At 41.4% G+C, this 72,089-nt stretch overlaps 1 protein-coding gene across 1 annotated transcript; it reads right to left on the bottom strand.

The window, feature by feature from the left end:
* Nucleotides 1-54,118: 54,118 nt before the first annotated feature.
* On the bottom strand, nt 54,119-55,042 carry LOC140195899 (transmembrane epididymal protein 1-like). The gene has a single exon (XM_072254555.1). The coding sequence runs from the start codon at nt 55,040-55,042 to the stop codon at nt 54,119-54,121; it is 924 nt and encodes a 307-aa protein (XP_072110656.1).
* Nucleotides 55,043-72,089: the final 17,047 nt, after the last annotated feature.

Genomic DNA, 72,089 nt, shown 5'->3' with positions numbered 1-72,089 from the left:
ATGTCCATATTGCTGTCGAAGGAAACTCTACTTAAGTGCAACACTGGCCGTCACGACCTTTTCCAATTTCTGAGCCTTTCTGAGTTGGAAGAGAAAGAAAGAATCCCAGATGATGATCTTCAAGTATACTGTGCCCATGTGAGAAAGATGCAAAAAGTCATGTCAGAGAGATTTCAGGATCTGCTCGCAATCCAAATTCCAGATTGGCTAATACAGGTGTCCCCGCTTTTCGAACGTTCACTTTACGAAACCTCACTGTTATGAAAGACCTACATTAGTACCCTGTTTTCGCTAACAGAAGGTGTTTTCACTGTTACGAAAAATACCAGCACGCGATAAAAAATCAACGGGCGAAAAAACCAGTGCGCAATAAAAGGCAGCACGCGCCCCTAGCAGCCACTCTCCCCCAGATTCAGAACAGCATTGCTTTAACACGTGCCTGTGAGCAGATGTCTGCAAGATGAGTTCTGAGGTATTGGAAAAGCCTGAAAGAGCTCGTAAGGGTGTTACACTTAGCATAAAACTAGACATAATTAAGCCTTTCGATCGCGGTGAACGAAGTAAGGACAATGTGAGTTTGGCTTGTGGAAGCCGACGAAGATGATATTAAAGAGGTTTTGGCATCCCATGACCAAGAACTGATAGATGAAGAGCTGATGCAATTGGAAGAGGAAAGAATAACAATCGAAACTGAATGCAGTAGCGAAATGAATGTGAAGCAACTGTGAGATTTTCGCTGCAATGATAAAGTACGACTTTAATTTTGAAAGGGTACGTAGGTTTAGGGGATATTTGCAGGATGGTTTGAGTCCTTACAAACAACTGTATGATAGAAAAATGCGCGAGGCTCAGCAGTCAAGCAAGCCTTCCACAGCAGCCACAGCAGACGATGAACCTCAACCTTCGACATCGAGGCGGGCAGTCATAAGAGAAGATGAGCCGTCTGCTCTAATGGAAACAGACGATGATGAGATGACACCCCGGTGTCCCACCACCCCAACACTCAGGCTGCTGACCGATACATTGCTGCGAAGCATGCAGTGGTAGCCGGAACGCACACAGCACATCTTTAAGAAAAAACCCGAAATAAACAAGCTAATTAATTAGGTGCTGCCCGACACATAAATGTCGGCCCAGACCAGAGGCGATGCAATCAGCAATCGGCAATGTATCGGTCGGCGGCCTGAAGGGTGGGGGCCATGGCACCACCCCAGCCTGCGACGACTCAGTCTAACACACCATCATCAGTGTGCTCTGCGCTGTCTTCCCAATTCCAGTAAGTGATACTACACTGAACATACATTATTTCTACTTTATATAGGCTGTGTATTTTTACGTGTTATTTGGTATGATTTGGCAGCTTCATAGCTTAAAGGTTACTGGAGAAAGTGTTTCTGCCGAGAGCGCTTGCGTGAGATTTTCGCTTCGGAGAACAGTGCCGGCAATGATTGTGGAAAAGTATTTCTACTTTATATAGGCTGTGTATTTATCATATCATCCCTGCTTTTACTATATGTTACTATTATTTTAGGTTTTATGTGTTATTTGGCATGATTTGGTAGGTTATTTTTGGGTCTGCGAACACTCACAAAATTTTCCCATATAAATAAATGGTAATCGCTTCTTCGCTTTATGACATTTCGGCTTATGAACCATTTCATAGGAACGCTCTACCTTTGGATGGCGGGGGAAACCTGTAAATCTATTCCTGAACACTTGTAATGAGGAAATAACAGGAAGGATGGAAGATGAACTGATCCAGTTACAAAATAACTTTGAGCTGAAGTTAAGATTCAAGAAATCATATCATATAGAAAGAAATCTGTTGATACTATCATGTGTTGTGGAAAAATGTCAAGATGTTCTTTATAGCCGTTCCAACATCATACTTAGGGGAACGCAGTTTCAGTGCAGTCATCCAACAGTTTTTGAAGTAACCAAACAGCTGCAAATTTCAGAACATGTGGATCGAGACTGGACTCCTTCTGAGTGACATTCAATCTGATGCTGAGAAGCTGATATCATTGCACCAAGTCCATCTATCTCATTGAAAGGTAAAAAAAAATGAAGTAATGAATAGTTGGACTCCTTATATATGCTCTAAAATTGTTAATGAAAGTTGTTTTTGCTGCAATTAAAGACAGAAATAATTTCATTTGTCACTTTAAATAGATTTGAATAAACTGCAATTATTTGTCACTGTTTTGAATTTGCTTTTCTATTTTCTTTCACTGTGTATCATAATCAGAGAGAAGATGATGGCGTGATGCAGCTCGCAGCGGCCACTCCAGAATGAATATCTATTATCTGACAAGTAGGATGCCGTGCACAATCCCGATTCGATGGAGAATGGACGTGAGAAGCATGGAGGAACATCCGGTGAAACTCCTGAAATGCCTGTTTCGCTGCCGCTGCTACTGTGTGATCCAGAATCTCTGGAGGGGAAGGCCCTGAATCCTCGGCTTTGCCTGTTGCTTGGCAGCTGGGGCTGGGGTTGAAGCGCTCAGCAGAGATGGTGCTCGGTGCTCGGTGTCAGAGGGCTGGTCGGAGGCTCGAAGTTTTCGGACAGACTCAGAGTCAGCTGTGGTCAGGTGTTTCCAGGGTGCTTCATCGGCAAGTTTGAGGTGCTGGAGCTTCATGGCGGGGAGAGTTTTTCTTCCTTCTACCGTCTGTGTAAGATAATGGGGCTATCGGGACTTTGAGACTTTTTTTTACCGTGCCCATGGTCTGCTCTTCATCAAATTACGGTATTGCTTTGCACTGTTGTAACTATATGTTATAATTATGTAGTTTTAGTCAGTTTTAGTTTTGGTCTGTCTTGTGTTTCTGTGATATCGTACTGGAGGAGCATTGTATCATTTCTTAATGCATGCATTACTAAATGACAATAAACGAGGACTGAGTGTCCTCATAATCTAATCTAATCTAATCTTTATAGTTTTTATCTGAAGGCCGGAAAGAGAGAGAGGGTCACTGGGGATGTGGTCTCAGAGCCAAAGGGGTGGTAACCCAAAAGGGTTTGGGTACATTAGATCAATGTTAAAATAATGACTATCAAATTTAGAATATATGTAAGTGAATCAAGTTCCATTTATTTCTCTATACCATTTTGAAAATGGCTTTGCACCTTACAGTCTTTTAAATTTGTATCTACAAAATGAAATTTTGGCCTAAGATAAATAATAATCTAAGTGGCCACTTTATACCCCTCTTCACGCATTAATCTCCACAATTCATAGAAAAACAACGTATATTCCAATATCATTTGGATTCACCTGTATTTGTTGAAAACTGTGCCTTCTGAAATCAATCTCTCATTCAGCTTTTGGGAATTTTATAGTGCAGGACATAATAGCTTAGCATTTCCTTTCATTTATTATCCATGAAATTGAATTAATCTGTAAAATAACAGAAGTTTATGGCAGGAGAGAAATAAGTTGAAAACTACCACACACTGCTCGAAAACTTATGTCGCTCAAAGTCTCAAGAAAAAGATCCATTCATGCTACAAAGATGAATAAAGTTCAACACCGTATGTCAGAATTGGTAGCAATTCCAAAGGGGACACAGAACAGAGAGATCTGGGGATATTTGAACAGAGATATTTGTAAGTCCAGAACAGCATGAGAAAGGAGTTAAAAAACAAAATGGATCCTGGGATTTATAAATAAGTTCACAGAGTACAAGAGATTGCGTGATAAACTCTTTTATAAAAAGATTAATTCAACTTCCACTGGAATATTGTGTTCAGATCCAGGCACAAGACTTTTAAAAAGCAGTTAAAGCTCTAGAGAGGGTGGAGAAGAGCTTACATGGATGTGGGGGGTTGTTCCCTATGGAACATAGAAAATAGTAAAAGAATCTGGAAAACATGATTAATGTCATTAGGTAAGTAGAGAGAACCTCTTTCCATTGGCCAAAGAACATAAGGGTGTTTGGCAAAATAATCAAATATTTTTTGGATTAAAAGTTTTCTATGCAACTTGTGCCGTGGAATATGCAGCCAAGCTTGTGGACACTCATTTGTAGCATTCAAAATGTGAACTGGATATATATCTAAGATAAAAGTATTTTCAGCAAGGAAAAGTGGAACTGGTAGATTGCTCATTAATATAGCCAGTACAGGCAGATGGCACAAACAGTCCAAATTCAGAATCTGGCTTATTATCACTGTTTTATATGATGTGAACTTTGTTGTTTTGTAGCAAAAGAACACTGCAAAGGCATAAAATTACTATAAATTACAAAATATATAGTGCTAAAAAGGCATAATGAGAGTATGTTCATGGACTTTTCAGAAACCTGATGATGGAAGGAAAAAAGCAGTTGCTAAATTGTTGAGTGCAAGTTTTCATCCTCTGTACTGTACCTCCTCCCTGATGGTAGTAAAGAGAATTGAATTGAATTGACTTTATTACTTATACCTTTCATATACATAAGGAGTAAAAATCTTTATGTTCTGTTTAAAAGTGCAATGTGCAATTTATAGTAATTTATAATAAATAGTATGTACAACAGGACAGTCAATATAATATAGAAATACAGTTGTATCAGCATGACTTAATCAGTCTGATGGCCTGGTGGAAGAAGCTGTCCCAGAGCCTGTTGGTCCTGTTTTTTTATGCTGCGGTACCGTTTCCCAGATGGTAGCAGCTGGAACAGTTTGTGGTTGGTGTGACTCAGGTCCCCAATGATCCTTCGGGCCCTTTTTACACATATGTCTTTGTAAATGTCCTGAATGGTGCGGTTAACACCTACAGATGCACTGGGCTGTCCCCACCACTCTCTGCAGCTGGAAGTGCAATTTCCATACCAGGCAGTAATGCAGCCAGTCAGGATGCTCTCCATTGTGCCCCTATAGAAAGTTCTTAGGATCTGGGGGCCCATACCAAACTTTTTCAACTATCTAAGGTGAAAGAGGCACTGTTGTGCAGTCCAGGATGGTAAGCGTCCTTAGTAATGAATACTGTCTTTTTGAGTAGCATCTTTTGGAGATGACCTTGTTGGTAGGGAAGGCTTGCGCCCACGATGAAACTAACTGAGTCTACAACCTTCTGCAGCCTCTTGTCATCCTGTGCATTAGTGCTTCTATGAGAGGCTGTGTGCAACCAATCAGAATGCTCTCCACCATACCTCTATAGAAATTTGTAAGAATCTTGCAAGGGTGACATACCGAATCTCATTACACTTGTAAAGAAGTTGATCAGCTTGTGTACCTTCTTCATGATTGCACTTCTTCCGAGATGTTCTGCGATTCCCTGAAATGTACAATTACTTTCAGCCCCTCCATCAGTAACAGACACAGAGAAGATCAAGATAGAGGATGTTTGCTAACAGCCACATATTATTCAGTTTATGTCCCTTTGAATTGTGAAGTAGTACATATCTGCATACTGTAAGCAAATAGCACTTTGATGTGGCCTGATGAATGGTACGTAACAATCCCACATCACTATTACTACACCCACAAGAGAGTCAAGGCACCTTTCTGTATTGGGCAGAACCACCATTGTATATGATGTCAGAACCTCCCAGCACCTACAACACAAATGGTGGGACCTTGGCAGAATGCTTTCTGTTTGCTTTGAAGTGAGCAGCTACAGCACTACTTTGTACATTTGATACCATCCTGAAGAAAGCAGCCCACTTGACTGGTACCCATTCATCACTTTAAATGCTCCATGATAAGTGATGGACCTGTACAATCTGGAAAATGCATTGCAGTAACACTCCAATGTTCCTTCAACTTCACATTCCGTTGCCAACCAGGGAGACAAGGGCAATTTGCACATTGGAGGGGAACTCACAACTGGTGTTCTCATATTACACATAATTCTAATCCATCATTCCTTCATCAAGAGTGGATCAAACTCTACCCAAGAGCAGCCTGGGAGGATCATTACTGCCCAGGCACGGCAGATCAAGGCTGCTTCTCACCAACAGCTTCTCACAAGTAGGCAGCAATGGACAATAAATCCTGACCTTGGTAGTGACAGTAACCACCTGTGAATAAAAAAATACATTTGATAATAATTCCTCCAATTCCCTTTTTGTCATTCTTCTGTTTCATGCATTGTCCATGAAGTGCCAGCAATCAGGAAAATCCAAGAAGGTCTTAATGAATAGGACCCTATTTTCACTGCTCAAAGCAGTTTCAGGTTGAAGACTGAGAAATGAGTCCAACAAACCGGGCAGCCGGGAGCTCCCACTCTGCTGAGCGTATTTATTTTTTTCTTGAATTTTGCTGTAGATAAGATAAAATGCTTTGTCTCTGAATAGGCAAATTATGAAAAGTCTACAAAGCTAATGGACTGTGAGACAAATTATTAATGACCCATGAAACAATCAACTTAATGGGCCTGCTCAGCTTTCTTCAATCCATGCTTTCTGTCAAAGAATTAATTCAATAGAGCAACCAGATGATTAATATATGTATCCTCTTATGGCAAAATATTTTCAGGATATGATTTCCATAATTTCAGCTGCCATTCTCCCATTTTAAATGTTCTGCACAGGTGGTCATTATGTAAATTATAATTTTTTTCCAATTCTCCCAGGTGTTACAGCAGCACTGGTGAAACAGAGTATGGCAATATAACAAAGTGTTAAGTTCTCATGCTATTACACTTTTACTTTCAATTGTTTCTTGGTCAATAAATCACATCACTATTTAATATGCAGTCACCCTTCTCGCTTTAAAGTGAAAGGGACAGAACGGAAAAGGCCAGGAGTATAGGTTCATTAATCTTGGAGTTGCTCGTTATTCTTTAGGGAAGAGAGGTTTGTCCAAAACATGCAAACCAGTTACAATATACAATTTTCAGTCATTACCAGAAATCAAACTCCATAATTATGATAACTCCCATTAGTTAACTATTGTGAGTTAATAAAAACTGAAGTATAAATCAACTCAGCAGTAAATCGGACAAATTATTTTGACTCCTGCCCAGAACAGTTGCCCAAGTGCTCACCCATACAGAATTTTCAGCAGAAGGGACAACAAGATAACCCGTCACATGCAAGAAACATCCTGCAAGATCAAGAGGGCACTAAGTGGGGAGTGGACCTTAGTCATCATGTTCTTACACTTTCCAATGGCCTTTGACAGCTAGCCATTATCAAAGACATTTGAACCATCTTAAAATCTTTCTAATATAGGATTTAAAGATTACTCAAATGGACTGAAATAAATAAATAAATTTCATCAAATAACAAAGTAATTAAAAATAACTCAGACACCTGTATTTTCCACAGGATCAGTGGAACTATTAAAATAAATGGGGTGGGCATTCATATGCCTTCCCTGGCATGAAGCTGGGAGCTAGCTGCAAAGTGCATGCAGAACCTTTCTCCAACAAATCAGCACTCCACTGCTGGGCTCATTGGTGGGCAGGTCCACTGAAAGGACACTGCACTGACCTTTGACCTCTAGCTCATCTCAGAGCTAGAGGTCAAATATCAGTGCATTTTGGCCAAACACACATGGACTTTTAAGACAAGTTGAACTGCGATCAACTGCCAACTCTCAGCTTTCTAAACAAATACAGTTGACAGTCAGTGCAATTCTGCCCAAAGTTACAATATCAGCAAATATCAGAAATTCACCAGCTGCACAAACAGATGCACGGCACAGTCTAAGTGCGACATTTTAGGGTAGTGACACGCTACATCCTACTTTCTTGTTAATTCTAAAACAAATCAGAAAGGTATTAATATTATTCTGTCCTTCAGACATAGAATGAGATGATTGTCAGTATGTCATATTATCTGGTCTTGCTCATTTGGACCTCTTCAAGTTGGATAGTCGAGCAGTGGTATACCAGGAAATCCAAACTAAACAAAAAACGTTTCCCGGGTGAATATCACAGCTGTGTGCACTACCTTTAAACAGAGCTTAGAAATCATATTCAACTTATCCAGAGGATGAATTACTGCTCTGTTTAAAGGTTTTTGCATCCTGCAAACTAGTTCAGTTAGCACCATTTTTCAAGGCCTGTCGCTCACAATCAGATTTACCTGGAAGAGATCACACATGCAATCGCTTCTGGGGAAATGGCCACAATCAGGAAGCTGGAAGCAATTTACACTGGTGCATCTGATGTTCTCCCAGAGTCAGTCAGGCATCTAATTATGTCGCTATTTACACAATACCCATTCTGATGCATACTGATGTAAACCAAAGCTCAAATACATAACCCTCAATTACTGTACCTCAGTACAACTAAGTGCATATTGAGCCAACTTGTTTAGATGTTTGTAAGGACAGCAAGAGACATGACTGCAATCATATTCAGAAAGTGAGCTCTAGCTTACAGTGCTCCCTCCAAATGTATTTAACCAATGGGTACATCACTAGTTCATTAATTTTATTATTCATTTACGGGATGTGGGCCTCGCCAGCTCAGCCAGTATTAGTTGCCCATCCCTAGATGTCCTTGAGAAGGTGGTGATGAGCTGCCTTCTTCAACTGCTGCAGTCCCTGAGGTGTAGGTACACCCACAGTGCTTTTAGAGAGGGAATTCCATGATTTTGACCCAGTGCCAATGAAGGAACAGCAATATATTTCCAAGTCAGGATGGTGAGAGATTCCATTGTTGGCATTGCATTATTGAAGATGATCACTGTAGGTAAACTAGGACCAGGTAAGTTTGGGATTTCAGAACAAGAATCAAAGCTATGTTAATAGTGTAGAGCAAACGCAAAAGTCTGCAGAGATGCCACATTTTGGCTGGAACTTTCTGCCGAACAATTTATTCATGGTTTGGAGTTTCCAAAGCTGTCTTCTACAAGACCTTCAGTCATGTTTTTGTGTCTGGATTGCTTCCTCAATGCAGTGTTGACCCCAATTTCCTCACTGCTGGTTACAGCATAATTAAAATTCTGAGATTGATTACAAACTGTAGTTGAATTTGGTAGATGGTTACTGACAACGTGAAGATTCCTTTTTTCACAAATATGTTTTGACTTTATAAACTAAACAATGAAATATTGACGTTGCCTCTTCACTGTGGTTTCAGCTACATTTTACTGCCACTCACCACTAATCCTGATTCCCCTGTAATCCAAAATCCTGATCATCTCTGCTTGAATACCTCTCTAGCAGAGAATTTCGGAGATTCACAAATAAGAAATTATTACTCATCAGCAGAAACATGTTCTTGACATCTAACCTCTCAATACGCCTCAACGAAATCTATCTCTTATATTCTTCTAATATAATCCTAATGTATATCTTTCCTCATGTAAGAACCCCAGGAGGCAATCTGCTTCCAAGGCAATTATGAGATCCTGAAGCCTTAGCATGGATCCCTGATGTAGCGCAGTGATTTTTGCCTGTCAATATGAAAATGATGATCTTATCTCTACTCTATTTATTTTTGCTTAGTTAATCCTCAATCCATACCGATATTTTACCCTCTTTTTTGTGGCATCTTATTGAATACTTTGGGGAAATCCTGAAACACAACATGCCCCGGCACTTTTTTTTTCTCCATTGTGGAAATTATATCTTCAAAGAAATGCAGTGGATTTATTATGTAAGCATATTGACTTTGCCTAATTACATTAGGCTTTTCAGCTACCGTATTCTATAATCATTTCCTTAATATTAGATTTGACAATTTCCTGTTCACTGATATTAGATCAACATACATTCCCTGAGTACTTTTTTTCTCCTCTCTTGAAGGCAAACTTTCATGGCATTTATGCCCTAGATATGTATGCACATGACAGTAAACTTGAACTTGAGTGTGTCATCTGCTATCTTCCAGTCCATTGAGACCTTTTCAAAAGCTATGAAATCTTGGAAGACTACAACTTGTGCATCTAGTATCTTCATAGACACCGTTTTCTGAACCTCCAATGATATGGAATATCCCATTGTAGTTCAATAGTAATTTGTTAGCCCTTGGAATGGCTAGTTTGCGTGGATATTTCCCTTAATGGTTTGAATTACTTTTAGTTCCTTATCCTCTTTGTCCTTAAGCTACCAAATAGTCTAGTTTTTTTTTAATATAAAGGAAGACACAAGATACTTTTTAATAGTTTTCCCATTTATGATTTTCTAATAAACCAGGTTTTATTTCTGGATGACATAAATAACCTGCAATATTCTATCACACTCTCATATCCAATTTCATCCTTTTCAAGCAATTTGATCTTGAAATTATTTCTGCTTTCTAAAGTTCTGTCAATTATCAGTCCACCTACTACTCTCTGAAATGGAGAAAATTTTCCCTATCAATCTAAGTTCATCCTTCTCACTTGTTATTAGCTATGAAGGATTACTTTTTTGTGGAGTCTTTAATATTCAATAGTATGCATATTCATTAAAGTGATGTAATAGCTCTTTGAATGTCTGCCATTATTCATCTATCGTTATGTCTTTTAATCTGAATGACCTCATGGTATTCTAAATATTGCATCACAAAATCTCTGTACTATAGTTTGTAATGCTCAGTTACATTGGCTCGTATATGTCTAGGGAAATCCCACCCAGCACCTGCCTCAACACTTCCCATGGAGTTGGTTGCCGCCCGAATCAATCCCAAACATCAATCATCAGGCAGCACACCCAGTACGTTTTACCAAGTACACTTTATAGATATTACTAATTCTATGACATTAATATAAATTCGATAAAGAAAAGGAAGTAATGAGAAAAACGGTATCAAGGCTTATCAAAGTCCGAGTTCTTCGCGCGCAACCGTTGGAGCTCAATCCATTCCGGATGATCACCCGAATCCTGTCGACTCACGGCTCGGGACCACCCGAAGTGATCGACCGGAGCCTTTCTACACGTCCGCCATCCTCACCGTCTCTCCTCCGACTCCCCACCAAAACCCCATCCACCATCCTCCCCGTCTCTCCTCCGACTCCCCCCAAAACCCTGTCCCCAGTTATATGAGACAGCATTATCATCCAAAAACAAAACGATACATGACCACCCATTGACTAATAGCACCCTGCTGTCTGTATTAACCCAAGCAAGTGTCTAGCTAGAGACTTTCTCAGCATTTAACATAACAAAGAAGCATTCCCCAGTATAACATAACAAAGAAGCCATTTTAAATTTAACATAAAAAAAGAAAGACCCTGTACAAGTTCAAAATTCATTTATTATCAAAATATGTATATTAAATACAATCCTGAGATACGTCTCCTTACAGGCAGCCATAATACAAAGAAACCCAATGGAACCAATTAAAAAAAGAATATCATCAAACACCCAATGTGCAGAGAAAAAACAAAACATGCAAACAATAAAAGTAAGCAAATAACATCCAGAACTGAGATTCACAAAAGTGAGACCACAGCCACAAAACCAGTCACAGTTGATCCAGGAATCCATTAGTTGCAGGCCACAGCCTCAGTTCAGTGCAGAGACAAGTAAACCTTGTGGAGCAGCGAGTTGAACACCAGCCCATCCTTCTCCTTCAGCCCCATCACCTGACCTTTTCAATCGCCAAAAAGTGCTTCTGGACCTGGCCCCGGCCCCTGCCCCTGCCACTCCAGTATGATCTCCAGCCTGGGACCCACCACCTTGATTTGACCTGTACCAGCCCTTTCCAATCTGACCCGTCGCTTAAATTGGCCAAACAGTGGGTCTTGGGCCCTATCTTAATTCCTGAGTATTGATCCATAATCTTCTTGAATCAAAGAACTATTTCTGGCCTATACTCACTGGAGTTTAGAAGAATGAAAGGAGATCTCTTGAAACCTAGTGGGTGAGTCTAAGGCCAGAAGGCACAACCTCAGAATAGAGAGGTGTCCATTTAGAACAGAGATGAGGAGGAATTTCTTTAGCCAGAGGGTAGTGAAGCTGTGGAATTCATTGTGAAATATGGCTGTGGAGGCCAAGTCATGGAGTATATTTAAAATGAAGGTTGATAGTTTCTTAATTAGTCAGGTTGCCAAAATTTATAGGGAAAGGTCAGAGAATGGGGTTGAGAGGGATAATAAATCAGTCATGATGGCATGATGGAGTAGACTCAATGGGCCAAATGGCCTATTTATGCTCCTATGGTGTAAACTCTGAATTGCATGATGTGTTTGTAAATTTACCTTTTACATTTCAGGACCAAAACACTAATAATGTTTCTCCACGGCATCATTTAATAGTTACTTTAAGTATATTAGTACGAATCTGATCATCTGCAGTTGAGTTACATCAAGGAATATTTGTTACACAGTTTCATGGTCTAAATTGTAAGGGAGCCTCATTTTAGTATTAGAATTGGAAAACATGCCTTGGACAGTAACCGTGATGGACTACATAGACATGTAAATGGAGGCTTGGACAAGAATCTAAATTTCCACATACTGTGACCAGTTCCACAGTGATTGTGCTTTGGTCATGACAGATCCTCTGTAGCAGTTAGCCTACTTGACTGGCTTAGTCCCAAGAAGAACCCATTCGGCTCATGGACCTATTGGTCCAAAGGGCCTGTTTCTATAAGAACACCACAGCGTGCTGCAAGAATAGTTAGATAGATAGTCTCCACCTACTGGAAGGGGAAGGGCTGACAGACTGCTTAATCACAGATGATCATGTATATTTCTATAGAGCTGCATGATCCATTATGAAAGTGCTTAAGGATTTGGTTTTCACTTCTCCTCTTGGCACTCAATCCATATTGCAAAAGCATTCATTTTCTCTCTCAAGTTAGATTCAACTCATTGGACTAGGAAACCCAGCCAAACCTGCAAAGCAGAACAATACAGACACTGTAAACCTCAATGAACTATTTTAAAGACTAACTTGAACCATAGGAACAAACTGACAGTCTATTTTCCTCAGTCCAGATAGCCCCGGTGGCAGTGCATTGGAAATGAACCAGAATAGGTTTGGAATGCAAACATTGAAAACTTGACTCAACTTCTACCTATTCACATTTCAACACCTTGCTTTATCATTTCACTGATCTTTCAATAGGTATAATAAGAAATACTAGTGAGATAAAATACCTGTTTGATTCAAATCAATAATGCGAGGAAAGTTCAATTCTGCACCTCCTTAAAAACAAAGGTAAAAATATAATAAACCTTGCATCTTATCCACTTCAGGAACTGACTTTGATTGAGAAATTATTTTGTCTTTAAAACGAGAAAATGTGACCAACATTTGAGTTTCACAGATGTGTTCAAGAAAATCTCCTTCATCAGCACGTAGAAGTCCCAAACAGAGAGCATGTGATACTGGATTTACTGTTAGGGAATGAGACAGGGCAGGTGATAGAAGTTTGTGTAGGGGAATAGTTTGCATTCAGCAACCACGATGCTATTAGTTTCAAAGTAAATATGCAAAAAGATCCATAGTTTGAGATTCTAAACTGGAGAAAGGCCAATTTTGATGGTTTCAGAATTGATGTGACATGTCTGGATTGGGACAGGCTGCTTTCAGACAAGGTGTACTTGGAAAGTGAAATGAAATTTTAAGAGTACAAGCCTTGTATTTGCCTGTCAGAATAAAAGGTAAAGATAACAGATGTAGGGAAACTTGGTTTTCAAAAGATATTAAGGCCCTGGTTAAGAAAAAAAGGAGGAGCATAGCAGGTAGAGGCAAGTAGGAACAAATGAGGTGCTTATGGAGTACAATGTTGTCAGGACTTGAGTTATAGGAATGGTTGAATAGGGCTGAATTCTATAGAACATAACGTATATCATCGGCAACCCCTGTGTCAGGTGGCAAGGTCTCAGCTCAGTTCACTTCCAGCAGTGGGGAAACGCAAGCATAAGGAACAGGCGAGACATGGTACAGGCAGAAGTACGGATCCATAAAGAAGAGAAGCAGAGGTCAAAGGCAGTGGAACAAGGGTCCCAGGGTGCCTGGACAAAATGGGATCTGCCTAAACACAAGATCTCATGGGCAGAGTTATGGAGACTGGAGCCCTTCCGTATTTCCTTCCTCTTGCAATCCATGTATGACAACCTTCCTTCACCATAACATCTGTACACATGGAGGATGAGAGAGGACCCAAACTGTAAGCTCTGTTGTCAAAAGGGGACACTGGCTCATATACTGTCCGGGTGTAAAACAGCTCTAACTCAAGGACGGTATAGGTGGCGCCACAGTAAGGTGCTTTTGGCTCTTGCTGACACACTAGAGCGAGAGAGATGCAAAAAAAGGACAGCTGGCACAGATCTGAGGAAGGCCATCAACTTCATCAAAGAGGGAGCCAAGCCTTTCGTAACCAAACAACCAAAGCTTGATCTGCTGCTAACGGCCAGATCCTGGGAAATGAAGGTCAGTGTGGGAAGGAGGTTGCAGTTCCCGGATGTGGTGCACACAACCCTACGCCCGGATATTGTACTGTGGTCAACCGAAGACAAGAAAATAATTCTGGTTGAGCTGACTGTGCCATGAGGGGAGGGATGGGAAGAGGCCTACGAGAGAAAGGCCTTGAAGTACCAGCCCTTTGTGCAGGAGTGTAAAGACAAAGGATGGCAGGCATGGTTCTTCCCTGTGGAGATTGGCTGCAAAGGTTTCCCAGCCAAATCAGCGTGGCGGTTGTTGTCAGATCTGGGCCTGGACGAAAGGAGCAAAGAACAAGCAGCTCATAGGATGGGGGAAGAGGCAGAACAAGCCTCTTGTTGGATTTGGAGTAGGCAAGAGGAGGGGAGCTGGAAGCCAGGAGCAGATGGGCAGTAATTTGGCCACCACTGCCAGCCCACCAACTGGAGAGTGTCGTGGTTAAGGGTCGAAACACTCTGTGAAGGTTGGGAACCACCTGATGACATCTGCTCCTGGCTGAAGGCTACGGTGACCTTATAAGGTAACTGGAGAATGCACCCTAACAGGTGTATGTAACAAGTTGAGCAGAGATTTGATAGAGGTATACAAAATTATGATGGGTATAGATAGGGTAAGTAGGTTTTTCCCACTGAGGTTGGGTGGGACCAGAGGTCATGGGTTAAGTGTGAAAGGTGAGAAGTTTAAGGGAACCATGAGGGGAGACTTCTTCACTCAGAGGGCGTAACAGTGTGGAATGAGCTGCCAGTACAAGTGGTGCATGTGAACACGACTTCAATGTTTAAGAGAAGTTTGGGTAGGTACATGGATAGTAGGGACATGGAGGGCTATGGACTCAGTGCAGTCCATGAGAGTAGGCAGTCTAAATGGTTTTGGCATGGGCTAGATGGGCTGAAGGGCCTGTTTCTCTCGCTGTACTGTTCTATGACCCTACGACATATTAGTTACCAGATTTGGCCCACAGGCCTGCACTGCACAGCTAGCTATTTTCTTCCCTTTTACCTCTGTGTTATCGTTAAATGGAAGGGGCCTCATTTCAACCCCCATCTCTCCTTCCTCAACCACTATTCCACAATCCTGCATCTCTCAGGTCCCACCACCAGCTCTTGGGCCCTCGGAAACTCCATCCTCTCACCTCACCTTCCCTGAACACCCAAACACTACCCCCTCACCTGACACTACCAACTCCTTCCCCCTCCGATCCCAGCTCTCATCCATGCTGGATCTTCACCTTCGGCGGGAGGAGAGAGAAGCAGCACGCCGCATGTGCGCAGCCCTCCGGTGAAAAATGTTACCGTATCCGTTAAATAGGGGCCGTGGACAATTCTGTTTTGATGGAGATGGACGTGAAAGCACAGAGGAACGTCTGGAAAAATTTCTGAAACGCTCATTCACTGCTGTCATTACTGCACGGTCGGGAATCTTTCGGAGGGAAGGCCTCAAAATCCCTGGCTTTGCCTGCTGTTGGCGACCGAGATGGAGTTTGAATTGTTCGGATAGAGATGGCACTCAGTACTCGGTGTCGGAGAGCTGATCAGAGCTCGAAGTTTTCGGATGACTCAGAGTCGGACCGTGGTCGGGTATGGCAGGAAGAGTTTTTCTTCTTTCTCCCGTCTGCGTGAGATGTGGGACATTTGAGAGACTTTGAACTTTTACTGGGCTTATGGACTTCTTCATCAAGTTATGGTATTGTTGCACTGTTGTAACTATATGTTATAATTAAGTGGTTTTGTTAGTTTTTTTTCAGTCTTGGTCTGTCCTGTGTTTTGTGATATCACACCGGAGGAAATACTGTATCATTTCTTAATGCATGCATTACTAAATGTCGATAAAAGAGGACTGCGTGTCTTCATAATCTAATCCCTTCTCTGAGGCAGAACATTCTGTCCTCAGTAAGGGCCTCACCTTTGTCCCTCTGTGCTCATACCTCAGAGAGTTCTGTGCCTGCCACAATGCTGAGATCTTCTTCCACTGGCTCCATCTCCGAGCCTACTTCTTTGGCAAGGATTCTCCATCCTGCACCGATGACTCATTCTCCCATCTTCAACCCTCTCCTCTTCCAGGACAACCTGCTCTGTTCTTCTGCCAGCTCTGGATCTTTTCTTTGCCAGCTACCAATGAGACATCAACCATCTCGACTTCACCACCCCTCTCTCCAATTCCAATCTCACTCCTTCAAAAAGCACTGCTCTCCACACCAATCCCAACCTCACCATCAAACCTGCAGATAAGCGGGGTGCTGCAGTAATCTGGCAGACTGACCTCTAACTTGCAGAAGCCTAGCAACAACTGTCAGACACCTCCTCTTATTAGCCCTTAAACAGGATCCCACTAAGGAGCACCAGGCCATTATCTCCCACACCATCACCAACCTTTTCAGTTCTGGGGATCTCCCATCCACTGCCGCCAACCTCATAGTTTCCTCACCTTGCACACCTTGTTTCTACCTCCTACCCAAGATCCACAAAACTGCCTGTCCAGGTAGACATAGAAACACAGAAAACACACTACAGCACAATACAGGCCCTTCGGCCCACAAATCTGTGCCGAACATGTCCTTACCTTACAAATTACCCAGGGTTACCATAGCCCTCTATTATTCTGAGCACCATGTACCTGTCCAGGAGTCTCTTAAAAGACCCTATTGTGTCCGCCTCCACCACCATTGCCAGCAGCCCATTCCACACACTCACCACTCTATGTGTAAAGCACTTCCCCCTGACATCTCCTCTGTACCTACTTTCAAGCACCTTAAAACTGTGCCCTCTCATGCTAGCCAGTTCAGCCCTGGGAAAAAGCTTCAGACTATCCACACAATCAAAGCCTCCCATCATCTTATACACCTCTATCAGGTTATCTCTCATCCTCTGTCACTCCAAGGAAAAAAGGCCGAGTTCACTCAACCTATTTTCATAAGGGATGCTCCCCAATCCAGGCAACATCCTTGTAAATCTCCTCTGCACCCCTTCTATGGTTTCCACATCCTTCCTATAGTGAGGCGACTAGAACTGAGCACAGTACTCCAAGTGGGGTCTGACCAGGGTCCAATATAGCCGCAACATTACCTCTCAGCACTTAAGCTCAATCCCATGATTGATGAAGGTCAATGCACCATATGCTTTCTTAACCACAGAGTCAACCTGCACAGCAGCTTTGAGTGTCCTATGGATTCGGACCCCAAGATTCCCCTGATTCTCCACACTGCCAAGAGTCTGACTACTAATACTATATTCCATCGTCATATTTGACCTACCAAAATGAACTACCTCACCCTTATCTGGGTTGAATTCCATCTGCCACTTCTCAGCACAGTTTTGCATCCTATCAATGTCCTGCTGTAACCTCTGACGGCCCTCCACACTATCCACAACACCTCCAACCTTTGTGTCATCAGCAAATTTACTAACCCATCCCTCCACTTCCTCATCCAGGTCATTTATAAAAATCACAAAGAGTAGGGGTCCCAGAACAGATCCCTAAGGCACACCACCGGTCACCAATCTCCATGCAGAATATGACCCGTCTACAACCACACTTTGCCTTCTGTGGGCAGGCCAGTTCTGGATCCACAAAGCAATGTCCCCTTGGATCCCATGCCTCCTTACATTTTCAATAAGTCTTGCAAGGGGTACCTTGTCAAATGCTTGCTGAAATCTATATACACTACATCTACTGCTCTACCTTCATCAATGTGTTTAGTCATATCCTCAAAAAATTCAATCAGGCTCGTAAGGCAGGACCTACCTTTGACAAAGCCATGCTGAATATTCCTAATCATATTATGCCTCTCCAAATGTTCATAAATCCTGCCTCTCAGGATCCTCTCCCATTGTTTCAGCTCTACTTTTCGTGATTTTTATTAACAACCTGGATGTGGGGGTAGAAGGGTGGGTTGGCAAGTTTGCAGATGACACAAAGGTTGGTGGTGTTGTAGATAGTGTAGAAGATTGTCAAAGATTGCAGAGGGACATTGATAGGATGCAGAAGTGGGCTGAGAAGTGGCAGATGGAGTTCAACCCAGAGAAGTGTGAGGTGGTACACTTTGGAAGGACAAACTCCAAGGCAGAGTACAAAGTAAATGGCAGGATACTTGGTAGTGTGGAGGAGCGGAGGGAGCTGGGGGTACATGTCCACAGAACCCTGAAAGTTGCCTCACAGGTGGATAGGGTAGTTAAGAAAGCTTATGGGGTGTTAGCTTTCATAAGTCGAGGGATAGAGCTTAAGAGTCGCGAAGTAATGATGCAGCTCTATAAAACTCTGGTTAGGCCACACTTGGAGTACTGTGTCCAGTTCTGGTCGCCTCGCTATAGGAAGGATGTGGAAGCATTGGAAAGGGTACAGAGGAGATTTACCAGGATGCTGCCTGGTTTAGAAAGTATGCATTATGATCAGAGATTAAGGGAGCTAGGGCTTTTCTCTTTGGAGAGAAGGAGAATGAGAGGAGACATGATTGAGGTGTACAAGATAATAAGAGGAATAGATAGAGTGGATAACCAACGCCTCTTCCCCAGGGCACCACTGCTCAATACAAGAGGACATGGCTTTAAGGTAAGGGGTGGGAAGTTCAAGGGGGATATTAGAGGAAGGATTTTTACTCAGAGAGTGGTTGGTGCGTGGAATGCACTGCCTGAGTCAGTGGTGGAGGCAGATACACTAGTGAAGTTTAAGAGACTACTAGATAGGTATATGGAGGAATTTAAGGTGGGGGCTTATATGGGAGGCAGGGTTTGAGGGTCGGCACAACCTTGTGGGTCGAAGGGCCTGTACTGTGCTGTACTATTCTATGTTCTATGTTCCTGCTCCACTGAACTCATATCTGCAAACCTTGACTCAATTTTATCTCCCCTGGTTCAGTTCCTTCCTAACTACATCCATGACACTTCACAGGCTCTTGATCTTTTCAATTATTTCAAGTTCCCTGGCTAGAAGCATTTTATTTTTACTGTGGATATCTTGTCCCTTTACACTTCCATCCCCCACCAGGAAAGCCTCACAGCTGTCCATTTCTTTCTGGACATCAGTCCTAACCAGTTCCCCTCCACCCTCACTCTCCTCCAAACTTGTCCTTACACTCAATAATTTCTCCTGTGGCTCCTCGGACTTCCTTCAAATGAAAGATTGAGCAATGTGGACTCGCATGGGTCCCAGCTATACCTGCCTGTTTGTCAGCTACATAGAACAGTTCATGTTCCAAGCCTATATTGGTGTCATTCTGCTACTTTTGCTACACTGCATTGATGATTACATTGGTACTGTTTCCTGCACCCACGCTGAACTCATCAACTTCATTAGCTTTGCCTCCAGCTTCCACCCTGCCCTCAAATTTACCTGGCATATTTCCCTCCCCTTTCTCAATCTCTCTGTCTCTGGAGTCAGATTATCCACTGATGACTATTACAAACCCACTGACTCTCACAGCTACCTGGACTAATTAAACCTCTTCCCGTATTTGTAAAAATGTCAGCCCCTTCTTTCAATTCCTTTGTTCTCACCTCATCTGCTCTCAGGATTCCAGAATGAAGGAGATGTCCTCCTTCTTCAAGGAAGTGGGCACTCCCTCCTCCACCATCAATGCTTCCCTCAACCGTATCTCTTCCATTTCAAGTACATCTGCCCTCAACCCATCCTCCCGCCATACCACAAGGGATAGGGTTCCTCTTGTCCTCACCTACCACCCAACCAGCCTCCGCCTCCAGCACATAATTCTCTGTAACTTCCAACGAAGATGGAAAGCCATCTCCAATGGGATCCCACCACCAGGCACATCTTTCCCTCCCCCCCCCCCCATTTTTTGCTTTCCACAAGGATCACTCCCTACACGACTTCCTTGTCCATTTGTCTCTCCCCACTGATCTCCATCCTGGCACTTATCCTTGCAAGCAGAACAAGTGCAACACCTGACCCTACGCCTCCTCCCTCACCACCATTCAGGGCCCCAAACAGTCCTTCCAGGTGAGGCGACACTTCACCTCTGAGTCTGTTGGGGTCATCTATTGTATCCGGTGCTCCTGGTGTGGCCTCTTCTATATCAGTGAGACTGCTTCGCTGAGCACCTACACTTCATCCACCAGGATCTCCCAGTGGCCACCCATTTTAATTCCACTTCCCATTCCTATTCTGACGCATCATTCCATGGCCTCCTCTAATGACGCGATGAGGCCACATTCAGGTTGGAGGAGCAACATTTTATGTTCCATCTGGATAGCCTCCAACTTGCTGGCGTGAACATCCATCTCTTGAACTTCTGGTGATGCCCCCCCCCCACCTTCTCTATTCACACTCCCTTTTTCCCTCCCTCACCTTGTCTGCTTGCCTGTCCATCGCCTCCCTCTGGTGCTCCTCCCCCTTTTTCTTTCTTCCATGGCCTTCTGTCCTCTCCTATTAGATACCCCCTTCTCCAGCCCTATATCCCTTTCGTCAATCAACTCCCCAACTCTTTACATCACCCTTCTCCCTCCTAGTTTCACCTATTACCTTGTGTTTCTCCCTCTCCCTTCCCCACCCCCCACCTTCTAGCTCTGACTCCTCATCTTTTTTTACCCAGCCCTGTTGAAGAGTCTCGGCCCGAAATATCAACTGTACTCCTTTCCGTAGATGCTACCTGGCCTGCTGAGTTCCTCCAGCATTGTATGTGTGTTTCAATTCCTATCCTGTTAGTGATTTGTCAAAAGGCCCGTCAAACAAAGAACTAATGCTTTTCCCAAGAGTATACTCCAACTTCATGCAGGACTCATTTTAATGTATTTGCTCTGCAGAAGACATTAACATTTTATGTAGAAAGCCAATTTTGCATTGTGATCTTTGTCTTTATATGAATGTATTATGCAAGTCCTTTCAAATATTTATTTACTCGTTTTTTCAATGCTGTTATTGGTTCACTTACCCACAAGAATGGGCACAAAGAAATGGGAACAGGAGTAGGCCATTTGATTCCTCAAAGCAGCCCCACCATTTAACAAGGCTGCTCTGGTCCAGGCCTCAGGTCCAGTTTTAAAATCCCACAATTCCCCAACATTTCAGAAATGATCTACCTCTCCTTTAAGTAACTTCAGTGATCCAATTGCCACAAATACCTGGGGTCAAGAATTTTGGAGATTCACTACCTTGTGACAAGAAATTCCAAGGCACCTCGGTTTTAAATGACCAGCCCCTAACCTTATCCCCTATCCTTCTGCCAGACACCCTCACTGTGATGGAAACATTGCATTATATACTGTACCTATTCATGTTCCCTTAGAATCTTGTTTGTTTTATTAAGATCACCACTCATTCTTCTACTATATAGGTTAAACTTTTTTTAACTGCTCATGATTGTACAACTGTCTCAATTTAGGGATTAGCCTAATGAATCTATTATCGATTGCTTCAATGATAATATATCTTCCCTTAAAAGGGACCAAAACTATGACAATACCTCAGGTGCAACCTCAGCAGCACCCTATATAATTGAAACAATTCCTCCTTAGAGGAAAAAAGGCCAATATGGCCTTTTCTGTATTAGATTTTATTCCTATTTTTTCATACTTTACACACAGAACATTTAGATTTGCCTGCAGTTCACCCTTCTATGAATTCTTACTAAAGTGTGTAACCCTTTCCCGTGTTTTCTTATGTTAAACCCAATTTGCCAAGATTGCCCACTCAGTCAACCTACCTATATTTTCTTGCCAAGTCCCATAACTTTATAACATGCCCTCCCACTTATTTTTGTGCCATCGGTAAACATAGATACCTTAGACTCTGCCCTGGTTTCCAGGGACAAAGTTTTATCCTTGATTTGCTTACCAATTGGAAAAATTATACATTTGTTCAAACTCTCTTTTCTGTGCAATAATCAAAGTTCAGTCTTTGTTAATGTTTCCACAAATATCATTATTTTTTATCTTGTGCCCTGCCCTTTTATGTACTCCTTATCAAATGCTTTCAGCTAATCGAAATACTCTGCTTGTTTCACCCTCAAAGAATTCTAACATTTACTTCTCATAAAACTTTATTGCATTAATCTGATTTCTTCTCTTGATTAAAGACTCTGGCATATTCCCAACAACAAATATTCAATTACCTGACCTATAATTTTCCACTACTTCCCTTTCCACTTCCTTGAAAAACAGCATTGCATTCATTGTTTCCAATCCACAGGTACCCTCCCTGAATTCAGCGAGTTTTAAACAACTTCAACTCTCTGCCTTCTCTGACTTCCACCAAAGTGAAAAGAAAACACGAAAACACAGTCATTAACTCATTAACTGTTAATATAATGAGACATGTATAGAAATTTCAGAAATCCACACAAAACCTACTGATTTCATTTACTGAAACGCATCTCAATATAACCCTAAACATATTCCAAGATGTTATGTTGTTACATTAAGTTATATTTTGAACATGGGATTTCTCATATTGCTTTTAGATTTGTCAAAATTTACAAAAGACATTTTTCTTCAATACTAGCTTTTGAACAAAAAGACTATAACATTGGAAGTAATAAAAGAAAGTAATCTATGTATTACTTCGTCTCCTAGGTAACATTTCCTGTTTGACCATGGAGCGATCTCTGCAACATGAACATTAAAAAGATTTTAACACATGAACTCAAAATACAGATCTTCACACATTCTTCTTATTTAAAAGGAAGTTATCCAGGACACACTAAATCTAAAGTGAACTTTGGATTTTTAAAATCACATTGATTCCATTAGTTTATATAAACAAAGCTGAAAAGGCAAATACCTCTTTGTGAAAAGAATGTATTGAATGCAGCAAACACTGCACATTTTATGAGTTCTTGAACTAAACCAACGTGAATTAGTACTATTGGTTACATCTGAAGTAAAAGAGTATATAGCTAATACATTTCATCTGTAATGTCCATTGAGGGTTCATTACCTCATAGCCGCAATCCCTCTGTGCTCCAGAGAGAAGAACTTCATGTTAGTTCTTTCTCCTTCTCTTAAGGACCTTTCATTTTACTCTTGTAACTGTCCCTGTAAATTGGGCGAGATGGACTGAATTTCTCCTTTGAATCTCCTTGCAATATTTCATGGTGTGGAAACGCTGTAAATACGTTTTGCTGGCTAAGGTAAAGCAAAAGTGGAGAATTTAGCACAAAGCATCATTGTGCATTCATATGATTTTTAATTTCATCACACCTTAATGCCTGGTGCTAGAGCTAAGAGGACCTATCGATCATTTGTAACAACAGATGATCTTAATCTGTGAACAGTGAGATACCAGGTGATAGATTGTTACATCTATCTGCAGCAAACTTCTGTCACAAATTATAGCTATATATCAATATTCCTTTCCAAATGGCAAAACAGATCTGTAAACAAAATGGGTACAGTCACTTTTAATTCACTTCATCCCAAACACTGCTTTTGTTTGTTTCTTTTTTTGTTTTTTGCTTTTGTTCGAATTTGTTCAGTTTGTTTGTTTTGTGTTGCCACTTCTGCCATATTCTACAGATATCCTACTACTAAACACATCTTTCCCTCCCCCTATCTCTCTTCCTCCCAAGCAGTCCTTCCAGGTGAGGCTACACGTCACCTGTGAATCTGTTGGAGTGGTCTATTTTATCTGTTGCTCCCAATGGGGCTTCCTCTACATTGGTGAGACTTGACATAAATTGGGGGACCATCCGCCAAAAGCAGAATTTCCCAATGGCCAACCATTTAATTCCTATCCCCATTCCGGCTAGTCAGTCTTCTCTTTTATCATGATGAGGCCACTTTCAGAATGGAGGAGCAATACCTCATATTCCACCTAGGTAGCCTCTAACCTGGTGGCATGAGCATCAATTTCTCCTTCTGGGAATTTTTTCCTCCTTCTTTCCTCTTCTTCTATTTCCCAGTCTGGCCTCTTACCTCTTCTCCTCACCTGCCTATCACCCCCCGCCCCCCAGTGCCCCTCCTTCTTCTCTTTCTTTTTGAGCGATATTGAGGCCCTGGTTAAGAAGAAGAAAAAGGTGGATAGCAGGTATAAGCATCAAGGAAAAGAATGAGGTACTTGAGGAATATAAGAAACATGAGAGAAATCTGGGGGCTAAAAGAAGGCAGCAGTTTGCTCTGGCAGACATAGTGAAGTGGAATCCCAATTGCTTTTGCGAGGTCCTGGAGGATTGAGCAATAGCTGATGTTGTTCCATTGTTTAATAAAGGCTCTGAGAAGAAGCCAGGAAATTACAGGCCGGTGATGCTAACATCAGTAGTGGGTAAGTTCTTGGAAAGGATTCTAAAGGGTCAGACATACAAGAATTTGGGTAGACAAGAACTGATTAGGATAGTCAACACTGGATTTGTGCATAATAGAACATGTGTAACCCATCATACAGAGACATTCAAGGAGTTACCAGGAAAATTGATGAAGGAAAGGTAGTAGATGTTGTCTACACAGACTTTAGCATAGCCTTTGACAAGGTCCCACACATGGGAGGCTGGTCACCAATCAGACAAACTTGTTTTAAGTGAACTGATTAAAATGTACAGAACAAGGGGGTGAAAAGTAAAGGAACTGATTAAAACAGCAAAGGTTCATTTGATTGTGGTGTTTTGTGAAAGAGTAACTAGAACATTCTGGTTTGCATGTTGAACAGTTGAAGGTTCAGATTTATATCAAAGTAACAATTGGCTTGAAGTAACAATCAAACAAATATTTAACTTTATCTGAATACAATAAACATGCATTAAGAGTTAGATGTCCAATCTGATTTTTATTATGGGTGTATCAAATAATGATACTCTTTGGCACCTTGCACCCAATGCTTTGAATATTGCATTTATTTATTCTGATTCTGCTAAACATCTGACTGCAATTAATTTAATGTTGTCATTTTGCTGCTTTCCTAGTTAAAATAGAAGAACATTTGTTCACGATGTGTCTTTGTTTATTGGTTTTAAGTTTAGAGTTCGGCAAGGTGATTTGCACAACTGAAGATTTTTAAATTTTGACTCAAAAATGTTCCCGATATTGCATAACGAATACTAAATTATATCTTCAAATGGTAGAAGCTATCTTAAGTCAGAATTACAAAAGTATGGAGCTTCAGAATGCTTTTCTTTATTGTAGAATTCTAATAAAATTCAAATATTTTTCACATTTGAAACTTGTGTACTTTCTTATCCCTGGAGCCAGATGGCTTTCCTTTTCAATTCAATATTCCAGAGGAATGCAGTAAATTAAATTTAAAATAATTAAGCTGAAAGGAAAAAAAAGGAATATATTATTGATCTGCACCCCTTGGTAATTTTTTTCATTGTCTCTAAATTCACAATGATTTAGTTTGGAGCTAGCTTAATTGGAATGAGCAATATCTCACCTGATCACTGAGTAATATTTGTGAAGTCCTGAAACATGGTAATTTAAATTCAGAGAATGATAATGTACAAAGAAGCATAGGAACAATGGCTGAGAGTTTAAGTCAAAGATACTAGGAAAGTGTAACAAAGGACCAATAGTGCCAGTGAAACCTCAAACTCAGTGCAATTTTTTTACCCCAAGCACTGACTTAGTTTAGTCCTTGTAGGTAACAAAATTATTCCTCATGATGTGATTTTATTCAGTCATTACCAAGATTGAGAGATTAGCTTTATTGTCACTTGTACCTTGAAACATTAAAGCACAAGTAAAATGCATTGTTTTGTGTCAACAACCAACACAATCTGAGATGTTCTGGGGGTGGTCCACAAGTGCCATCATGTTTCCAGTGCCAACATTCATGCCCACAATTTACTAAACTTAGCTTGTACATTTTTGGACAGTAGAAGGAAACAGGAGCACCCAGCAGAAATCCACACAGTCACGGAGAAAGAGTACAAGCTCTTTACCAACAGCGTTGAGAATTGAACCCTGATCTTACAGTGGGCACTGTGGCACATTACACTAACTTCTACTCTACTGTGCTGCTCCTTGAAAGATGTTCCAAACATGGAACTTGAAGCATTCCCCAAATCCCCAGTCAGAAGTAAAAGAGCGAAGTTGAAAGAGAGGGTGCAAAAGTAAAAGGTTGCTCATTGTTTCATTAGCTGTTTTGCTTCTCAAGCTGTGTGGATCCAGAAGGATGCACAGTTTCATCGTAACAAGAGAAAGAAGATGTTTGAGTCACTGATAGAAGAGGGCTTGAAAGTGGCCTAAAGGTAACTAATAGCAAGTGACAACAATAATGTGGTATTATCCTTCAAAGTAATAAACTGTTCAACGTCGTGCTGAACAAGAAAAGTGATAGCAACAAAATGCTCCTAAGATCATAAGACCATAAGGCATAGGAGCAGAATTAGGCTATTCAGCCCATCATTTTGCTATTCCATGATAGCTGATCCCGGATCCCACTCAGTCCCATACACCTCCCTTCTCACCATATCCTTTGATGCCCTTCCGATCAGGAAACTATCAACTTCCACCTTAAATTTACACACAGACTAGGCCTCCACCGCAGTCTGTGGCAAAGCATTCCACAGAATCACTACTCTCTGGCTAAAAAAAAATTCCTCCTTACCTCTAATTTTGAGGCTGTGCCTTTTAGTTCTGGATAGCCCCACCACAGGAAAAATCCTCTCCATATCCATCTTATCTAGTCCTTTCAACATTCAGTAGGTTTCAATGAGATTCCCCCCCCCCCATTCTTCTAAATTCCAGTGAGAACAGGCCCAAAGCTGCCAAACGCTCCTCATATGTTAACCCCTTCATTCCCAGAATCATCCTCAAGCATCTCCTCTGGACTCTCTCTAATGACAACTTATCCTTTCTGAGAAATAGAGCTCAAAACTGTTGGCAATACTCCAAGTGCAGCCTGACTAGTGTCTTATAAAAACTCAGCATTATCTCCTTGTTTCTATATTCTATTCCCCTTGAAATCAATACCCATATTGCATTTGCCTTTCTTTACCACAGACACAACAAGTAAATTAAACTTCTGGGAGTCTTGCATGAGGACTTCTAAGTCCCTCTACACCTCTGATGTTTGAACCTTCTCCCCATTTAGATAATAGTCTGCACTATTGCTCCTTTTACCAAAATGCATTATCATACATTTTCCAACACTATATTCTATCTGCCATGTTTTTTTGCCCGTTCTTCCAATTTGTCTAAGACCTTCTACAATTGCATTACTTCCTTAACAGTACCTACCCCTCCACCTATCTTTGTATCATCCACAAACTTTGTGACAAATCCATCAGTTTCATTACCTAAATCATTGACAATATGAAAAGTAGCAGTCCCAAAACTGACCCTTAAAAAATACGAGTCTCTGACAGCCATCTAGAAAAGGTCCCTTTTATTCCCACTCGCTGCCTCCTGCCTGTCAGCCATTCCACTATCCATGCCAGTATCTTTCCTGTAATGCCTTAGGACAGTGGTCCCCAACCACTGGGCCGCGGACCGGTACCGGGCCGCAAAGTATGTGATACCGGGCTGCGAGAAAACGATATGAGTCAGCTGCACCTTTCCTCATTCCCTGTCACGCACTGTTGAACTTGAACATAGGGTTGCCAACCGTCCCGTATTAGCCGGGACATCCCGTATATTGGGCTAAATTGGTTTGTCCCATACGGGACTGCCTTTGTCCCGTATTTCCCCCGCTAAGGTAGAGCACTCCTCTAAGACCTCTCATACCAAAATGGCGTAAAATGAAGAAGCAATTACCATTAATTTATATGGGAAAATTTTTTGAGCGTTCCCTGACCCAAAAAATAACCTACCAAATCATACCAAATAACACATAAAACCTAAAATAACTCTAACATAGAAAAAAAATAGAAAATAGGTGCAGGAGTAGGCCATTCGGCCCTTCGAGCCTGCACCGCCATTTATTATGATCATGGCTGATCATCCAACTCAGAACCCCGCCCCAGCCTTCCCTCCATACCCCCTAGCCCCCGTAGCCACAAGGGCCATATCTAACTCCCTCTTAAATATAGCCAATGAACTGGCCTCAACTGTTTCCTGTGGCAGAGAATTCCACAGATTCACCACTCTCTGTGCGAAGAAGTTTTTCCTAATCTCGGTCCTAAAAGGCTTCCCCTCTATCCTCAAACTGTGACCCCTCGTTCTGGACTTCCCCAACATCGGGAACAATCTTCCTGCATCTAGCCTGTCCAATCCCTTTAGGATCTTACACGTTTCAATCAGATCCCCCCTCAATCTTCTAAATTCCAACGAGTACAAGCCCAGTTCATCCAGTCTTTCTTCATATGAAAGTCCTGCCATCCCAGGAATCAATCTGCTGAACCTTCTCTGTACTCCCTCTATGGCAAGGATGTCTTTCCTCAGATTAGGGGACCAAAACTGCACACAATACTCCAGGTGTGGTCTCACCAAGGCCTTGTACAACTGCAGTAGTACCTCCCTGCTCCTGTACTCAAATCCTCTCGCTATAAATGCCAGCATACCATTCGCCTTCTTCACCGCCTGCTGTACCTGCATGCCCACTTTCAATGACTGGTGTATAATGACACCCAGGTCTCGTTGCACCTCCCCTTTTCCTAATCGGCCACCATTCAGATAATAATCTGTTTTCCTATTTTTGCCACCAAAGTGGATAACTTCACATTTATCCACATTAAATTGCATCTGCCATGAATTTGCCCACTCACCCAACCTATCCAAGTCACCCTGCATCCTCTTAGCATCCTCCTCACAGCTAACACTGCCACCCAGCTTCGTGTCATCCGCAAAATTGGAGATGCTGCATTTAATTCCCTCATCCAAGTCATTAATATATATTGTAAACAACTGGGGTCCCAGCACTGAGCCTTGCGGTACCCCACTAGTCACCGCCTGCCATTCTGAAAAGGTCCCGTTTATTCCCACTCTTTGCTTCCTGTCTGCTAACCAACTCTCCACCCACACCAATACCTTACCCCCAATACCGTGTGCTTTAAGTTTGCACACTAATCTCCTGTGTGGGACCTTGTCAAAAGCCTTCTGAAAATCCAAATATACCACATCTACTGGTTCTCCCCTATCCACTCTACTAGTTACATCCTCAAAAAATTCTATGAGATTCGTCAGACATGATTTTCCTTTCACAAATCCATGCTGACTTTGTCCGATCATTTCACCGCTTCCCAAATGTGCTGTTATCACATCCTTGATAACTGACTCCAGCAGTTTCCCCACCACCGACGTTAGGCTAACCGGTCTATAATTCCCCGGTTTCTCTCTCCCTCCTTTTTTAAAAAGTGGAGTTACATTAGCCACCCTCCAATCCTCAGGAACTAGTCCAGAATCTAACGAGTTTTGAAAAATTATCACTAATGCATCCACTATTTCTTGGGCTACTTCCTTAAGCACCCTGGGATGCAGACCATCTGGCCCTGGGGATTTATCTGCCTTCAATCCCTTCAATCTACCTAACACCACTTCCCCACTAACATGTATTTCGCTCAGTTCCTCCATCTCACTGGACCCTCTGTCCCCTACTATTTCTGGAAGATTATTTATGTCCTCCTTAGTGAAGACAGAACCAAAGTAATTATTCAATTGGTCTGCTATGTCCTTGCTCCCCATAATCAATTCACCTGTTTCTGTCTGCAGGGGACCTACATTTGTTTTTACCAGTCTTTTCCTTTTTACATATCTATAAAAGCTTTTACAGTCCGTTTTTATGTTGCCTGCCAGTTTTCTCTCATAATCTTTTTTCCCCTTCCTAATTAAGCCCTTTGTCCTCCTCTGCTGAACTCTGAATTTCTCCCAGTCCTCAGGTGAGCCACTTTCTCTGGCTAATTTGTATGCTTCTTCTTTGGAATTGATACTATCCCTAATTTTTCTTGTCAGCCACGGGTGCACTACCTTCCTTGATTTATTCTTTTGCCAAACTGGGATGAACATTTGTTGCAGTTCATCCATGCAACCTTTAAATGCTTGCCATTGCATATCCACTGTCAATCCTTTAAGTGTCATCCTTTAAGTCTCATACCTTCAAAGTTACCCCTCTTTAAGTTCAGAACCTTTGTTTCTGAATTAACTATGTCACTCTCCATCTTAGTGAAGAATTCCACCATATTATGGTCACTCTTACCCAAGGGGCCTCTCACGACAAGATTGCTAATTAACCCTTCCTCATTGCTCAAAACCCAGTCCAGAATAGCCTGCTCTCTAGTCGGTTCCTCGACATGTTGGTTCAAAAAACCATCCCGCATACATTCCAAGAAATCCTCTTCCTCAGCACCTTTACCAATTTGGACATATAGTAAAAGCAGGAATGATATGATAAACACACAGCCTATATAAAGTAGAAATAATGTATGTACAGTGTAGTCGGGAAGATTAAGCCAAAACCGATTTGTGGGGGGAAAAAAATCAGCGCATACGCACATGTGCACGTCACACATGCGCACACAGGTGCCCGCGCAAGGCTTCATGATCATGGTAGTCTTTCTCAGGTTAAACACAAGTGTCCCGTCAACACACAAAAAATGCTGGGGAACACAGCAGGCCAGGCAGCATCTATAGGAAAAGGTACAGTCGACATTTCAGGCCGGGACCGTTAGTCAGGATTTGACTGCGACTTTTGTCCCTTATTTGGGAGTGAGAAAGTTGGCAACCCTAAGTGTAGAAGACACGTTGAAGTGAGCTTAACCCTACTTGAACACCCCCCCTCACCCAGGGTGGCCAGTCCACAAGAATATTATCAATATTAAACCGGTCCGAGGTGCAAAACAGGTTGGGGACCCCTGCCTTAGGATTTTATCTTGTTAAGCAACCTCATATGTGGTATATTACCAAACGCCTTCTGAATATCTAAGTAAAAGAGATCCATTGCCTCCCTTTGTCCACCTTGCCTGTTACTTCCTTGAAGAACTCTAACAGATTTGTCAGGCAAGGTTTCCCTTGAGAGAAACCATGCTGACTTTGACTTATCATTTGTCTCCAAGTACCTTGAAACCTCATCCTTAATAATAGACTCCAACACTTCCCCAACCACTGAGCTTAGGCCAACTGGCCTATAATTTCCTTACTTTTGCCTTCCTCCTTTCTTAAAGAATGGAGTGACATTTGCAATCTTCCAGTCCTCTGGGACCATGCCAGAATCAAGATCATGACCAATGCATCCATTATTTCTTCAGCACCCTCTCTTAGAACCCTGGGAAGTAGTCCACCTGGCCCAGGTGACTTGTCCACCTTAAGACCTTTGAGCTTGCCTCGCACTTTTTCTTTGTGATAGCAATGTCACTCACTCCTGCTTCCTGACACTCACAAACCACTGACACACTGCAGGTGTCTTCCTCAGTGAAGACAAATGCAACTGTAACCTCCCTTTACTCTTTATATAACTGAAAAAACTTTTGGTATCCTGCTTTATGTTATCGGCTAGTTTGTCCTCATATTTCATCTTTTCCCTTCTTATCGCTCTTTTAGTTGCCAACTCGACGTGGGATTTCAGCCTGAAACCATCCTGATCCATCTTGTGCAAGGTTAACCTGCTGGCTGAGTCAGTGGTAAAGAAAACAAATGCAATGTTTGCATTCATTTGGGGAGTCTAGAATATTAAAATTTTGAAGTGCATTTATTATCAAAGAATGTATAAATTATACAAGCTTGAAATTTGTTTGCATACAGGCAGTTGCAAAGCAAGGAACCTGAAAGAACCCAATTAAAAAAAAAATAAGTTCCCCGAGTCCACACGGAGAATGAGAAGAGAAAACACAAAACAAATCATATAAACAATAAAAGCGAGCAACAACAACAGCATTCCAAACCTCACTGAAAGTTGTCGAATATAGAAAGGTCTAGGTAGAATGGATGTTTTCTATAGTAGGGGAGCATAGGACGAAAGGATACGACCTCAGAACACAAGTATGTGGCGAGCACGAGAGGGCACAGTTTTAAGGTGCTTGGAAGTAGGTGCAGAGGAGATGTCAAGGGTAAGTGTTTTTACACAGAGAGTGGTGAGTGCGTGGAGTGGGCTGCCGGCGACGATGGTGGAGGCAGATATGAGAGGGTCTATTCAGAGACTCCTGGATAGGTACATGGACCTTAGAAAAATAGAGGGCTATGCGTAATCCTAGGTTATTTCTAAGGTAAAGACTTGTTTGGCACAGCTTTGTGAGCTGAAGGGCCTGTATTGTGCTGTAGGTTTTCTATGTTTCTATGACGTCCATTTAGAACAGAGTTGTGGAGGAATTACTTTAGTGAGAGGGTAATGAATATGTGGAATTCATTGCCACAGTTGGCTGTGGAGTCCAAGTCTTTGGGTACATTTAAAACAGAGGTTGATAGTTTTTTTTATTAGTAAGGTTGTCAAAGCTTACAGGGAGGAGGCAGGTGAATGGGGGTGGACAGGGATAATAAGTCAGCCATGACGGAATGCCAGAGCAGACCCAATAGGTTGAATAGCATAATTCTGCTCCTGTGGCTTATGGTCTTATGTTATACTGAGGCAGGGTCTCCCTAAGGCTTATTCCTCTCTTGGAGCTGGTTTCACCTAACAGATTATCAGCTCATTCACTTTCCACATCCTAAAAGTATCCAGGCAGACAGGGGCTGCTGGTAGTGAGCCAGAAACTACTCAGTGCAGACCAGATTACTGTCCACATATTGAGACTGTAGGCATTGGAAGTCAAAGCTGGACCGCTCAACTCTCCATCATTGTACCTGGGTGATGTTCCTGATATAGAAAGGTCAATTTCTTGACAGATAAATTGCTTGCACCACTATTAAGTGGTTGTGCTGTTTTATAAAATGATTCAAAAGGCAAGGTGGCGGTCTTTTTCAGGCAACTGCTCCATTAACAGAAACCGACCAAAGGAAGGGGCATGAGCAGCTCTTCTGTGTGTTTAAATGCAAAGTGTCAGCTACAACTTGCTATATATTATTTCACCATCCGCTATGATGCAGGTCACTTCTTCCCTCGCTGTGCTATCAACCCACTTAGTTAACAGCAAACATAAGTGGAAGCTGTGCGAGATGTCTGCAAAACAAGTACTAATGAGTGTTATGCATGATCCATTTTGACAGTGTAATGTGTTTACTGCCTTTGACGTACATAGCAGTCGGTGCTTTATTTAGAGGCATCAAAGAATCATAAGGCTAGAGAGATCGCAATGTCTTTAAAGGAAGAGGATGAGAGGTGACTTGATAGACGTGACAAGCTGATAGATCAAGTAGAGAAGCAGAGACTTTTGCTAAGGATGGAAAAAGTTAATAGGAAGGGACAAAGTTTGAAGGTGATTGGAGAAGAGTATAGTGGGGATGTCAGAGGTAAGTTTTTTTTTTACACAGAGACCGCTAGGTGCATGGAATGCACTGCCAGGGTGATGGTACAAGCAGATGCATTAGGGACATTTAAGAGACTCTTAGCTAGGCATATGGAGGTCTACCAAGAATTTATGAACCCCTGCTTTAAATATACTCATTATGTTGCACACTTGGACACAAAAGGGACTTCCAGGCGTGCAGATGTTTAAAATAATGTCTTTATTTTCCTTTCTGGAAATACAGGAACACAAGTGCATCGGCTTACCATGCATGCTGTGGGGCTGTCTCCGTCTACTCCATCACGTGCGCACTCCCGTGACCCCCAGGACCCCTCAGCTGCCCCAAGTGCCTGTATAAACTTTGCTCCTTGTAACCATCAACCAACCCACTAAATTACCACTGCTAGTACAACTGAACATTAATCAAATTGTGAATGAACAAAATAACAAACCAAAGCAATAAAAATAATATGAACATAATATAAGAAAGTAGGGGGGTATCCAGTGTCCATTAATATGCTCCACATTACTATGGGTCCCACAAATAACATGGCCTCCACAGCCATTTGTGACAATGAAGTCCACAGATTCACCACCCTCTGGCTAAAGAAATTCCTCTCATCTCTGTTCTAAATGAATGTCCTTTTATTCTGAGATTGTGCCCTGTGGTTCTAGACTCACCCACTATAGGAAACGTCCTCTCCACATCCACTCTGTCTAGGTCTTTCAATATTTGAGAGGTTTCAATGAGATCTCCCCTCATTCTTCTAAACTCCAATGAGTACAGGCCCGGAGCCATCAAATGCTTCCGGTACATTAACCCCCTCATTCATGGAATCATCCTTGTCAACCTCCTAGAGACCCTCTCCAATACCAGAACATCTTTTCTTAGATAAGGTGCCCAAAACTGCTCACAATACTCCAAGTGTGATTTAAATGATGCTTCAAAAACCTTCAGGATCACATCCTCGCTCTCATATTCTAGTCCACTTGATGTAAATGCAAACATTGTATTCCTTATCACCGACTCAACTTGCAATTTACACTTTAGGAAATCCTGCACAAGGGCTCCCAAGTCCCTTTGCAGCTCTGATCTTTATTCCTTCTACCAAAGTGCATGACCATACATTTCCCTACACTATATCCCACTGTTATTTCTTCGTCCATTCTCCCAATCGGTCCAAGTACTTCTGCTGACTCCCTGCTTCCTCAACACTACCTGTCCCTCCACCTATCTTTGTTAGGTCTGCAAACATGGCCACAAAGCTATCAATCCATCCACCAAATTGCTGACATATACTGTGAAAAGAAGCATTTCCAATACAGAATTCAGAACACAACTTCCAAACGGCAGCCAACGAGAATAAGCCCCATTTATTCTCACTCTTTGCCTCCTGCTAATTAGCCAATCTTCTGTTCATGCTAGTTTCTGTCCTAAAATACCATGGACTCTTATCTTGTTAGGCAGCCTCACGTGCAGCACCTTGTCAAAGGCCTTCTAAAAATCCTGACTGTTATTTTCTCAAAGAATTCCAACAGATTTGTAAGGTACAATTTTCCTTAAGGAAACCATGCTGACTTTGTCCTGTTTTATAATGTATCTTCAAATACCCCAAAACCTCATTCTTAATTATGGATTCTAAAATCTTACAAAATACTGAAATCAGGCTAATTGGTTTATAATTTTGCGTTTTTTGCCACCCTTCCCCACCCTTCTTAAAGAGTGGATTGACATCTGTCATTTTCCAGTCCTCTGGAATCATTCTACAATCTAGTGATTAGGTTCTCTTGCCTCCACAATCTCTTCAGCTACCTCTTTCAGAATTCTATAACGTACTCCATCTGGTTCAGATGACTTATCCGCCTTCAGGCCTTTTCACATACTAAGCACCTTTTCCATAGTAATAGCAACTGCACTCACTTCTGTCCTCAGACACTCCTGAACTTCCGGCATAATGCTGATATCTTCCACAGTGAAGACTGATGCAAAATACTTCCAGCATTTTTTATCCTCCGTTACTACCTCTTCAACAACTTCCAATGCATCTAAAGCTACAGTCACCATAGTGGGTGTAAGATTATCCCTCCGGAGAGGGAATCCTTGGAAAGCATCTGACCAGGATGGTGCCCCTGGTCATGCCCTTAGATCCTGCACACATCAACTGGCAGGGATATTTGCAGACATTTTAACCTCTTCTTGTTTGAATCTGAGGATCTCATCTGCTTTACGGAGATCACAATCATTCCACTACCTAAGAAAAACAAGGTGATGTGCCTTAATGACTAGCACCTTGTGGTTCTGACATCTATCATCATGAAGTCCTTCCAGAGGCTGATTACAGCAGATTTCAACTCCAGCCTCCCAGGATACCTTAACCCACTTCAATTTGCCTAATGCCAAATCAGGTCCTGGACAGATGCCAACTCTCTGGCCCTACACTCATTTCTGGGACATCTGGGACAGTAAAGACACCTACATTAGACTATTGTTTATTATCCACAGCTCTTCCTTCTGTACTATAATTCCAAGCAAACACATCACCAAACTTTGAGTCCTGGAAATCAACATCTCCCTCTGTAGCTGGATTCTTGATTTCCTGACCAACAGACTCAATCAGTTTGGATAGGCAGCAATACTTCCACCATGATTATATTCAAAACTGCTGCTCCGCTAAAAGCTGAGCCTCTTACTGTCCTCGCTTTACATTCGTGACTGTGTAGCTAGATTCCGCTCTGACTCCACCTATAAGATTGCAGATGACTGCAATCTAGTGGATTGTATCTTAGATAACGTTGAGGTAATGTACAGGAAGGGGAAAGTGAACTTGGTAACATGGTATCATGACAACAGCCTTTCTCTCAAAGTAATTAAAACAAATGAACTAGTCACTGACTTCTGTAAGGGGGAGGGGGAATGCACATGCTCCTGTCTATATCAGAAGTGATGAGATTGGGAGGGTTATGAGCTTCAAGTCCCTCAGATTGATTACCACCTATAGCCTGTCATGCTCAAACCCCATGAACGCCACAGCCAGGAAAGCTTACTAATGCCTCTACTTCCTCGGGAGGCTAAAGAAATTTGACATGTCCCCATCAACCCTTACCAATTTTTATTGATGTATCATAGAATGCATCCTACCTGGATACATCTCAGCTTGGTATGGCAAATGACCACAAGAGAATGCAAAGAGTTAAGGTCAGAGATCAGCCAGTCAATGAAATCAGCCTCCCTTCCTTGGACTTTATTTTTCTCACTGCCTCGGTGAAACAGCCAGTCATCGAAGACACCACCCACCCCACCTCTCTGTTATTCCTAGTATGATAAGAAGGACTTTGCCCTCAAAGTCTACCTCATTATAATCTTTTCACCATTCTTCAGTACATGTGATAATAAACTAATTCCAATTGCACTGATCAAATATGCATTTCGGAAACAATTAATGTTGTACGTTTATGTTATTTTAATAAATTAATACACAGTAGCATCATAATCCTAAATAGGATTCATGCATGAAAACATTGAGTAATAATAAATTATTGCTTTGCATTTTTTTCATTAAGGTTTTGCGTTATAGATCCCCTACCAACCCGCACACATAAGATCACAAGACCATAAAGCGGGAACGTAAGAGCAAAATAAGGCCGAGTCTGTTCTGCAATTTGTTCATGGCTGATTTATTATCCCTCTCCACTGCTTTCTCCTCATTATCATTGATACCCCTATTAATCAAGAACCTATCAACTTCCACTTTAAATATACCCTGTGAGTTGACCTCCACAACTGTTTGTAACAATGAATTTCACAGATACACCACTCTCTGGCTAAAGAAATTCCTCCTCATCTCTGTTCTAAAGGGATGCCCTTTTATTCTGAGGCTGTGCCCTCTGGTCCTAGACTTCTCCACATCCACTCAGGTTTAATATCACTGGCATGTGTTGTGAAATATGTTGTTTTGTGTCAGCAGTATAGTGCAGTACATAATAAACAACCATAAATTACAATAAGAAATATAAGATATATATATAAATTAAATTAAATCTGTATAGGCCTTTGAATATTTGATAGGTTTCAGTGAGAAACCTATTTTTTTAAACTCCAGTGTGTACAGGCCCAGAGCCATCAAACGCTTCTCATACATTAAACCTTTCATTTCCAGGATCATTCATCGCAAACCTCCTCTGGACCCTCTCCAAGCCAGTACTTCCTTTCTTAGACGAGTGACACCAAATTCTACTTATTTCAAAGCCTATCCCACATCACATTCCTTAACCCCACCCTCCCCCAATTATTTTTCTCCTGTCCATGAACAACACAAATTAAAACTGCTGGCAGTATTCTCTAATGAAGCAGTATCTATGAAGAAAGGTTAATGACAACAAGTAGAACTCCTTGATCTCCCTTTCTTTTTCAAATTGTTTTTTTTTCATTTCTATTCTGTTCTGCTGTTTTTCCAGTTATTGTCACGTTAATAAATTTGATCTGCACCTATTACAAACTCCCCTCCTGATCTTTCTGTCCCTCACTCATTACAACCTAAAACATGCTTGCGTTCTACCTTCTCCAGTTTTGATGGAGTTTTTCCCCACAGTTGCTCCTTGTCTTGCAAATACTTCCAGAACCCTCCTTTTTATTTCAAATTTCACTCATGATTTAAAGTAGTGTTTGGAGAAACATTTTCCAAGTTAGTTTGCTAAACATTAATTATCTGAGCCCATCTTTGTAAATTTAGTGCAATCCTATTTACATTTATTTAAATCAATAAATTAATTTGACTGCAACCTCTCAGCTAAAATTAAGTAAGATTAAACACTAAATCATGATGTCCAACACATTTTCGGGAACCCATAGCCCCTCAAGACTATACTACCACCTTACCTAAAGTACATAGAAAACACAAATCATAGAAAATAAGAAGAGGAAACCAGTCAGCCTTTCAAGTCTGCTCTGCTAATATTTATAAGCATGTCTGATCATCCAGATTCAGTATTCTGTTCCAGCTTTCTCCCCATATCCCTTGATCTCTCTGGTCCTAAGAATAATATCTACCTCTTTCTTGAATAAAGTTAATGGTGCAGTTTCAGATGCTACATATGGGAGGGAATTCTGCAGATTTGCCACTCTCTAGGAAAATAAATTCTTCTTCATTGCCATTTTGTGGGATTTACCCTTTATGCTTTGACATTCCCAATATTGGGGACATCCTTTCTGCATATAATTTGTCCAGCCCTGTTCTGAATTTTGTAGGTTTCTCAGAATCCCTCCCTGTTCAAAGCTCTATTGAGAATAAGTCTAACTGACTCAATCACCCTTCATTTGCAACGCTGTTCGGCTAGGGGTAGCCAGTCTGGTGAACCTTTGTTCTTCTCCCTCCACTGAAAGGGCATCTTTCCTCAAATAAAGCAACTGAAATTTAACCCAGATTTAACCCAGTGTAGTCTCGTCAAGGCCCTGAACAATTTGAACAAGCCATTCCTGCTGCCATACCCAAATCATCACACTATTAAGGCCAGCATAACACCAGCCTTCTTTATCTGCATGCTTACCTTAAGCAATGAATGTGTAACGACATACAAGTCTTGCTGCACATTCTCCATTCCCAACCTAAGACCACTCAGAAACTAATATGCCTTCCTGTTATTTCCACCAATGTAGGTAACTGTATGTTAATCCACATGAGCATAGAACATAGAACATTACCATACTCTACAGGCCCTTTGGCCCAAGATGTTGTGCTGACCTTTTAAATTACTGCAAGATCAATTTAACCCTTATCTCCCACCTGGCCCTTCATTTTTCTACATTCCATATACCTAACTAAGAATCTTTCATGAATTTTCCTCTACCACCACCCCTGGCTGGGCAAAAAACCTGCCTCTGCCAACCCTTCTATACTTTCTTCCAATTATTTTAAAGTTATGCCCCTTCATATTAGCACATTATGTTGCATATGCCATACATTTGACCATACTTTCAAGCTAACCACGTTGATCTCTGTGGTACCCAAAGTCAATGTCTGTCACTTGGAAAGAGGCGCATTTATTCCCACTGTTTGTTTCCTGTCAGCTTCCAGTCTCAACCAACATTAATTGTTAACCTGCAATTGCACGTGCTCCAATTTTGCACACTAATCTTAATTTGGAACTTTATTGAAAGCTTTCTGAAAGTCCAAATACACCACAATCACTGGATCTCGCTCGTCTACTCTGCAAACAATATCCTCAAAAAATTCCAGCAGATTTGTCAGGTATGATTTACCTTTTATCAATCCATGTTGGATTTGCTCACTCCTGTCCTTCTTAGAGTCAGAATCATATAGCAAAGAAACAGGCTGTTCATCCCATCACAACGATGCTAACCTTTCTGCCTTTTGTGCCTTGCCTATTAAGTGTCTGGCTAAATGCCTGTTATTATATCTGATCCCACCATTTCCTTTAGCAACATGTTCCAGATATCAACTAAGTGTCCTCCAAGTGTTATCTTTCATAATGGAGACCAGTATTTCCCCACTACTAATAAGCTTCCTTGTTTACCCTTTACTTCTTGTTTCTTTTAAACGTTCTAAGAATAAAATATGTTGGAAAATGATCATCAAATTATCCATTTTTTTCCTATTAACTGCTCCTTAAGCAATCTGCTAACAGTTTCAAACACCTGAGAGTGTGCATTACTCACAACCTCTCATGGTCCCAGAATATCATCCTATATCGTCAAGAAAGCTCAACAAAGCCTCTACTTTGTGAGGAGGTTGAAGAGAACCGGACTTTGCATATTCATACTCACATCATTCTACAGATGCACAGTACAGTGCATCCTAACAAGCTGCATCACTGCTTAGAACAGAAACTACACTGCAGTGGACAAAAGGCTCTACAAAAGTTAATTAGCACTCTCCAATACTTCACTGGCACAAGCCTACCCACCATCAAGGACATTTATAAAGTAAGGTGCCAGAAAAGGGTCAGGAACATCATGAAGGATCCTACTTATCCTGCTTATTTAACTTTGTCCCAATCCCATTGGGGAGGAGGGTACACAGCACACACGGCAGAATGACCAGGCCCAAAAACAGTTACTTTCCCCAAGCTGCAAGACTGATCAACATTTCCACCAACGATCTCTGCCATTGCTTTACTATTTGCCATCAGCTACCTTATGTGCGGCCTAGTGTCACTTTATGGACATTCAATCAGTCCATGTATACAAGCTATCTTATGTATGTATTGCATGTTTTTTAGTATTATTATTGTATTCTTTATCTTTTGTAACATTTTTCTCCTTAAGTTGGTGTAGAGAAAATTACATTAAGCAATCTTGAATCTTGAAGTACTCAGGTAATCAGACTATTGAAGCATAGAGATTAATTGGTACTTTATCTCTTCAATTTCCATAGCACTATTTCCTTACTAAAACAACAGGAATTCCTTACTAATATGGCTTTCACTTAGTTCTCTTTCTCACTGGACACTGTGTTTCTCAGCATTTCTTGGAAATTATTTGTATCTACCATTTGAAGACAGAACCAAAGGAGTATTTAAAAGGTTGGTCATTTCTTTGTTCCCAAATACAAATTCCCCAGTTCTGACTGTAAGGGACCTATATTTGTGTTAAGTAATCCTTATTCTCTTCACATATCTACAGAAGCTTTTATAATCAGTTTTTGTTAGAAGACCACAAGACATAAGAGCCATTCAGCCCATCTGCTCTGCCATTCCAGCATGGGTGATCTACTATAATTCTCAAGCCCATTCCCCTGCCTTCTCCCAATAACCTTTGATTTCCTGATTAATCAAGAACCTATAAACCCCTGATTTAAATATACCCAATGCCTTGGTCTGCACAGCCATCTGTGGCAATGAGTTCCACAGATTCATCACCCTTTGGCTAAAGACATTTTTCCTCATTTCTGTTCTAAATGGAGGTCCCTCTATTCTGAGGCCGTACACTCTAGCCCTAGACTCCCCCATTATCGGACACATTCTCTCCATATCCACTCTATCTAGGCCTTTCAATATTTGATCGGTTTCAATGAGATGCCCTCTCATTCTTCTAAACTCCAGTGAAAACAGTTCCAGAGCCATCAAAATCTTCTCATATATTAACTCTTTTGTTCCTGTGATCATTCTCATGAACCTCCTCTTGGCCCTCTCCAATGCCAGCACATCTTTTCTTAGATAAGGGCCCTAAATTGCTCACAAATACTCCAAGCAAACTGACCAATGTCTTATAAATTCTTAGCATTACATCCTTGGTTTTGTATTCCAGTCATCTCAAAATAAATATTAACATTGCATTTGCCATCCTGACCACCAACTCAACTTGCAAATTAACCTTTAGGGAATCCTGCACAAGAACTCCCAAGTCCTTTTGCACCTCTGATTTTTGAATTTTTTCCCCATTTAGAAAATAATCCACGCCTACATTTCTTCTACCAAAGCGCATAACTATGCACTTCCCTCCACTTCTTTGTCCATTCTCCCAATCTGTGTAAGTCCTTCTGCAGATACCCTGCCTCCTCAACATTACACGCCCCTCCACCTATTTTCATATTGTACACAAACTTAGCCACAAAGCCATCAATTGCTTCGTCAAAATCTTTGATATATAATGTGAAAAGAAGCAGTCCCAACACTGACCCCTGCGATATATCACTAGTCAACAAAAGCAACCAGAGAAGGCCCCCTTTATTCCCATTCTTTGCCTCCTGCCAATCAGTCAATCTTCTATCCTTGCTAGTATCTTTCCTGTAATATAATGGGCTCTTATCTTGTTCAGCAGCCTTGTCAAAGGCCTTCTGAAAATCCTAATAAACAACATACACTGACTCTCCCTTCTTAATATTGCCTGTTATTACCTCAGAGAATTCAAAAAGATCTCCTCTTAAGGACACAATACTGACATTAGCTTATTTTGTCTTGTGCCTCCAAGTAACCTGAAACCTCATCCTTGATAATAGACTCCAATATCTTTCCAACCACTTCGGTCAGGCTAAATGGCCTATAATTTCCTTTCTCCTGCCTCTTTCCCTTCTTAGAGAGTGGAGTGACATTAGCTATCTTCTAGTCCTCAAGAATCATTCTAGAATCTAGTTAATCTTAAAAGATCATTGCTAATTCGTCCGCAGTCTCTTCAGCTGCCTCCTTCAGAACCCTGGGGTGTAGTCCATCTGGTCCAGGTGACTTCAGACTAACTGCCATTTTTCTCTCTTCGGGACGACTTCCCTTTTCCTACCTATGTCATTGGTAGCAATATGCAGCAATCCAAGACATCCCTGACCCAGACACCTGGGAGGAAGTATACAATTCTGGTGTTTCTTTCACATCCAGAGAAACTGCTGTCTGCTACTTTAATTATGAAATCCACATAGTTATTGGGAGCTTATTACACAAGAATCTTACATATTTCCTGTAGGCATACTCTTACTCTCTATTGTTGTCCTAATTAACACCTTTGCTGAATTCTAAACATCCCACATGCCTTAGTTACTACTTATTCACTTTTTTTAATTTCTCCTCTTTAGATCTGATACAACCGTTAATTTTGTTTGAAACCCAGGGTTCACCCATGTGTTTTGCATTACTTTTCTACTAACGGTGACTCGTCCAGCATTATTCGGTAAGGTCACTGCTGATCTACTCAGGTTTCTTCTCTGCATCAGTTTTAGACTGCCCTCAATGCCCTGATAATTCAAAAACCTGTTTACTTCTTCTTTAAGGACCCCCAATGCTGTCGCCTCCACAATCCTCTGGAAGAGAGAATTCCAGGGATCCAGGGATAATGTTCCAATGTACCTCAGTTTTAACTGACTGCTTCTTCATATTGTCTCCTCATTTCAGATTCTTCCTCCAGTGGAAACATTTTGACATCCATTCCTGCCATATCCCTGAGGATTTAAATGTTCCAATAAAATAACCTCTCTTTGTTTAAAACACCAGAGAATATAGGTATCATTTCCTTAGCTATTCATGATAGGACAGCCCTCTCGTTCTAGGTGATAGTGTTGTAAATCTCTTTTTGATTGCCTCTAATGCCAGTGTAACTCGGATTCCAAGAGCTATAGAGCACAGTAAAAGTTCTACGGCTCAATTTGTCCATACCAACCATGATGCCTATCTATACTAATCCCACCTGCCCTCATTAGACCCTTATTCATCTACACTGGGGTGGCCAACCTTTTACATTTCATGTTTCAATTTTTTCACTCACGAGTTCAGATGCGCCATACAATTCTTGTACCCCCATTCAATTCTTGTAAAAATATGTTAATATAGAACTCCTGCATGAAAAAATCGCATCTAAACTAACGAGTGAAAAAATTGACACATGGAATGTAAAAGGTTGGCCACCCCTGATCTACACTTTTCTTATCCAAGTTAGTTATTCACATTCCTTTTAAATGCCATGATTGTATCTTGTTCCACCATTTCCTCTGGCAGCTCAGTCTATATAATCACCTGTTTGTCATATCTCCTTTAAATCTCTCCTCTCTTAACTTCACCTAGTGCCCTCTGGTTTTAAGCTCCCCCATCTTACAAAACTGAGTCTGTTATTAACTTCAAACTTTCTGCATAATCACTCAAGGAGCTGAACTGCATGTGCATTTAACGAGAGCTGTATAACTCATCTCCTTCTACCTTAGGCCACGAACTTAACAATCACCCCTGCTGTGGACACTTTCTGGAGGTCTAAGATCTGTATCCTCCATGACCGCTGGACTGTGTGTGTAAATGTAGGAGGGGACTATGTTGAAAAATAAATGTGCTAGGTTTTCTAAAATTGACTCCTTCTACCTTAGACCACAAAATTATCAATCACCCCTTGTATGCATTCCAAGTTTCCTCTGAGTATTAATAATCCTGATGCCTAAATGCTCCTATTAGACATCCTAAACTACATGACTTTACACTTGTCTGGATTAAATTCAATCTGCCACCACTCTGCCTAATGTGCCAATTAGGTTTTGTACCTCTGTATGCTTTTACAAACTTCTTTTCTACCTACTGCTCCTCCAGTGTTTGTGTTATCAGCAAATTAACTAAACGGTTCACCTACATCTTTATCAAAATCATTTTTAAATATAACAAACAACCAAGGTTGCAGCACCGATCCCATTGGATCCCATGTGCCCTAACCTTCTGCACCTGATTACCATGTATAACTGTCAAAATTCCTGCTCAGGTACAGGTCGACCTTCACTAATCCAGCACCATTGGAACTTGAGGAGTGCCCGCTTAGTGAAAATGCCGAATTACAGAAGGATCACATTAAACATAATCAGTGCCAGATTATTGAAGGATCCAGATTACAGGTAGTCAGATTAGTGAAGGTCGACCTGCATCTGCTTTAAATATCATTTCTTATTAAAGAATCAGGATAAGAATTAGGTTTAATATCACTGACATACGTCATGAAATCTGTTGTTCTATGGCAATGCATAAAAATACTTTAAATTACAATAAGATATACAGTGTATTAAGTTAAATATGTAGCGCAAAAAAGGAACAAATGTAATGCAGTAATATCCATAGGATGGTTCATTGTCCATTCTGAAATCTGATGGCAGAATGGTATGCTCCTAAAACATTAAGTGTGTGCTTTTAGGCTCTCGTACCTCCTCCCTGATGTTAGTAACAAGAAGAGAGTACGTCCTGGGTGTTGGGGGTCCAGAATGATTGATGCTTCCTTTTTGAGGCATCACCTTTTGGAGGTGTTCTCAACGCTGAGGAAGCTAGCGTCCATGATGGTGGTGGCTGTGTTTGCAAGCCTCTGCAGCTTTTTCTGATCCTGTGCGGTGGCCTCTCCATACCAGATGGTGATGCATCCAGTTAGAATGCTATCCATGGTTCATCTGTCGATATTTGCTAGAGCCTTTGGTGACTGGAGTGAAACAGTGACCTTACAAGTTCCCTGCACTGTTGTACTAGTACTTCTTTATTTCTAAACTCTAACCCTTGTGCAATAAAAGTTAATGTACCATATGCCATCCTATCTACTTGGTGCAATTGAGTGATCATCAATTGATTCAGTCAATCTGCCTACCTTTTGACTGGAATTGAAGATGCTTAGGCAATCACAGAGATAACCTCTTGAGTGTAGGTGGGATGCATTTAGCCTACTGCACTCTAGTTTATGGGTGGAATCATAAAACACTTAATTATATTTATAGATTGAGAAATAGTGTGAATATTTCATCAGACTAGGGAGTGGCTCTGGCCCAGTCAGTGAAACGGCAGGAAATTTCTTTCTCGCACTTTAGCACTCAGGCTTCTGTCTTTTGTGATGTTTGCACATTCCCCCTGTTAATGTATGCTCCATGCTTCCTCCCAAGTTCCAAACTTCTGCCTGTTGTTAGGTTAATGCCATAATGTAAGCTATGCTTAGCATAGGTGAATGGTAGGAGACTCAGGGGAGCTAATGTGCCTTTGAGAGAGAATAAGTTAAAAGAGTGTAAGAAATAATTGGGGAAATGGGATTGCTCTGAGAGTTGCCATGGATTTGATGGACAGAATGACCTCCTTCAATGTCATAAAGAAATCTGGACAGTATATGAAAAAGTTAAATATTTTAAAAGTTTGCTGCTGAAAAAGCATGGAGGATAAAGAGAGGAGAAGTAAAGGCCTATGAGTCAGTGGAGTCTAGAAGATCTTGACAGACTGGAAATATGAGACTGGAGTAACTGATTCACTTGACACAGGCTCAAAGGCAAGTTGCTTCTTCAGATTCATTGCAACAGTGTAGGAGGCCACATCCAGGAGATCAGAATTGGAGTAAGATGGAAAATTAGAGGATGGCCAGAAAGTCAAAGTCATCTATTGGACTGAATGAAAGTGTTTTGCAAAGCTGTAATTGAATCAATATGTGATTTCCCCAATATGGAGGAGACCACATTTTGAGCCCCAGTCCTGGATGAAGTACTAGAATATCACAGCTTCCTTCACTTGCCTGGAAGACAAAACAAAGGAGGTGCAGGAGACTAGCTTACATAGAACTATATTTTGCAAAATATATTCAGAGCACTTATGTTGATTTCTCACTTTAAAAACCTGCAAAAAGACACCAAAGGCATTAGATTTTTCCCTGAAATGTTTGGTCCTGATCCCCTATTTGAACTGATGACACCGCCTAAATTCAAATTGAATTAAGTAACTATCTAACTTATATGGATGATGTAACTAGAAAAAAAAAATAAGAGCCTGTTATTGCAATCTTACAATACAGGTTTAGTCTAACTTGTTTACGGTAATTACATCTACTAGAGATGGGCTCTGTTAGCATCCTTGTTATAAAACTTAGTACTCATGGCATTCTGCATGCCGGAATATATATCAAAGTATCATTTATAGTTATTCGCTGATTAATGAAACAAGAGAAGAGACTTTTTGAATGACATTTGAATTTTTTATGATACTGTGTAATTAAACAGGATTTGCATTTAGACTGGATTTGTTTGTCGGAGACTATGACAGAGAATGCAATGTGAAATTATCTTGTAAAATCTAAATGACTAAGGAAATAATCTAAAAGACAAAAGAAATATTAAATTACAGGATGATCTTCCGTATAAAAGCATGAATGAATTGCTTTGAACTTCTGCATATAGGCATGCCCATCTCTAAGTTGTAAAACTGGTTTTATAAGTAGTGCATGTTTGGATATTATGGGCTAGCCTTGATTATTGTGCAATTGTTTATAATGCATACACACAGAACGGTGGTCAATTTTCATTACCTATACACCACTCCCATCGAAGGTCAGAGTTAAAACAAGGCATTTTATTCAGCAGCTTGAACTTTTTTTTGGCTCTGCAACACTTTATCTTTGCTGACTATTATCTGAACTTGACCTAGGGCTCTCTAACAACAAACCTGGGAAAAGTAGTTATAAGTTAGCACAAACTGGCCAGAAGGTCCCTTATTTTTTTCTGAATTTATCTCTTCCATGCCTTACAAGGAATCCTTGGCCTTCTTTACTGCAACCTTTCCTATCCTTTCCCCAGTAACAGCTCTGAAATTCACTTTCAGCCACATAACCAATGGCAAAACTGCTCCTCTGGTCTCCAGAGTGTCCAACTTCTCTTCCCATTACTGCCTCAGCCCATTGGCCTCAATATCTTTCCCATGGGCTTTGGACAAGATACAGATGCAAAAAAAAGTCTCATTCTCCTTAATTCATGAAAACTGAATTTTGATGGGAGTAGAACTGCCAGCACTTTGTAAAAGGAATTCGGTTACTGTTCATTGTGGAAAAAGAACATGTGCCTGTGGAAAATTACAGGCTTGTGGATTTAATTGGATAGCTCTTTCAGAGCCAAAACATACACATGATGAAGATAAGAGATTCTGCAGATGCTGGAAATCCATTCAAAATGCAGGAGGAACTCAGAAGGTCAGGCAGCATCTATGGAAATGGATAAACAGTTGACATTTCATGCCCAGCTCTTCTTCAGGACTGGAAAAGAAGAGGGAAAACACCAGAATAAAAAAGATGTGTGGAAGGAAAGAAGGACTAGCTAGAAAGTGATGGGTGAAGTCAGGTGGGTGGGAAAGGTAAAGGGCTAGAGAAGAAGGAATCTGATAGGAGAAGATAGAGGAGCATGGTAGAAAGAGGAATGACACCATAGGGAGGTGTTAGGCAGGTGAGGAGAAGAGGTAAGTGGCCAGAGTGGGGAATAGAAGAGAGGAGGGGAAAAAATTACTGGAAAGAGAAATCGTGTTCATGCCATCAGGTTGAAGGCTATCTAGATAGAATACAAGGTGCTGCTCCTCCACCCTAAGAGTGGCCTCATCCTGGCAAAAGAAGAGGTCATGAATTGACATGTCATAATGGGAATTGGTACTGGAATTCAAATGGTTGGCCACTGGGAAATTCTGTGTTCAACAAAGCAGGCCCCCAACTTACATTGAGTCTCACCAATGTAGAGGAGACCACATCAAGAGCACTGGATACAATAGACAATCCAAAAAAAATTGCAGATGAAGTGTTGCCTCATCTGGAAGGATTGTTTGGGGCCCTGAGTGGAGGAAAGAGAGGAGGTGAAAGGGCAGGTGTGGCACTTCTGTCACTTGAAGGGATGCATCACGAGGGAGATTAGTGGGGATGGATAAGTGGACCTGGGAATTATGCAGGGACTGTTGAATGCAGAGAGTGTAAAAATGTAGAATCCCATTGAAGGCGTTGAAAGTTGTGGGGAAATGATGCATTGGATGTGGAGGCTCATGGGTGGTAGGTGAGGACAAGAGAAACTCTATTCCTGTTAAAGCAGCAGGAAAATGGGGCAAGCACTGATTTCTGGGAAATGAAGGATTTGGGGGAAGAGGGCAGCATCAACGGTGGAGGAAGGGAAATCTTGTTCTTTGAAGAAGGACATCTCTGATGTCCTGGAAACGAAAACCTCATCCTGGGAACAGATGTGGCAGAGACAAAGGAACTGAACAAAAGGGATAGCATTTTTACAGGAGACAGGGTGGGAAGAGGTATAGTCAAGATAGCTGTGGAAATCAGCAGGTTTATAAAAGATGTCTGAAAACAGTTTGTTTCCAGATATGGAGACAGAGAAATCAAGGAAGGGGAGGGAGGTGTCAGAAATGGACCAAGTAAATTTAAGAGCAGAGTGGAAGTTGAAGGCACCTTTGATGAAATTGACAAGCTCACCATGGGTGCATGAAGCAACACCAATGCAGTCATCAGTTTAGCACAAGAAGAGTTGGGGAGCATTACCAGGGAAGGCTTGGAATATGGACTGTTCTATGTTGCCAACAAAAAGGCAGATATAGCCGCTGCCCAGGCGGGTGCCCATGGCTATCCCTTGAGTTTGGAGAAAGTGGGAGGAGCCAAAGGAGAAATTGTTGAGGATGAGGACCAGTTCTGCCAGACAGAGGATGGTGGTGTTGGAGGAGAACAGTTTGGATCTTTTATTGAAAATGAAGCAGAGAGATTTAAGGCCTTCTTGATGGGGATATAAGTCCATAGGAACTGCACATCCATGATGAAAATGAGGCAGTCAGTGTCAGGGAACTGAAAGTGATGAGGAGATGGAGAGCACGTGAAGTGTTGTAGATGTACTGCAGATAGAAAGGAAATGAACAAAGGAGGATAGAATGGAGTCAAGGTATACAGACATGAGTTCAGTAGTACAAGAGCAGGCAGAGACAATGGGCCTACCCAGAAAGGATGGGCTGAAGGATTTGTTTCTGCACACTGATATTTTTGATTCTGTTGATCAAAACCAGTGCTCATAAATCATCCTCACCTATCAAAATGTTACCATCCTCTGATCACCACCACTACCCATTGACCACCATTACTCATCAACATCATCATGTCCCACTTTAGCGATCAACAGTACCTCACCTTGACTGTCATCACTAACCGTACAGCATAACCATATCCAATGACTACCACCACTGTGCAATGACAACAATCTACCATGAAGTAACCATCAGGACCCACTGATTATCATCAGTACATATTAACCACAACACATACAGCATGACCACCAGCCGTCAACTACTAATCCCCCCACTGACACGTATCAACCACCACCAAACCACCAATCTTTTATCATTAACACCCTTCAACTGCCATCTATTAAATACCAGCAATCAGTGACTCTGACCTTCACTCATCAACCACCAGCATTCACTAACCATCACCGTACCTAGCTCATCATCATCATCCATCAATCACTATGGCCGTCACTCATCAGGCATTACCATCCATTGATCACCACCAGCCAGTTTACAACACTCAAAAACTACTAAATATTAACTACCAATACTCAAGGATTACCATTAGTTATCAACCGCTACCAATAGGAATCTAACATTATCACTTATTGACCACTACTGCTTAATAGTTCGTACCACTCATGGAGCATCATCACCTATTAACCCATATGACTGACTTCACCGCTTTTTGACCATCATCACATACTGACAACCACTGTTCTGGCTTTAAATGAGGCACACAGAGACTAGAACTCTAAATATAACAGGTCTTTATTCCGCACGAGTAGCAAGGTAAGGAATGCTTGCTGAGAGAACCTCTTGAAAGAAACTCTCTGAATTGAAATTATGAAGTTTTTTAAAAATATTCTTAAACACTAAGATAATGGATAAAACTTCAATAGTTACACCTGCATAGTTTCACAATTGGAATATGTTAAGATGGACAAATGGATCCATTGAATTACATATTGACAAGATTACATCTCAGCTAGCAAGACCATCAAACATCATTTTGAAGATAAGTAGATCACTGTATTGAGTGAGCTAACTCTGAGAATACAAACATACCAAATATTCATTGACAGAACAAATATACCTATGACCATATTTGATACACTAACTGACAAAGCAGCCAGTCAGAAGCTTTCTTGATCTCTGCCACAACGGTGAAATATACGTTCGGTGAAGATGTTTGATGCCTGGTTTGATGTAGACCATTAACATAGCTCGATCATCTAGTCAAGAATGTCTCATGATCATGGCAGTTTCTAAACCACCTGAAGTGCCCTCCTGCTCTCTTTTAGTGGCATTTGCTTAAGGAGATATCCATAATTTGTTTCATTTGAAGACACTTTGAATGCAGGGTCTCCTCTGCATTAATAGCTGCTACCCTATAACTCAGGATTACAGCTGCTTGTTCATTAACACAATGCTCGTCTGCTAGCCTCTCATTATCATTAGAAAGATTCACTCAATGCTTTGGAGGAAGGAAACTAAATAATACAGTTACACCCAAGTAATAAACCCACCTTTGCCCTATTACACATTGACATGTGGATAAGACACACAGTAGTAGGTATGTACTGTATGATCAAAAGTTTAAAAGTACAAATGCTAGAAAGCTGGAATAAAATCAGAAAATAGTGTATACTTGCAGAAAGTTGACTTGTTTTTCTGTGGATGCTGCTTGACATACTGAGTGTTGCCAACGTTTTCTGTTTACATTATAAATAACATAATGGTATGCATCAAATCAATGTGATGGGCTCTAATTTAAGCAATAGCATGAATTTATTAGTGTCCTAACCATTGCTAACTTAAAAGGACCTTAGTGGAGCTGGCAGTAGTATACTTTCAATAAGTTAGCTTTATATTGGACAATAACAAAAACACTACTGTTGAATTTCAGATTGCACCTTTTCAGCAAGATGCAATGTATAAAATTTACCCCTTTAAATTACTATTCATTATTTCAATTCAGAGGAGTTCTGTGGCCTTTTTTTGCTTCATTCAAGTTACTAAATATTTCAATATTTTGATGCAAAAAAAGGTAAACTGTGTTACATACAAATTGCAAAACTTCAGACCAAAGAAAATTATCAATCAGATGACTGTGAGCATCTGGCTTTCAACTTCCTAATATGTTTGACTAAGAGTAAATATTGATTCCAGTCGTGTACTTACATCATTTGAGAGGGATAATATAGTTAGTCATTATAGTTGAAGAGGAAATACAAATGTGAAAGAGTGCAGCAGACTCAACACATATTGTAAAGCAATCAAAACTAAAATACTGCAGATTATTAGGACAGATGGTGAACGATATAAAACATTATGGAATACTTGGTGAAGTTACTTGTACTCTGGGGGCAGTACTAGATAACATGAGAGCTGTATATCACAAAGAATCTAGATAAAGGAATACACAGTAGCACCTTAAAAGATTTATTGAAACTTCAAGCCAGAAATACTGCAAAGGGAACAACAGATGGAGATATTCATTAATCTCCATTGCAATTGCTTCCCAAATAAAGGCATGAAGGGTCAAGAACCTGAATTATTAATTCTGTTTCTCTTTTACATAGGTTGCCGGATCTGCCAAATGTTTCCAGCATGTTCTGTTTTGATGTCTAAAGGCTTTGGTCACCATGTAGTTTCACCCATAACAAACAACAAGAGAAAATCAACCCACAGCACTTTGGAGCAGCAGCCTTTGTTTTACTTATAAAAGCATTTGTTTCTATTCAAACACTTACATAAAGAACAAGCTTTTTGTTATCAGTGTATATTTTTCTGTTATTACATTTTATTTCTCAAAGTAAATGTATAAACTATAATGCAAAATTTCATTAAAATCACTTTGCAAATATTAGAAGTTTTATTTGAGATCCTTAATATCTTCTTCTGGGTTATACACAATATTCTGTGTTCTGGTTGATTTTAATTATTTGACTGTCAGTTAAAGACTTTTTTCTACCTTAGCTCAGTTCCAAATAGAATACTATATGAATGACATGATCTATAAAATTGTAGTAATTCAATGTTCAAAATAACTCATAAGTTTTCCTTTTTACTTTATAGCACAAAATCATAAATTCAATTCTATGGAGATTAATGTATGAACTTACAGATTTTTTCTTCCATGAAACAAGGATAAGGGCTTGTTGGTAAAGTTCTATTTGTTACTCTTCCCTAATTGTCTTTGAGATTGTGTTGGTGATCCATTACACTTAGTTGTGTGGAAGTGGTTCTTTGATAATATTTGGTTGGATATCAATACAAATTGATCAGTAAAGGAATTATGATATGTTGTATACCTAATCAGGATGCTTGGGAGGGAATTTGGAGGTGAATGTATTTAAATGTCCTTTGCTCTTCCATACACTGAAGGTCATAAGTTTGGGAAATGCTACCAATGAAGTCTTGGTAAGTTGTTACATCGAACAAGTGCAGCTCATGCTACATTCACAACAAGAGTTGTGCAGCAAATTGACTACCTTGTCCACGGTGCTTCTTATTCCTGGCTAGAACTGCACTCATCCTCAAATGCAGGACAATCTTTTCCTTACCTTGCAGCAGGTGTTAGAAAGGTCCTGCACAGTCACAATAATAACAGTGCATTCAGTAGCCCTAAATGCCCAACAAGTGGAAAGCTTTTGAATGTCAAGGTGTGCTGCATGCTACCTCTCAACAAGAGATGGATATTTGGCATTGGTGTCCATTCATTATTCTCCTACCCCAGCTGTTATCTGGGTCAGGAAAAAGGTCAACTCTTAAATAGAGCTACACCATCAATTCCTCTTGGGTGACAATACAAAAAGGGTAAAGGGGGTTGGAATTGGTTTATTGGAAAATGAAATGCAACATATCCCAATATATTTGAAAGAGAACAGGGAATGGGAAAGAGATTATCAAATGAAAAGTAGGGGTATTCATAGAGGAGATGCACTACACAATATTGGGAAGGGCCATTAAATCAAGATGATGAAAGCAATTAAATGTTAACCAATAGCTAGGGTAGCTATTGAGGTTTTTTTTGTGAATATTCAGTCTAAAATGAGCCATAGCATTTGCTAGCTAATACTTGCACATCATCAAACCTAACTTTCCTACAAGTGTCAAAATGCTTGATACCAATAGACATTTAAATACCGCGTAAGAAAATAAGAGGCAAAATTTTCCAAGATTTTCTTTTCCAATTTGTGAAGTTTTTATCTGCCTTTACCACGAAAAAAATTATTTTAAAAAATTAAATAAAATGTACAAACTGGTACTTCTAAATTCAAAAATCTGTAGTTCAAAGTTGGGGAGTAGGGAGGTACAGAGGATAGAAGGAGGTGAATTTTAACTTAAAGGGAGGACATCTGTAAAACGGGAAGCAGATCGGCTCCGACCTCGTTGCATCAAAACAGCTCTACTCCACCCAACAGTTGAATTTATTCCTACGGGATTTAAGGGTCACATTCTTGGAGCAAGTGCGTTTCCTCCTCGGCTGCCCGCAGTTTATTATATTCTGCTCGGGAAACCGCGCCGTCAGCCTTTGTCAGATTAAAGACGAACATTTCTTTGGTCCTCTGGAAAGACGATTTTCCTCCATGGCGAGAGCACCGGCTGATCCAGAATGAAGTGAGCAAGAAGAAAGCAAGGAGGAGAAGTACGTTCAGTGCAATATGCCAGCAGAAGAAACTAGTGACGAACATCAGATTGGCCATATCGGTGGACTTCCAGGGTTTACCTGTGAATGGTTTGTAAAGAATGAAAGCGGCGTGCAGGAGCCACGTTCCCTGAGTCATCACCAGGTATGTCTTGGTGAACCACAGAACAGGGTCATTCGGTCTCCACAGTTCGACAGTGAGGACGAGGCAAACGAAGAAGCAGGCGAGAAGCAGCAGCGAATGCACTGAATTTTCCACCTGTTCCTTGCCGTGCATGTGGTTGTAAAGCAGCAAGGCTTCAACATAAAATGCAACTGTGATGGCGATGCTTTCAAATAGGAACAAGCGTCTTGGCAGGCAAGCCTGGCTAATGATGTCCACCCAACCACTGAGGGCGAAATAGGCGTACATAGTGGCATGCTGCCACTCGCTGGGGTGGATGAATGGGTAATCCGGCTTCTCTTTGTTGTAAAGGATCATTTTATAGACTCCGGGAGGATAAAAGAACTCTGCCATGACCGCCAACGTACCGTACACGATCTTCATCACTCCCTCAACAGGAATCCGTTTCAGGCAGCTCCTGAATCCAGGCGTCCGCGGAGGAGATACCATTGGGATCTTCTCACCTCTGAGCACCAGCAGAGAAAACTTAAAGGCGTAGAGCATACCGAAGGAAAAGAACGCCAGTCCGGGCGAGATGTGACCAATAAATGTGCCCATGTTGTGGCTGGGTGTTATTTCTTTAGCAAAGAAACGTTTCAGCAGTAAACTTGTCAAACCACCTAGCTGTCAAGCTGTCAGGTTGTCAGGAACGTCAGGTTGTTTTTATAAAGAGCCAATTTCCTGGGAACGCCTTTTACTCCGCCTTATATCGAGCACCTGCCGTATTTCAACTCGCGACTATTGGCGGGATAGAGATCCATTTTATTTGAACGGGGAGTTGGCTTGTTTCAGCGTGAAATAAATGACACTTTACAACGGACCTTGCACTTTTCGGAGGACAAAGTTAAAGAAGCGCGATGTGCAAGACTGGCACCCTTTCACAATCCAGCAAAAATTACTCTGTTCGGAAAATTGACTAACATTTAGCGGGCAATTCACGTTTCGTGAAAGGCATTTTGAAGGTGCAAGGCTTTTTCAGGATAGTTTTCTCTAGTTTAGGACTGTCAGATGTTGTAACGCCCACAGAGCTACTCGCTGGAGTCAGGTATCTGTTTTTTTTTAATGACTTCGTTCAGGTTATGGCGAAGGACTTCCCACCCTAGTACCATCACATCTTCTCACCACTATTCCTAGCGAAAAACAGTCTTAATCCATAAAAGGCGACGAGTTTCCTTGATACTTCCATGTCAGAGGTTTGAAAGTTCAAACCTCCATCCTCAAACACCCAACTCGAACTTCGTTCTCATACAATACGGTCCTGATGTTTTAACCTGATTGCAATGTTAAAGTTGTTTCCTTTGGAATAAATGCGCCCTTGGATTGTAGGCTCAGTCTTTTCTCTCTCGGTATTATTCCAAGACCAGGGGAGTTGCCGAATTACTATCTGTGTTGACTTATAAAAGTTAAATTAATTGTCTAATATATTTATTTTTGATAATGAAGTTCTGTGCACAATTGTCTGCAGCATTTCTTTACATTGCAAATACTGTGAAGAGTGAAATTTCATGACACTGTAAAAAGTACTCCTCTATAAACAACATTTTCACGGTCACTGGAAGAAAAAAAATGACTCCATATCACTTTCTGCATCAAAAATACTTGGCAACATAGTTTGATGTTTCCTAAAGGCAGGAACAAATACTTTCTCTCTCAATTCAGTTCTAAACTCGTATTCACATTATCACTGATCATACCTAATGGATTTTCTATTCTCATCTGAGTACACATTCTACAAAACATTGTTTTTGTTGAACTTATTGCCCTTGCTCCTCCACCATTTAAAAATTTGAACAAGTGTAGATTGTGGATTACAAGATTATTATGTCAATCAGAGAGATTGTTCAAACATCTCAATGAAGTTTTGGGTTTCAACAGATTATCACATAATCGCTGATCAGCTGAATTGCAAAAGAAGTTGGAATCCTGATTGAGTTCAGTATAATCAATTACTAAATATACTAATGTTTAATAATTGATGAAACTAGAGGATTTTTTTTGTGTTGGAACATAGTTTGGATAATTGCTCATTTGTGATTGCATATTTTAATGACTTTCAACCTTTACTTTGGATTTCATAATTCTTCCCTCTGAACATACATACATACATAACAGATGTCATAGTGTTTGGATTAAACTCCAGTAATAATTACAATAATAAACTACACACAAAATATGTAATTTCACAGAAACAAGGAAAAGTGAAAACAGTTCTCCTTTTGCTCTTCTCAACAACTGTCTCCTGTTTTGTCATAGGGTTCATCATAAGCAAGGAATTGTTATTAAGACTTTGTGGCTATTATTTAACTATTCACCTGGAGATGAAAGTGAGTAGACCATGAAGACTGTGCTGATCTTATTTCCTTGCCCCTCCCTGGTCCATTATTTCTCTGTGTTTGCTAAACATTGGAATAATTGTTGGAAATCAAAAATACTCATTGGATTTACAATGGAAAACAAATCATTTACTGGCCTCTGCCAACACAGGTCTGGTTAAGAAGATAAACACTTTATAGTATAGTGCTGAAATATGTGCTTATCAAAGAATCTCATGCTTCTGTGTTTTGCAATTGTCAAACTTCCTGATCTGGATATAATAAAGAAACAATGGTATTTTTCCAATCCACGTCCCATGCTTATTCTCTTTAGTAGTAGAAGTTGTAGGTTTTTAACTACTTAAGTTGTTTTCCAAGGTTCTTAGGACCTCAGTTTTTCATCATTAAGTTAAACAAATACATAGACAGTTCCACATCAATACTGCAGATAACACTTGGTTACAAATAAACATAGTATAGTCATAGCTATAGTCATAGTCATACTTTATTGATCCTGGGGGAAATTGGTTTTCCTTACAGTTGCACCATAAATAGTAAATAGTAATAGAACCATAAATAGTTAAATAGTAATATGTAAATTATGCCAGTAAATTGTGAAATAAGTCCAGGACCAGCCTATTGACTCAGGGTGTCTGACCCTCCAAGGGAGGAGTTGTAAAGTTTGATGGCCACAGGCAGGAATGACTTCCTATGATGCTCTGTGCTACATCTCGGAGGAATGAGTCTCTGGCTGAATGTACTCCTGTGCCCACCCAGTACATTATGTAGTGGATGGGAGACATTGACCAAGATGGCATGCAACTTAGACAGCATCCTCCTTTCAGACACCACCGTGACACCACCACCAACATAATAGATAAAAAGAGAAAGATGGCTTGGCTGGAAGATGGGAATGTGGGAGTTAATTGAATATGGATTCAAGAATGACAGAGAGAATTTTTAGTGGTGAGGTACTATAAATGCTAAAACAATTGTATGGTGCAATAAACAAATGGTGGGTCTGAGTGTTTGATTACATAAATCACTAAACCGCTGGTACAAAAAAAAATTACCTTCTCAAATAGATTGGATTGCTGAACTAAGAAAATCAACCAGCAGGGGCATATACTTTTCCTACCTGCTGTTTACTTCTGCACAGCACACCTCTGAAAAAAAATATTGGCTTTAGTAAAATGCTATTAGGTGAAAATATTAGCATGAAGTCATTGGAAATGTAAATTAGAGGTGGAGTAAAAAGAGCTGCTAACTTACTGTTGCCCTTTATTGCATTGCTGCCACTATCGAATAACTGATGACAAAATTCAAAAATTGACATGGGAAGGGATAATAAAATGTAAGTTAGGACAAAATGGACATCACTGGACAACAAATGAATTAAAAATTCTTTATAAGAATCGGTTATAAGATGCTCTTGTTTCTTTTCCTCATGTTTGCATCTGGTAGCTGGAAAGGAAAATTAGTCCAGGTATTAAATTATAAAATTGAGAGGCTTATCAATTCAAAACTGACTAAAACTATTTTCTGTCTTAAATGCACTTCAATTATTGTAAAAAGATATATGATCTGGACAAAGAAATAAAGTGTTGCACTACAGGTAAACGGTTATATCAACAAAACACAAAGCTTGGTACATGTGACAGTAATAAACCAATACCATTACAAACTCAGCATCTTTTCCAGTTAAGAAAAAGGGACCTCTACCCGAAACATTAATTATTTCCATAAGTGTTATCTGATCTGCTGGGCACTTCTAGCATCTTTTGTTACTAATCTTATTACTTGATTTTCAAAGACAATAAATGGGAAAGAAATGATCCCTGCTGTACGAAATCAACCACATGAAGTTTCATATGTCTAAATTGTGTGGCACCACATTAGAACCCCTTTTCTCTAAATCTCTTCAGCTGACAATTTTATTTAACCGGAATTCTTGCATAAATTTTAGATAATAATTAAACATCTTTCATGATCTTTTCCCAGGAATTTCCTTATTTCCCTTTAATAATTCTTCAAACACATCCTGTAAGAGATCAACATTTACTTTAATTCTATGTCAGTTAATTGATCCCTTTTGGGAGGTTATGTTGAAGTTGTATAAGACATTGGCAAGGCTGAATCTGGAGTATTGTATGCAGTTCTGGTTACCTACCTACAGAAAGGATATCAATAAGGTTAAGTGTACAGAGAGAATTTACAAGGATGTTGCCGGGACTTGAGGGCTTGAGTTACAGGGAAAGGTTAAATAGACTAGGACTTTATCCCCTGAAGCGCAAGAGAATGAGAGGAAATTTGATAGACATATAGAAAACTATGAGGAGTATAGATAGCATAAATACTTTACATGCAGGCTTCCTCCCTCAGGTTAGAGGTCATAGGCTTGGGGTGAAAGGTGCAACCTTTAAGGGAAACTTCTTCACTGAGAGAGTGGTGCGAGTGTGGAAGAAGCTGCCAGCAGAAGAGGTGGATGTGTGTCCAGCTGCAACATTTAAGACAAAGTTTAGATATGTACATGGATGTGAGGGTTATGGAAGGCTATGGTAAATATGCGGGCCAATGGGACTGGGCAGATTAACAATTTGGGGTGTACTGAATGGGCTGAATGGCCTGTTTCTGTGCTATAGTGTACGATAACCCTGTGAAACATTAATGCTTGGGTGCCATGGCATTGTGACGCTAGAACAGCTTGGGGCATTGGAGTTCAGTGCTCAATTCTGACGTAAAGAGTCTGTACGCCCTCCCAGTGGAATGAATGTTTTTTCTCCGGGTGATCTGGTTTCCATCCATAGTCCAAAGACGTACCGGTTAATAGGTTAATTGGTCATTGTAAGTTGTCTCTTGATTAGGCTAGGATAAGTCGGAGAGGGGGCGGGAGGGGGGTTGCTGGTCGGCACAGAATGTCCTATTCCCTGCTGTATCTCAATCAATCAATAAATAACTGTTTCATTGAAGTTGTCTGTCTTGCTCATCTATTCTCAGAATCTATATTCTAAACCTTAACTTAAGCCATTTTTTGCCAGGTTCTGAATACTTGTCTACCATCTAGCCTGTCGTTAATCTTTGCAACTTTATAGTTCTGAGGTGATGCCATCCTTGAATTTTATAGTTAGACACAGATGTATCTTCCCTCTCCTGGTGTATTTCTAAATATAATTTACCTTTGTTAAGGATTATGAAGAATTTCCTTAAGTGTCAACATATCTATTAATCAGCCTTACTTTTTAATCTTTTTCTTAGTCACTTATTTGTCTTCATATCTATATAACGATATAATACTTCTTTAGAATACATCTCCCTCTTTGGGATGTATATATCCTGTGCTTTCTGAACCACTTTCAGAAATTCCAGCCATTGCTGGTCTGCCGTCATCCCTGCCAATCAATCCTGGCCAATATTATTCTGGCCAACTCCTCTCTTATGCCTCTGTAATTCCCTTTACTTTACTCTAATACCGATACATCTGACCTTAGCTTCTCCTTCTCAAATTTTCAGGGTGAATTCGATCATATTATGATCACCAGTCCCGAGGATTCCTTTACATTAAGCTCTCTAATCAAGTCTGGTTCATTGCACAACATCCAATCCAGAATAGCTGATCCTCTAGTGGGCTGTTCTAAAAAGCCATTTTGTCTGCATTCTATAAAATCCCCCTCCTGTAATCCAGCACTAACCTAATTTTCCTAATCTACCTGCATATTGGTTCCCCATGACTATTGTAACATTGCTCTTTTCGTATGCTTTTTCTACTTCCTGTTGTAATTTGTAAGCCCCATCCTTATTACAGTCTGGGGGTGTGTATACAACTCCCATCTGGGTCTATCCACAATGATTCCACACCTTCCAACCTTATGTCACCTCTTTCTAATGATTTGATTTCAGTTTTGACCAACAGAGTAACACCGCCCCCTCTACCTTCTTGCCCATCCTTTCATTACAATGTATATCCTTAGACATTAAGCTCCCAGCTATAATCTTTCAGCCTTGATTCTGTGATAACTGCAACATCATACCTGCCACTTTGTAACTGTGCTGCAAGTTCACCTACCTTATTCTGTATACCGCGCGCATTCAGATACAACACGTTCAGTATTCACCCTTTTCGTTTTGATGCGCCATGCTCAAACTTCTGATTTCTAACATTGCCTGAGGTCTTACCAACATCTGCCTCCACTAACTGTTCTGGCACTCTGTTTCCCATCCCCCTGCCACTCTAGTTTAAACCCCACCGTGCAGCATTAACAAACCTTCCTGCTAAGATATTAGTCCCCCTCCAGTTCACGTGCAAACTGTCCCTTCTGTACAGGTCTCACATTCCCTGTACAGAAAGACCAATGATCCAAAAACCTTATGCCCTCCCTCCTGCACCAGCTCCTTAGACACACATCAAACTGTATAATCGTCCTGGTTCTAGCCTCACCAGCACATGGCATAAGTAGCCATCCTGAGATAACAGCCCTGGAGGTCCTGCCCTTTAACTTAGCACCTAACTCCCTAAATTCCCTCTGCAGAATCTTGTCACTCATCCTACCCATGTCATTGGCACCTACATGGACCATGACTTCTGGCTGTTCACCCTCCCATTTAATTATGCTGAGGATACTATCCCAGATGTCCAGGACCCAAGCACATACCGATAGGGTAAAGGGATAGGTATAACCAAATACGGGTATAGACTAATCGAAGAAGCCTTTTTGGGGCATAACTAAATATGGGTATAAGAATGATTGAAGGGACATCTGGAGGTATAACTAAATATGGGAAGGATAGCGTAGGGGACAGAACGTTCGAGAGAAAGAGGAAAGTGTCAACATAAGGAACTGATGTTGTATCCAGGCCATCTTTGGCAGAAAGTAATTATAACTAACCAATGATGATTTTACATCTAATAGTATATTAGCATATGATCGAAACTATTAACATGTGATCGAAACTATTCTAAAACTGTCTTAACTCGCGTAGTTGTAAGATTTCCTGTGTACGTGATGATCAATGTTATAAATTGTGAATAATTGTGATTCGGGGGAGGGTAGTGTCCGGACTGGCTCTTTGGGAGATCAGTCTGTAACTTCCCCCACAGCATGCTCTGAATAAACAGTAAAGTTTGATAAAGTATTGCTTGTTTTATTGCGTTCGTGGTACTTGCGCTCTTGCATCGGGTCGATCCGGCTTGACGATATGGCGAGCCAGCCAAGAGTAGAAGATGAGGCATCCCCGTGAGACGGCATCAGTGATCGGATCGGCGGCAGTGACCTGAGATGCATGGGCCCACAGGGTAAGATTTACCTTGATCTCTCCTCTCATTAATTGTCCACCTTGACGACCCCTTAGTCTGGCGGATAATCCTCTGACGGACTCCTTCCTGAGTTGAGGATCGCCCGGTGCCACAGGTCAGAAGACTTGGGGTAACAGAGGACCCGAATAGGTATTGTGAGTATTTAGGTCTGTGAGTGCTGAAGAATTGAGCAGTGGATCATCAACAATCATCTATTACACTTTTCTTCGGGTGCGTCACCGCGAATTGGGCAGTGGTTTAGTGCCAGTAACCTATTACATTTTGAGGCTGGTGACCATTCTAATTGACGTGGGGGAGACTGGTGTGCGTAGCGCGGTAAATTGACAGCACAGGACAGAGCAGAAGTTTGGCCAAACACAGGGGAAGAGGCTCTCCCCTGCAGTCTATCCGGATGTTGTAAATATGTTTTGGGGTACGCTTACGACAATTTGCCTGTCTCAGCATCCAGCCTTAGACCGGTTGTTAAGAGGGGAAATCCCCCACGCAAAGGTCAGGACCCTGAAGTGGATGTGAGAAAAGGACGCAGCTGACCCACCCGACTAGGAAGTATGGGCAAACATTAGATAAGTCTGTAAATAACCGGCATTACTTAAACTATGTAGAGATGACCCTGAAGGAGAAAATGATTACCGAAGGTTATTGGCATGCCTAAATCAGAAATTGGGTAGTGAAATTTGGCCTTTGGGTGAGACCTGGGACTTAGATAAATGTCTGGAGGCAGAGGAAGCTATTTGGAAACGAAATGCCGGACAAAAATGGAAGGTTTTAATGTCCAATTGGAGAAAAACGGCCGAAGAATTAAATAGCAGATCTAAGCAAAGTAGTTGGGAGCACAATGCACGTCGCGGAGGGATTAGTGTATGTGACAATGAAGGAAATTTGAAATCGTGGGAGACATTAAAAGGACTGTGTGAGGATTATGATATGAATAACGGAAAACAGGATAGGGAAACAAAAGATAGGCAAGTTAAGGATAGACGACAAGGTGAGGATGAAGCCGGCATCATCAAAGTAAAACTGAGGTTCCTCTTGACCTGTCTGGACAGCCCAATGCTGTTTGATGATAATGAGACTGAGGAGGAGGAGGTCTGGCGCACCCGACCCCAGCCCACGGTACCACCACCCCCATATGACGTTACCGCTACCCAACCCCAGCCGCCTCAGAATACACCCCCCTTGAGCCCAATAGCCTCCTGAACCAGGGGACAACTTCGGCAAAGGGAAGGTAATAGGCGCCAGACTAGGAGGCAACGAAACCTTATCGTAGGAGATGGGCCCCTGGTAGACCCTGAGACCAATACTGACTATGACTCTGGTGCTGATAATGATGATCCTGAAGACCCTAGTCCACCACCTATGCTAGACAAGGTAATAGTGAGTCCAATAAGACCCAGCGGGAGTGGAATCCCAAAACAATTTCCTAACAGGACCGTTCCTAATCCTAATGCAGGACAGCAGGGCCAAGAGGCTACTATGCAGGTTTATACCCCTTGGGAGCCCCAAGAAATGTGTATGATTTTGCTGTTGTGTGCTGGGGCAGCAGGCTGAGGGTAGTAGACGCCAACAGAACCAACAAACTCATTCGTAAGGCCAGTGATGTTGTAGGGATGGAACTGGACTCTCTGACGGTGGTGTCTGAAAAGAGGATGCTGTCCAAGTTGCATGCCATCTTGGACAATGTCTCCCATCCACTACATAATGTACTGGTTGGGCACAGGAGTACATTCAGCCAGAGGCTCATTCCACCGAGATGCAACACAGAGAGTCATAGGAAGTCATTCCTGCCTGTGGCCATCAAACTTTACAACTCCTCCCTTGGAGGGTCAGACACCCTGAGCCGATAGGCTGGTCCTGGACTTATTTCCTGGCATAATTTACATATCACTATTTAACTATTTATAGTTTTATTACTATTTAATTATTTATGATGCAACTGTAATGAAAACCAATTTCCCCAGGGATCAATAAAGTATGACTATGACTATGACTATCATGAACCAGGCCCTGAACAGGAAAAATGATCCCGAGGGATTTACCAATTATATGATTGGCACAATCCAAATGTTTTAGGCGACTCCCCAGGACCTTTTTAGCTTGTGCTGCCTGGTTCTTACCACCAGTGAGCAGGAAAGATGGAAGGAAGCTTTGGGCAATCGTGCTGATTGGCAGTCCTTTTCCACCGCAGTCCCACCTGCAGACCAGGTGTATAACGTAAAAGAGGCTCTAAGAAAGGCCTTGCAGTGGCCAGTAGATATCACTACGGTCCTCGAATGCCACCCAAAGGCAGGGCAGGATGGCAGTGATTTTTAGGATTGCTTCTGCTCCCTTCATGCAACCTACGCTGGAGATGCCGCTTGAAATGCCGGCAATGCCTCGCCCCTGTTTCAAGAAGGAGGCGGTTGAAGGCATAACCCATCTTGTAGAATCCTTCTGTAAGCAGGACATTCTAGTCCCATGCCAGTCCCCTTGTAATACTCCTATCTTGCCGGTTCCAAAGCCGGGAAGGCCAGATTGGCAGTTAGTGTAGGATCTCCATAAGTTTAATGAAATTGTGCAGCCTATACATCCAGTAGTGCCGAATCCTACTACGATTATAAGCAGCATTCCACCGAACCCCCAAATTTTTACCATAGTAGATCTGCAGCATGCACTTTTTGCATTTCCCCTTGCTTCTGAGTCGCAGTACACTTGGACTAGGTTACCCCAAGGTTTCGTGCAACTCTCCCACCATTTCCTCGCAGATTTTGCATAGGCAGCTTAGGGATTTACAATTTCCCGGGGGCTCTATGGTAATCCAGTACATAGACAACCTCCTACTGGCAAGCCCATCAGAGATATCAAATGCACATGACACCAATACACTTCTGAATGCCTTGCATTCATGGGGATACGTGATCCCGCCCCAAAAAGTAAAGAGGGCCCAAAGGCAAGTGAAATTTCTGGGAACCCTTTTAAGTGCAACCGAAAGGCAGCTCACTCCTGAAAGGGAGACCCCAATCTTTGAGACCCCCCTGCAAACTGCGCCGAAAGCCATGCGTGCATTCCTTGGCCTGGTAAACTTTTGTAGACAGTGGATTCCAAATGTTGCTCTGTATACAAGACATTTGAGCCCTCTGGCTTCCAGTACGCTTAAGGGACCTCTAGAACTAACTGAGCAACAGAAGGAAGCCTTTGAGGAATTGAAAAAATCGCTCTCAAGGGTGCCTGCTCTCGGCCACCCACTCTATGACCGTCCGCTCCAGCTTTTTGTGAATGTTTTAGATGGCTGTGCCACTGCAGTGCTCACTCAAACTCATGGGGATAGACGCAGGCCGGTTGCCTATTATTCCACTAAGTTAGACTCCGTATCAGAGGGATTACCCCCCTGCTCGCAGTTGCTCCCGGCCATTTACTCCCTGATTACGGCTGCTTCCAACATCACTCTCCAACAGCCAGTTACAGTGTATACGTCCCACACCATTGTAGCCCTGCTGACCTCCCACCAGACCCAACATCTTACCCAGGCCAGACTAAGTCGCTATGAAATAGCATTACTTAATAACCCACTCCTCACCTTTGCATACTGTAATGCTATCAACCCCGCTACACGTTTACAGACAGCCCCCGTTGGGTTGACTGAGCCTCCTCATGACTGTCCGCTATGGAATCATTTTCTCACCTCACCACGCCCCAACCTCGCAGATGCAGCTATTCCAGGGGCACAATTTGCCCTATACGTGGATGGCAGTTCCACCATCTCTGAGACCGGGGAACGCCTCTGCGGCTGCGCCATTGTCAGCGATAACCACATGCTTGAAAATGGCGCTCTCCAGCCCCCAGTCTCTGCCCAAAAAGCTGAACTTTTTGCTCTCACTCGCGCCTGCATTTTAGCCAGGGACAAAAAGGCCAATGTTTATACAGACTGTCGTTACACATTTGGGGTGGCCCATGATTTTGGACAACTCTGGGCGCAGCGGGGGTTTTTCACCTCCTCTAGGACCCCCATCCAGAATGCCATGTATGTAAAGAATCTCCTCCCGGCTATACTCCTCCCCAAAAAATTGGCCATTATTAAATGTTCGGCTCATCTGAAAGACATCTGCAGTGACTAAAGGAAACAACAGGGCTGACTTAGCAGCTAGAATGACAGGAACACCCAAATTTTCAGGAGTACCCAGCACCCCAGCCATTCTTTTGGATGTTCCTGATGATCAAAAAGAAAAGTCACACTTGTTTCTGATACACATAAGGTGGATGAACTTGTGGCACAGTTACAGATTGGTTGGTATGATGTTGTAGGTATCACCGAGTCGTGGCTGAAAGAAGGCCATAGTTGGGAGTTTAACATCAAAAGATATACTTTGTGTTGAAAAGACAGGGAAGAAGGCATAGGCAGTGGTGTGGCTCTGTTGGTAAAAGATAGAATTACATCTTTAGAAAGAGATGACATAGGGTCAGAGAATGTTGAATCTTTCTGGGTGGAGTTAAGAAACTGCAAGGGTAAAAACCATTATGGGAATCATATATAGGCATCCAAATAGTAGCCAAGATGTGGGGTTGAGATTGCAAAGGAGCTGGAAAAAGCATGTAATAAGGGTAATGACGCAATTGTAATGGGAGAACTTCATTATGCAAGGGGATTGGGAAAATCAGGTTGGTGTCAGATTGCAAGAGTAGGAGTTTGTTGCATGCCTACGAGATGGCTTTTTAGAGCAGCTTGTGCTTGAGTCTACTCAGGGAAAAGCTATCTCAGATTGGGTGTTGTGTAATAACCCAGATCTTATTAGGGAGCTTAATGTAAAAGGAACTGTTAGGTTATAGTGATCATAATATGATTGAATTCATATTGCAATTTGAGAGGGAGAAGCGTAAGTCACATGCATCAGTAATGCAATGGAATAAAGGGAATTTCAGAGGCATGAGAGAGAAGCTTGCCCAGGTGGTTTGGAGGAGGACACTGGTGGGGATTACAGCAGAGCAGAGATGGCTGTATATGTTCAGGAATGAAAGGGTTATCATACTAGGAACGTTTGATGGCTCTGGGTCTGTACTCGCTGGAATTCAGAAGGTTGGGGGGGAGATCTCATTGAAACCTTCTGAATGTTGAAAGGCCTAGATGTAGTAGATGTGGAAAGGATGTTTCCCATGGTGGGACAGTCTAGGTTAAGACAGCACAGACTCAGGACAGAGGGGAGCCCTTTCAAAAGAGATGCGGTGAAATTTCTTTAGCCAAAGGGTGGTGATTTTGTGGGATTTTTTGCCACATGCAGCTATGGAGGCCAGGTCGTTGGGTGTATTTAAGGCAGAGATTGATAGGTTCTTGATTGGACATGGCATCAAAGGTTACAGGGAGAAGGAGAAGAGGAGGAGACAGAAAAAAAAAGATCAGCCATGATTGGATGGCAGAACAGACTCAATGGGCCAGATGGCCTAACTCTGCTCCTGTGTCTTAGGGTCTTATGGACGTGAAGGTTGCAATTATCACTCCACTCTTTAAGAAGGGAGGAAGGCAAAAGAAAGGAAATTATAGGGCAGTTATCCTAACCTCAGTGATTGGAAAAGTGTTGAAGTCTATTATTAAGGATGAGGTTTTGGAGTACTTGGAAATTAATGATAAAGTCAGTCAAAGTCAGCACAATTTCTGGAAAGGGAAGTCTAGCTTAGAACATCTGTTAGAGTTCTTCGAGGAAGTAACAATCAGGGTGAACAAAGGAGCGGTAGTGGATGTCATTTACTTGGACTTTCAGAAGGCATTTGATAAGGTGCCACACGTGAGGCTGCTTAACAAGATAAAATCATATGGTGTAACAGGAAAGATACTGGCATGGTTAGTGGAAAGGCTGACAGGAAGGAGGTGGTGACAGAGAATAAAGGGGGCCTTTTCTGGTTGGCAGCCAGTGACTAGTGGTGTTCCTCAGGGGTCAGTATTAGGACCACTACTTTTCACATTGTTTGTCAATGATTTGGATAATGGAATTGATAGCTTTGTGACAAAGTTTGCAGATGATACGAAGATAGGTGGAGGTGTAGGAAGTACTGAGGAAGCAATGCAATTGCAGCAGGACTCAGGCAAATTGGAAGAATGGGCAAAAAAGTGGCAGATGGAATACAATGTTGGGAAATGTATGATAACGCATTTTGGTAAAAGGAATAATAGTGCAGACTAGTATCTAAATGGGGAGAAGGTTCAAACATCAGAGGTGCAGGGGGACTTTGGCGTCCTCATGCAAGATTCCTAGAAGGTTAATTTACTAGTCGAATCTGTGGTAAAGAAGCCAAATGCAATGTTGGCATTTATTTCAAGGGGAATCAAAGATAAAAGCAAGGAGATAATGCTGAGGCTTTATAAGATATTAGTCAGGCTGCACTGGAAGTATTGTCAACAGTTTTGGGCCCCAAATATCAGAAAGGATGTGTTGTCGTTGGAGAGAGTCCAGAGGAAGTTCACAAGGATGATTCCAGGAATGAAGGGGTTAACATAACGAGTGTTTGGCAGCTTTGGACCGGTACTCACTTGAATTTAGAAAAATGCAGGGGGATCTTATTGAAACCTATTCGATGTTGAAAGGACTAGATAGGGTGGATGTGGAAAGGATGTTTCCTATGGTGGAGCTATCCAGAACTAGAAGGCACAGTCTCAAAATTGAGGGGTGACCCTTTAGAACAGAGGTAAGGAGGAATTTTTTAGCCAGAAAGTAGTGAATCTGTGGAATACTCTATCACAGACTGTGGTGGAGGCCAAGTCCATGGATATATTTAAGGCGGAAGTTGATAGTTTCCTGATCAGTCAGGGCATCAAAGGTCATGGCGTGAAAGCAGGTGTATGGGGGTGAGTGGGATCTGGGATCAGCCATGATGGAATGGCGGAGCAGCCTCAATGGGCCGAATGGCCTAATTCTGCTCTGCTGTCTTATGGTCTTCCCCACAAGAGTACTGGTGAGACTTGAAATGTAGAAATCTTTAGCTGTCTATTGTAACAGGATAACAATATTGTCAAGGACACCTCAGGAAGAGATGTCAGCCATTGACATGGCATGCAGATATCACACCTCTTTCCTGTGCCGTTAGTTTCTAGTTTTCCGGTGAAGAAAAAAGAAGAGAAGCATTCTCCTGTATAGGGAAGGTTGACAATGAAGTCATTCAACTTTGATGACTCACCAATTCCAGAGGAATGGAAAAAGAGACTAACTGATAAGATGTTGGAATGCAAAAACGTATTTTTAATTTACGAGTTTGCTGTTGGTTGCTCTAAGAGTACTCACCACACTATCAGAGTGGCAGAGGACACAACTTTCCAAGAGGTCTCACCAGTTAGCACCAGCAGAGGTTGAAGATATTAGGCAGCACCTGCTGAAACTTCAAGAAGCCGGAATTATCACTGAGTTAAGTCCCTATGCATCGCCTATAGTTGTTGTGAGGAAAAAAAATGAATGTGTGTTGACTACAGAACACTGAGCAGAAGTACAATTCCAGACCTATATACGGTTCCATGGATCAAGGATGCTCTGACCTGCTTAAGTGGAAGCAAATAGTTTGGTGTGTTGGATCTAAGAAAGGGGTATTACCAAATATCAACGAGTGAATCTGATAAAGAGAAGACAGCATTCATACGTCCTCTTGATTTTTTCAGATTGAAAGTATGCCCCAGGGCATATCAGAAGCACCAGCTACTTTTCAACGTGACATGGAGCAGACTGTTAGAGCCATGGACTTGCTTGAAGTACTTACGAACTTGGATGATCACATAGTGTTTGGAGCAACACTAGAGGAGCTTGAGAGAAGACTACAGAAAATGTAGACTGCCTGAAAGCTGGAAATAAGTTAGATAATAGTATGGTTTCAGTGAAAAGACATGAAGAGAAAACTGTAAAAGAGAACCCTGACAAATCCACTAAATACTGTATTGACTTAGAAGATGAGGAAATCGGAATGTTGTATGACTTACCTTATGCAAACTTAGAAACATAGAAAACCTACAGCACAATACAGGCCCTTAGGCCCACAAAGCTGTGCTGAACATGTCCTTACCTTAGAAGTTACCTTGGGTTACCCATAGCCCTCTAATTTTTCAAAGCTTCATGTACCTATCCAGGAGTCTCTTAAAAGACCCTATCGTATCCACCTCCACCACCGTTGTCAGCAGCCCATTCCACGTACTCACCACTCTCTGCGTAAAGAACTTACCCCTGACATCTCCCCTGTACCTGCTTCCAAGCACCTTAAAACTGTGCACTCTCGTGCTAGCCATTTCAGTCCTGGGAAAAAGCCTCTGATTATCCAAACGATCAATGCCTCTCATCATCTCATACACCTCTACCAGGTCACCTCTTATCCTCCATCGCTCCCAGGAAAAAGGCGGAGTTCACTCAACTTATTCTCATAAGGCAGCGGTCCCCAACCACCGGGCCGCAAAGCATGTGCTACTGGACCGTGAGGAAACGATATGAGTCAGCTGCACCTTTCCTCATTCCCTGTCACGCACTGCTGAACTTGAACGTAGGGTTGCCAACTGTCCCGTATTAGCCGGGACATCCCGTATATTGGGCTAAATTGGTTTGTCCCGTATTTCCCCCGCTAAGGTGGAGTGTTCCTATGAAACCTTTGGTGCTGAAATCGCGTGAAGCGAAGAAGCAATTACCATTCATTTATATGGGAAAAATTTTTGAGCGTTCCCAGACCCAAAAAATAACCTACCAAATAACACATAAAACCGAAAATAAATAACACTAACATATAGTAAAAGCAGGAATGATATGATAAATACATGGCCTATATAAAGTAGAAATAATGTATGTACAGTATAGTCGGGAAGATGAAGGCAAAACCGATTTGTGGGGAAAAAGAAATCGGCACGTACTCACATGCGCACATCACATGCGCACGTAACACGTGCACACAGGTGCCCGCGCAAGGCTTCATGGTCATGGTAGTCTTTCCTGGGATAAAGTGTCCCGGGATTTGACTGCTACTTTTATCCCTTATCTGGGAGTGAGAAAGTAGGCAACCCTAACCGTAAAAAAGACATACTGAGGTGAGTTTAACCCTACTTGAACCCGCCCCCCCGCCCCCGGCCGGTCCGTGGTGCAAAAAAAGTTGGGGACCCCTGTCATAAGGCATGCTCCCCAATCCAGGCAACATCCTTGTAAATCTAGAATTGATGATTAGATGTCAGAACCTTCCAGTCTAGACCTAGGTATAGTGGGGAATACAACCACTGTACAACCAGAAGTGACATTGGATAGTGAAAGGGAAATGTACCCCAATATAATTGAAGATGAAGCCAAGTCTAGTCAGAAGGCAGGAGAAACTGAGTTGCAGGAAGGAATAAATGCTAGACAGGATGTGACATCTCAAAGTAAACATGAACAGTCATGAGATAAGACTCAAACTGATGAAATAGTGACTGAAAAGGTGAAACTACTGAAACTGAGATAAAAAGATCTCAGAGAGTTAGGAAACCTCCAGATAGGCTGGCAAATGACACATATGGAAATCAGAGTGTTCTGTCAATCCCAATGGTAAGATATGTTACCTCCATTTACAAATGGATTGGTGGTCCTGTAATCACTTAATTCATTTAAATCCTGTAAACTATATGCCTGAAAACAGTCAGAGCATGAGTGTGAACATACAGTAACTGTTACTGAGTATAAGTGTTGTGGTATTAATACTGTAATGAGGTTGATAAATGTCAAAGATCTACAAAGTCATGAGGACATGCCTATTTTGGTGAGGGAGAATGTAACACTCTGGTTTAAGTCCATGTTTTATTTTATTAATACAGTTATGCCATTAGTTCTTGCAGATTAAACTTGTTGAATTAGCCAATAGCATTTGTCTTGTTAACATTTTTTTTCCCCAGGAGACCATAGGAAAAGAAGAGGGGGACAATTTTTCAGGGAAAGCATGGGATTGAAGGAGAAAGGAGAATGGAAAAGGGCAACACACATAGCAGAAGAACATGGTGAAACACTCACAGAACCCATTTAGAAGGGCAGATACC

The sequence above is a fragment of the Mobula birostris genome, chromosome 4, assembly GCF_030028105.1.
Source record: "Mobula birostris isolate sMobBir1 chromosome 4, sMobBir1.hap1, whole genome shotgun sequence".
NCBI classification, from domain to species: Eukaryota; Metazoa; Chordata; class Chondrichthyes; order Myliobatiformes; family Myliobatidae; genus Mobula; species Mobula birostris.
Note: the sequence above shows the minus strand (reverse complement) of the source record. Positions and strands in the feature narration are given on the sequence as shown.

Bases quoted from the DNA above. Each gene is read 5' to 3' on its own strand.
- LOC140195899 (XM_072254555.1), bottom strand. From the start codon at position 55,042: ATGGGCACATTTATTGGTCACATCTCGCCCGGACTGGCGTTCTTTTCC.